At 37.8% G+C, this 72,089-nt stretch overlaps 2 protein-coding genes and 2 non-coding genes across 5 annotated transcripts; 3 read left to right on the top strand and 1 right to left on the bottom strand.

Moving 5' to 3' along the window:
* Positions 1 to 2,871: 2,871 nt before the first annotated feature.
* Trnar-ucg lies at positions 2,872 to 2,944 on the top strand. The gene has a single exon. It is a non-coding gene; the product is annotated as a tRNA-Arg (tRNA).
* Positions 2,945 to 6,703: 3,759 nt separating this feature from the next.
* Positions 6,704 to 6,776, top strand: Trnar-ucg. The gene has a single exon. It is a non-coding gene; the product is annotated as a tRNA-Arg (tRNA).
* A 15,704-nt stretch (positions 6,777 to 22,480) lies between these two features.
* LOC121371887 (zinc finger FYVE domain-containing protein 21-like) lies at positions 22,481 to 44,674 on the bottom strand. 2 transcript variants are annotated; one of them, XM_041498109.1, is made up of 8 exons: positions 44,444 to 44,674; positions 41,362 to 41,418; positions 40,488 to 40,656; positions 33,650 to 33,728; positions 31,933 to 32,027; positions 29,876 to 29,884; positions 23,520 to 23,650; positions 22,481 to 22,693 (listed from the first exon to the last, which is right to left on the bottom strand). In XM_041498109.1, exons 1-8 carry the CDS (start codon positions 44,567 to 44,569, stop codon positions 22,649 to 22,651), a joined length of 711 nt encoding a protein of 236 aa, XP_041354043.1. In that variant the 5' UTR covers positions 44,570 to 44,674; the 3' UTR covers positions 22,481 to 22,648. The 2 variants fall into 2 exon arrangements, with proteins under 2 accessions (XP_041354043.1, XP_041354044.1); XM_041498110.1 differs by lacking the exon at positions 29,876 to 29,884.
* Positions 44,675 to 64,158: 19,484 nt separating this feature from the next.
* On the top strand, positions 64,159 to 69,745 carry LOC121371886 (tip elongation aberrant protein 1-like). The gene is made up of 2 exons (XM_041498108.1): positions 64,159 to 64,290; positions 65,925 to 69,745. The coding sequence occupies exons 1-2, from the start codon at positions 64,227 to 64,229 to the stop codon at positions 67,343 to 67,345; spliced, it is 1,485 nt and encodes a 494-aa protein (XP_041354042.1). The 5' UTR covers positions 64,159 to 64,226; the 3' UTR covers positions 67,346 to 69,745.
* The last annotated feature ends 2,344 nt before the right edge of the window (positions 69,746 to 72,089 follow it).

The following is a 72,089-nucleotide window of genomic DNA, read 5'->3' as shown; positions in this document are numbered from 1 at the left end:
TCGATGGTTTGTCTATGGTCGCTCTGTCCCAAGTGGTTTCACGACCAACAAATTCCATCATACCGAGCATATCAATGCTGTCTCAGATCGCAGCCTGTTGTCATAGTTACTTTGGGAAAAAACTGCGCGCAAACAGAAAGACATCGAGATTTATCGCACTCGGCTTTCAGCTTTTATTTGTCAATAGTAATTGTCAATAGTAATTGCCGACAAAAACAAAAGAGTTTTGTGTATAATGTTCCATGACGTGTGGCTGGAATTCAAAAACAAAAGAGTTTTGTGTATAAAGTTCCATGACGTGTGGCTGGAATTCAAAAACAAAAGAGTTTTGTGTATAATGTTCCATGACATGTGGCTGGAATTCAAAACACTGAATGAGCTTATCAGATTATCACCAAGCGTAGATCACCGCCATGATGGATCAGAAAACGCAGGCGGGATATCATTATAACGACATGCGCATCGCATAGATGGCCTCAAACCACAATTAATTTCGCTATATGTTTCTATATAGCCTTAGTGGCTATAACATTTTAATTAATATCAGCAGGCCCGTGAAGTTTTGTATGTACCTTTGCCTGCATGGGTTACACATACCCTGAAAAGGACAACCCCTGTTGTCCAGCTCTTTCTCCCAGCATATTGGTTTAAACAGACACACCCTCTAAACCAGGCCGGAGTACACCCATTTTACACAAAAAGCACTACTTTTGCATGGACCGGAATTACCACAAACAAGTCTTCAATGTCAACAAGTTACACATGTTTACAAACTACATGCTATCCCCTGTCACTTCAGTCAAACAGTTGCCACTTCATAGCTGTCTGCCATGAAATAATCACAGTCAAACAGCAGACTACTTGCGCGGTCACATTTCCGGATTTTGGACAACCAAATGGGAAGATAACTGTAACCTGAGGCCAGATATATCGGGGATGATTGCCTTTTCTAGTGTACAATTAAACTTCTCGAAATGTCCACCATGCGATAATAGTACCCTTGTAAGAGTGTGTGAATTAGTATCCGTGAATATGTAATTAAAAAATAGTGCCAATACCATGTCAACGTCAATACACTGAAACTGTTCTGATATAATATGAAAAACAATAACAAACAAAAACAGACAAACAAAACAAAAACACAACCATCAGGCCAGGTGATGCATCTGTTTACACAACAAATCTACGTGCACGACATTGTTATAGGCAAAGTTTGGACCAATCGGTTATTGGCACACCTTCATGGCAGCACGCCGACTCTCATTAAATAATGGTACAAGCTACGCATGTAGTGGTTTTCAGACATGAATAACAAATAACACATACAGGTTGTCACGTGTGCACATTCCGTCTCCAACTGTCGTACTAAGAAGATTCACACCACAAGAACCAGGAGTCAACAAGGTATCACACCTCCATTGCCTACACGTTCGCTGCATTTCAAATAAAATACTGTCAGGACAGATTCTGTGAAGAACGTATATCAGTAGTGGAAAACATATGCAACTGCCATTTGTTTTTTCAAAAAAGTAGAATTACTTTGAAACTAGGTTAACAAGACATATTTCAAGATGCCCACTCTTAAGACAGACTCCGATCATAGTTCCAACTGAGAGTATAAACGATGCACACATTTTATTATTTAGTAATGAAAATAAAAATTAACTTAAAAAGACTCGATAATGTAGACGTACAAAGACCCACTTACTCCTAACCCGGACTGTACCGACTGTCAGACTGAAAAGCGGATTGGTAATAGAGGTCCATAGTCTCTACTGACACGAGTCACGTCTTTCTGGCGTTCCGTTATCTGGCCTCAGATTACAGTTATCTTCCCATTTGGTTGTCCAAAATCCGGAAGTTTGACCGCGCAAGTAGTCTGCTGTTTGACTGTGATTATTTCATGGCAGACAGCTATGAAGTGGCAACTATTTGACTGAAGTGACAGGGGATAGCATGTAGTTTGTAAACGTGTGTAACTTGTTGACATTGGAGACTTGTTTGTGGTAATTCCGGCCCATGCAAAAGTAGTACTTTTTGTGTAAAATGGGTGTACTCCGGCCTGGTTTAGAGGGTGTGTCTGTTTAAACCAATATGCTGGGAGAAAGAGCTGGACAACAGGGGTTGTCCTTTTCAGGGTATGTGTCCCCCATGCAGGCAAAGGTACATACAAAACTTCACGGGCCTGCTGATATTAATAAAAATGTTATAGCCACTAAGGCTATATAGAAACATATAGCGAAATTAATTGTGGTCTGAGGCCATCTATAGAATGCATGGCCGACTGACTTGGCATCACTCCGTGTTTACACTGGACATTGCTCGGTGATCGTACACGTAAACTATGGTTAATAACGACCTCAGCGTCACACACACAAACAAACAAACTAGAATACCACTGATCGAGAATCGTGCACAAATTAGTTTCTGGTTACAGAACCATAGAAAACAAAACGTTATATTACAGTGTTTGACGTACGATTCAAAGAACACGTACCATCACAATAAATAGATTAAATACGTTATTTTAGTGATAAGTGATATCATGAAATAGTCATGTTCCAATGATCGATTTTAATCAAAAATTGACAGTTTTGGCTCATATCTTTAAATACTCAATGAATGGCTGTAATGTACGATAATGAAATATAAATATATATATATATATATATATATATATATATATATATATATATATATATAATTTCATCTACTTTGAAGGCCAGGAATTGCCTGTTTCAGTGGTTATGGAAAGAATTCTTACAGAATGCAAACAATATTTGAGTGTATGTCTGTGAGTGGGTCTGGTGGTGTGGATCTTTATGTTTAAAATTACGTGATACAATGTCAACAATTCAAAGTAAAATTCATGGCCTCGTGGCCTAATGGATAAGGCGTCTGACTTCGAATCAGACGATTGCGAGTTCGAATCTTGTCGAGGTCGATTTTTAAAAACATTTTCTATATGCTACTTTATTATTTTTAAAATAAAGAATTGCTAATACAAAACTTTGTATAATATAGATATATAGATATATACATGTACATGCAGATACTCACGCGCACACAGACACAGATATATATAAAAAGAAACGCAAAAGGGTACAAATGGGTTATAACTCCGATTTTATGTTTCCTACCGGTTCATGCTTTGTGAATATAAGGTCATTGCATGTCCCAAACACATTCCCACGGTTACATTCGATAAAACGCAGCTACTGTACAATAAAGTTCCAAAATGTGAATATTCGCAAAAACGCAGCCACGTGCAAACCATGTCACCACTGCACGTGCGTTGTCTGCACGTGCAACATGAACACTGACAGTATAAAAGTGCAGGGTGTTCGCTTGCCTGGCCTCTGTATCTGGCCGACAGTTGACAATCCAGGACATGCCACGTCTCAGTGAACCGCAGAGAAACAATGCCATCGGCCGACTAGACGCAGGCGAATCCAGAACGGCCGTTGCCAGGGCATTCCATGTGTCCCCAAGCACCATCTCCAGACTGTGGGACCGTTACCAGCAACATGGATCAACACGTGACCTCCCTAGATCCGGTCGACCACGGGTCACTACCCCCGGGCAGGACCGCTACATCCGGGTACGCCACCTTCGGGAACGATTGACTACTGCCACCTCCACAGCCGCAGCAATACCAGGTTTGCGCAGGATATCCGACCAGACCGTACGGAACCGCCTACGTGAGGTAGGAATTCGTGCCAGACGTCCAGTTCGAGGTGTCATCTTAACACCACAACACCGTCGACTCCGACTGCAGTGGTGCCAGATTCATCGACAATGGCCTCAACTGCGATGGAGACAGGTGTGGTTCAGTGACGAGTCCCGATTTCTGCTCCGACGTCATGATGGAAGATGTCGCGTGTATAGGCGTCGTGGTGAACGTTATGCGGCAAACTGCGTGCAGGAAGTGGACAGATTCGGCGGGGGTAGTGTCATGGTGTGGGCAGCCATCTCACACACTGGCAGAACTGACCTGGTCCACGTGCAGGGCAACCTGAATGCACAGGGCTACATTGACCAGATCCTCCGGCCACACATCGTTCCAGTTATGGCCAACGCCAACGCAGTGTTCCAACATGACAACGCCAGACCTCACACAGCACGTCTCACAACGGCTTTCCTACAGAACAACAACATTAATGTCCTTCCTTGGCCATCGATATCACCTGATTTGAACCCAATTGAGCATCTATGGGACGAGTTGGACCGACGCCTCCGACAGCGACAACCACAGCCCCAGACCCTGCCCGAGCTGGCAGCAGCCTTGCAGGCCGAGTGGGCCACCATCCCCCGGGACGTCATCCGTACTCTGGTTGCTTCAATGGGCAGGCGGTGCCAGGCAGTTGTCAACACACGCGGAGGCCACACCCGGTATTGACTCCAGATGACCTTGACCTTGGTGGTGTGTCCTATCACTTACTCACAATGGACTAGAGTGAATTGTGAACAATCCTGCAACATGTGGTAATTATCGGACTCACCATTCAATAATTAAATCAATTCTCCAAATGTTACGACAATGTGGTTTTGCGTTTCTTCTTTTGAAGAGTATATATATATATATATATATATGTGTGAGCGTGTATCTGCATGTGCATGTATACTAGTATATATTATTATTATTTTATATATATGTGTGTGTGTGTGTGTGTGTATCTGCATGTACATGTATATATCTATATACTAGTATATATTATCATTATTTTATATATTAAATTGTTCAAGTTGCTGGTTTCCTATATTCCATAAATATGGTATTCTGAGCTGACCACATGTTATTTGGGGACTAGCAAATCGTCTCGTCCAGGGAGAATTATCACAGACGGGAAATCTACAACATCGTGTGAGCTGACCACATGTTATCTGGGGACTAGCAAATCGTCTCGTTGAGTGAGAATTATCACAGACGGGGAATCTACAACATCGTCTGAACTGACCACATGTTATCTGGGGACTAGCAAATCGTCTCGTCCAGGGAGAATTATCACAGACAGGGGGAATCTACAACATCGTGTGAGCTGACCACATGTTATTTGGGGACTAGCAAATCCGTCTCATCCAGGGAGTTATCACAGACAGGGGGAATCTACAACATCGTGTGAGCTGACCATCTCTGTGGAAATAGCGACGCTATCTGGAGAAAGATCTAAGACAGAGCAACCCATTCTGACCCTTGTCACAACTACAGTCTGCAGGGGAGGGGATTTTAGCTTTGGTTTTCACTAGTTTTTATTTATTTATTATTAGTTTTCATTTATTTATTATTAATGTGGGGGTGGGGGACATGTCACCCTGACTAAATCGGAAAGCTGCCACTCTTGTAGTATTGTAGTACGCGCACATATAAATGCGTGTAAATACGCGTATATATGTCAGGCCTATCTAACAGCACGTTCTACAAATGTAGGCCTATACCCACTAAAATTAATATTCATTAAACCGATTCCTAGATCACTGACAATCGACCCTCCATTCACTCAGAGTTTTTATGGGTCAATTTGTATATCTTTTTACTGAACGGACATGTCATGTATTCTGTTTATTTCGTTTCATTTGTCAATTTATATGCTTATAAAACAGCGCAATAAGGGCTTCACAGCTCTGTATATAGCATACATAGTTTGGCTCGAAAACGAAAACATCGTTGGAAGACAAATCAGGTTCATTAATTAAAGTCTGCGATAGCTTTCTACGTTTTTTATTTTTTGTTTGTTATACCAAACGGAAGACACAATGCCAAGTGTTAACCACACCAATAGGCTATGTTCCAGAATGAGGTATACACTTATAAAGTTCAGAGTGTCAGTTTATTGTGTATACTTATTGTCACAGTTAATTGCAATAATTACATCATTTAACGGAAATTACAGACTGCATGCTTTACAAAAATAATAATCGTAGCTTTATTATATATAATTTGCTCGTTTCTCTATTGAAGGAAATAAATAAATACAAATAAATAAATAAATAAATAAAGCAATTGAATATCTCACTATCGATAATTATTCATTGTTTTTAAAATCTGAAATGTGTCGATTTAATATTATTCAGGGCGACCAACTTATATATATATATATTTAAAGCAACTAAATCTTATTACATTTTACATTCTCGGTATTAACTAAACTAATGCTTATTACATTCTAAATTATCGGAATTAAAATCTCTCTCTCTCTCTCTCTCTGTTTGTCTGTCTCTCCCTACCTCTGTCCGTCTCTCTCTCCCTCCCTCTCTCTCTCTCTCAACCTGAACACTGTATTGTCTACAGTTTTGTGCCATTACCGAGGCGTGTAATTATTTATTACTGTACCTGGATCCAGATAATTATTGAATAATGAAATATTGGCCTCTCACTGTTGTTTTTCTTTTTCTCTCTCCACTCACACACCCATACCCACATCCCACCCACAAAGATTAAAGAACACACCTGCAGTTTGCTATGTTTATTATGAAACGTCAGTACAAAAACAAGTAAAAACAGATTTGTCTTGTAGGGTGCGTGCGTGTACGTGTATATGTTTGTTTGTGTGTGTGTGTGTGTGCGTGTGTGTGTAAATCTATATGTGTGTGTGCGTGTGTGTGTGTGCGTGTGTGTGTATTGGTAGATATTTTTAGAATTAAAATTACGTGATACAATGCGTGATACAATGTCGACAATATGAAATATGAAATATGTACTCGTGGCCCCGTGGCCCAATGGATAAGGCGTCCGACTTCGAATCAGAAGATTGCGAGTTCGAATCTCGTCGGAGTCGATATCTTTTTCTACTTTTCTTTAATTTATAATTTTGTAAATATTATTTTTATTATCAGTTATATAATTTACATTCATACATATTCTTGCTCCCAGCATAACTGTTTTATACATTTTATTTGTCAAGTATAACGTATGTGTATATAAATAGTTATTGTGAAAACGTGCGCATAGAATGAAAAACACTATTGTCTGTGATGGTGATGCAATCTTTAAAGTGAACAGGATGAGATACAATGCCAACGGTTTACCATTGTAATTTGGAGCATACAATACGCATACATTCTATTTGTGAATGCCAACATTTAAACTATAGTTCTATTTACATACATCAGACAGATGTGCAGATAAGGTGGACAGACGGACAGGCAGATAGAGATTGAGATATAGTGTTTACATTTGTGTGTGTGACAAAGAGAGAGAGAGAGAGAGAGAGAGAGAGAGAGAGAGAGAGAGAGAGAGAGAGAGAGAGAGAGAGAGAGAGAGAGAGAGAGGCAGAGACAGCCAGACTCAGACGTACACAATAAAACCCAGCAACAACGATGGAATAAAGATGAACAAACTGTTATTTAACTCACCTTGCTGGACTGACAGTGTTCCCGTAAAGAAAAGGGAGTTAAATGAACTACGTGATCACGCAAGCCAATCGCTGCTACTGTTATGTTTGTAGTCACAATTTCGAGGGAAATTGTATCCCGTTATGTATTTTTTCTCTTGATAATACTCACAATTCCAAAGGCTACGCAAACGCCAGACGAAATGCTAATGGTGCAGCAGAGTTATTAGTTGCCCAAAGGTAAATAAAAGAGAAGGAACGAGGTCGGAGATGTTATTCCATAAACAAGCTCCGACATCGAAATCCTCAGCGGTGCCATCCACTTTAGCAATAACGTTAAATAACGCGGGGACCTCTTGCAGCGAGTTTCGTTTTCTTTTAACGAGTTAAAATAATAAATCACACTTAACGTGTCTGAAGCACGTAGATCAATAAATCAGACCATATACTATTCAAAATAAGTTATACAAAACATTACACCCCCTCACGCCGCATTTATTTATTTATCTATTTATCATAGGCCTACTGTGGCGTTATTAACATTTACTAATTCATATTAAGCTTTGGTTCTTCAACATAGAGTAACAATGTATTCATTAGGGAACCGAAACGAAGAGAAATGTGCCCATTTTACAAACCAATCACTTCTTTTCGTAACCCCATAAATCACTCACTTCCTTTTACAGTGACTAGATAAACATATAGACGGACTATTCGTTTTCACCGGGAAGAGGGAGGGGGGGGGGGGGGGGGGGGGGGAGATATATAAACAAAATTCGAATTACGACACCTGCCTATGATCGAATAAATGGACAATTAAAGAAATAACTAAGTATTATGACACCCCAGCACGAACATAGTATACGTAAGCTATGTGCCCACACCAGTGGATCAGATGACCGTACTGCGTCAGTACTGGATGTGCTAGTACGCTTACTCCACTGCGGGACATATTATAAAGATGAAATTTAAAAACATCAACTCAAGCTAATTTGGAAAATACATCACAACATATAAGCAACTTACATCAAATTATGTCTTCGAACATAACAGCGGAGAAGAAAAAGAAGGGGGGGGGGGGGGGGAAAGCAGGAAAAGAAGTGTAAATGTCATCAAACGTGAACGTCACCAAAGTTGAATCAAAGTGAAGACTGTCATGAAGAATACGTCATTTGACTGACTCACATTATAGGTTACATTCCATAATAAAATAAACATAAACATTTAGTGTGCGGGCAATCGGACGAACTTCTGTTTACAAAGCGGTTGAAGCGTGATTTGAAACTGTTGGTCCTGTTGGATATGTGAACTCGACACCGCCATACTTTCTTTGTAATATGACCAGTAACCGGAGAGACATCCATGCTGTACTCGACGTAATAGCTGGCACATGTAAACAGGGCACGCCTGTAGTGCCCACCTTTCACCAATTGGCCCAGCAAGTCGACAGGTTTTGGCTCGTCATTAGATTATTTGCTTTTGGATATCATTATGATTTTGCAAAGAAAAAGATGTTTATTTAATGACACCCATGAACAATATTCATTTATACGTTCGGTTTTGGTTACAATTATCATTTAGGTCAGAAATTCTTTTTTAACAGTTTTGTGTACACGATGTTTTGAATGTATTGTGTGTATATGTATAGTAGAAACATTAACGTGCATGCTTCAAATGTGTAATACAGTAATAGTTCTAATCTTTAATATACTCTTCAAAAAAAGAAACGCAAAAGGGTACAAATGGGTTATAACTCCGATTTTATGTTTCCAGATTACCGTTCCTCATGCTTTGTGCAAAACAACTTGTCATCAAATTGGAGAATTACATTCAATATAAAGGTCATTGCATGTCCCGAACCACATTCCCACCACGGTTACATTCGATTAAAAACGCAGCTACTGTACAATAAAGTTCAATGGGTTAAAAAAATGTGAATATTCGCAAAAACGCAGCCACGTGCAAACCATGTCACCACTGCACGTGCGTTGTCTGCACGTGCAACATGAACACACGACAGTATAAAAGTGCAGGGTGTTCGCTTGCCTGGGCCTCTGATATCCGACCCAGACCGTACGGAACCGCCTACGTGAGGTAGGAATTTCGTGCCAGACGTCCAGTTCGAGGTGCATCTTTCGACTCCGACTGCAGTGGTTTTTTTGCGATGGAACTTTATTGTACAGTAGCTGCGTTTTATCGAAAACCGTGGGGAATGTGTTAAATGCAAATTTATTAACCGGTAGGAAACATAAAATCGGAGTTATAACCCATTTGTACCCTTTTTCGTTTCTTTTTTTGAAAAGTATATAAATAAATAAATAATTTTTAATGTAAAATTGAAGACTAATAACCCATCCCGTACGTATTGGTATTGGTATGGTTCGCTGTAATGCGGCCACTGAAATAGACTCACCTGATATTTTTAGAATTTGTATGCTCTCAAATAACGTTATAAAAGGCGAAGTGTGATTGTCCAATATTTAAATTATTATTTACAGACGAAATGTTACCTGGTCATTGGGGACTACGCAGTGTTGTTAGTTTTAAATCACTGGCAGGATTCTGCAAGTAAGGTTTTGATTGGTGGACATGAGCTCCAACTGGCTGCTGTTAGATCCACATGTAATAGTGGAGCTAATTTTAATTAGATTGTGTGGCTAGGATAGCATGTCTGAACCTTAATTGGATAGAACCACAAAGGTAAGTACAAATGAATGAAGAAAAGACGACGACTGTTGACTGGAGATAACCACCAGATGGCCAACATGGTCTGGTGAATGCATCTCCTGTATGGGAACCACATTCAACCATTTACATCATGTCCGACAAGTGGCCATGCAATTTGCCAAAATAAGTCTACCTGTTCTGTTGTATCCGTCTTATTTTTGGTTGGCAGTTGATGATCCATGAATGAAGAAAGGCCATTCCATTCTGACCTACAAAAATAGATCCTATTTTACTTGGCTGGTGGTCTAAATATTAAAAGGGTCCACAATGAATAGATTTTCGAAAGTCACAAAATTCATTGTAATACTAGTTATTTTCACGATTTATCTGAACCAAATGAAGGAAAAGTGTAATGATAATAAAAAGATAGGAGACTGGAGATGTGTACTCAATTCAGTAAGTGAGGGTGAAACATGCTGGACGATGATGTGAAGCATCCACTACCAGGACACCCACCTGCTATCCCCAGGATGTGAAGCGTCCACTACCAGGACACCCACCTGCTATCCCCAGGATGTGAAGCGTCCTCTACTAGGACACCCACCTGCTATCCCCAGGATGTGAAGCGTCCACTACTAGGACACCCACCTGCTATCCCCAGGATGAAAAGCGTCCACTACTAGGACACCCACCCACTACCTCCAGGATGTAAAGCGTCCACTACTAGGAGACCCACACGCTGTCCCCAGGATGTGAAGCGTCCACTACTATGACACCCACCCACTACCTCCAGGATGTGAAGCATCCACTACTAGGAAACCCACCTGCTATCCCCAGGATGTGAAGTGTCCACTACTAGGATACCCACCTGCTATCCCCAGGATGTGAAGTGTCCACTACTAGGAGACCCACATGCTGTCCCCAGGATGTGAAGCGTCCACTACTAGGAAACCCACTTGCTATCCCCAGGATGTGAAGCGTCCACTACTAGGACAACCACCTGTTTTAGCTAGAGTTAGACTCTGCTTCTTCCCTTACCCTTGTCAGTTCATCATGTGCCATTTGAAGTTTTTTTTATTCCAGTAAGGAGCATATACTTTCCTGACTCTTCTTGGGATATTTTCTTTGGCAGCTTTAATGATTTGGAGGTTGAATTCCTTCACTACAGTGTCTTATGTTCCTTCCCTGCACTTCAATTTCTTTGGTCAACTCATTCGTGCGAAGCTTGAAAAGTTCCCATTTGGCTTTCTTGTAGTTCCACCTTGGGGGCTGTGAAGCTGTATGGATTTTGCTATCACTTAAGGTTAGGAGGACCGGTCGATGGTCACTTCCCCCTAGCTGTGGTCCTACTTCTCGACTAATGACTCTATGGACATCGTCAGTACAGAAGGCAAGGTCAGAGGAGGTTGTGGAATGCCAACGCTTGGAATAGAATGTTGGTTGATCAAGTGGGTCATTGATCAGATCAAGGTTCTTTTCATCCTGCCAGCTTTCTATCTCCTCTCCTCTCCTCTTTTGTCAATGTTGTTGTAACCCCAGCTCTGGGATTGGCTGTAGAAGTCTCCAACAAGTAGGAAGTTAATATCTGATGTCTGGATATCATCAAGGGAGAGTTCTTTGTCATTTGGGCAATAAACATTTACAATGTGAAGCTCAGACATTTTTGTTTTGATCTTGACCCCAATGAATTCAGTTTCCTCCATATATCTATTGGTTTCAACGGCACTGATGTTGTTTCTAACCAGAGTGACTACCCCACCCTTGGTTCTTCCACTGTGGTCACTTCTGAAAGTCTGGTAACCTCTGACCTTGAAACTCATTGATTCTTTCAGATGGGATTCTTGGATGCAACAGATGTTGATCTGGTTTTCATGCATAAATTGCTGAAGCTCTATGTTCTTGTTTGAAACTCCCTCAGCATTTCAGTGCATCATGTTGATAGGAGTGTTTTCTTTTGTTGCTTTTGTCTTGCCAGTAGCTTTACTTCCTCATCCCCTGACTCCGCGAGACGGTCGGGAAGGACTTCCAGTAGCTGAGGATGGGCCCCCTCGAGGTAAGGAGCCCAGCACTGCACCTGCCTGGTGAGTCATCATATAGCGAGCACCGATCACGTCATTATTGTCCAGAAATGTAGTCATAATAGCTGTTGATGCATGGTATTGAGTGCGCTGTGCGGCCCAATACCTCCGACTTCAGCACTCAAGGTTTCTGTTAGGGTTACCTCACCCATAGTCCATATCAGTCTAGCATCTACCCAATGACCAGTCCAGCTTGGGTGTCCCTAACAAAAGCCAAAGCTCCTGCTAGCATAGCTCTCTGGGTCACTGAGACATACAAGCCTCCTCACCATGTCATGAACCAAAAGACATACAAGTATTTACAAACTTTAAAATATCCATGTTTTCAGAAATAGCTTCTATCAATCTACAATAAATCTTTTGGAAAGCCTCAATAAAATCGGCAAGAGTTATGGCAAGCCAGGTATATGATAAATTGTTATATGCAAACACATAAAACCTGGTGCAGAAGGAATATTGCTAGATATAAAAGGAAATTGACTATTGCGAAGTTGAAGTCATCCCTTTTCAGGCCGGGGACCTGTGCTTCCTCTCTGACTCACTTCACGCATAAAATATTGACTTTGTTCTATATTATACAAACCAACATAATGTGCTTGTACCCTCCCTCAATCCCCACAAGGTATAAAACCGAACTAATACTTCAAATAAAGCAAAGGTGCCTTTTCAACTGTTCATATAACAATAGTGTTAAAAAGACGGCAATATTCTTAATAATACTTCTTATGTAAAGACATCTGTCCATATACATTGATAATCAAAGTACACAAGTTTCAGGCTTGGGGATAAAAAGAGTAAACTCAAATTATAATAGGTACATTGAAGTATAACTTTATGCATAAAAACTGTGCGCGCAACTGAATACATTGTATACACGTAGTTAAGCAAGGGTGAGTAATGTATCGTTGTTGTTAACAATGTGGTTCGGACATTTGCCGTTAAACATCGTCTTTCATTGACCATGTACACGTTGTTCTCTGTATGCCTCATGACGAGCTGTATATGTGCGTATCGCCAAACTATCTGTGTTGGAAGACTATCTTTTCAAGACACTCAACCTTGACAAGACAACACTGATCTGGGTATAATAGGTTTAATATATTTTTAAAAAACAAAAAAACAATAAGAAAATTTTAAAAATCAAGAATTCGCAAAATTAAATGTTTTACTACAAGTTATTTATTTCTGAGCAGATTGTTTTCTAAATTGCACTCAAAAATAGTAATAATCAAAAAAAAAATTACTTTTCTTCTTACGTCAAACCAAACGGAAATTATTTACCAAAAAAAAAAAAAAAAAAAAAATTGATGGTGTGTACCCTTTTTAGCCCACTAAAAAGTTGTAAGTGATCAAAAATACTCTTTTATTGCAGAACAGCCATTTGGCAAAAAATCGAAAACACAGCAACCAGGATCTGTATTGGTGAGTATTCACGTTACAAATGAAGACATAATACATATAATTCTGTATAGGGGAATGACCGAGTAACTCTCCATTCCTGAACAATATTGGAGACGAGGCCCACTAGGGCCGAGTTCAGTTATGTTTCAGCAATGGAGAGTTACGAGGATATTCCCCTACTTAAAATACACCAATAAAAAGTATGTATCAAATATGTAAGTATAGATTTTAACGTCAGTGGTTCTGGAGGGATAATAAACTAGTGGATTTTTTTTATTCATTACTTAAAGGCAATGGACACATTTTCAGTGGTTTAGCAGTGCAGGTGTATTTTAATCTATCTTGGAATCACTATTTTTAAAAGAAAGGAATCAGTACAAATCAATGTTAATGTATCTCAGCCGTCAGTAATGTAATGAAACTAAGTCGTTACCCGTGTATTAACTTCTCAGTCTTGTGTTAAACAAATAACATCAAACTGTCAATTTAGTTTGTTAAATCCAAATTCAGCTGCTCACAGTACACCTATATTAATAAATTATAATCATGAACATACCTGTGACCTCGTAAACATAAATTGCACCAGTAAACAAAACAGTTTATACAAGTACACCCATCAGATGACACGGTGACCAAACAAGGCAACAATGGTTAGTAATATTCACAATAAACACAAAAACATCAATAAAAATACGATGAAAAACATATCAACATAATTTAAAATGTAATATATTCCAACAATTTCAAAAACTGAATTTACTAGACGTGATTTTAAAACCCAAACCGAATAGATATCTGGGAACTCCATCAGCCACTCTATTAGTAAACTCTAGATTCAGCCTTTCATAAGGAAACCCAATAAAATATGCCAAATAACACACACATTAACCTGCAGCCTGCAAGCAATACAAGACTAGAATTTATTTACACTCGGGCTGTTGCACAATGGCATAGGAGGAATATATACATATACAATTTATAGCATTCACGTGACAAGATGGTTGCACCAACAGGTGACTGTAAAGAGGTTTGAATAACAGGAATAATCACTTAAGGAACGGTCCTGTTTGTGGCCACTACTACATACGACATACACACTTAGTTGCCATATAACCATAATTAAAATGTGTTGAGTGTGTTGCTAAATAATAATAATACTCGTTCAAACATTTACATTTACACCTCTGTTTTATTCCTATTTGCATTAAAATGTCATTTTAATACAATTCATGGCATTCTTTGGGGTTGTTTGAACAGAAAAATAGAACTTTAGTTTTAAAACAAATATCTGTGAACATGAATAAAATACTAAGTTGTAGCAGTACTCAAAACAATGTATAAAGTGGTTTACATCGTTACTATACATATACATGTATGAATGTCGAAAATTAATTGCTTTAGAGAAAAAAATAGCTGATGTAATAGAATAACAAACTCGGTACCAGTTATTATCAAATTTATGTCTCATAAAAAATGTTCATTTGTCACTTGCTAAAGCTTGTGACAAGTGAATACTACTTCATGTGGGACATAAATTTTATAATAACCGGTTAACTTGTTTATTATCCTATATCTATGTTATAATGGCAAAGTATTGAGGATAGTCTGTTTAAAATTAAGATTCATTATAATCACACTGGATTATTCCAGCTTATAGAGAAGTTTCAGTTTAACTTATTTGTGTGTGCTTATGTCCAATTAAGGTTCAAACACGCTGTCCTGGGCACACACCTCAGCTATCTGTGCTGTCTGTCCAGAACAGTGGGTTAGTTGTTGGTGAGAGAGAAGAGGTGTAGTGGTCTTACACCTACCCATTGAGTCATTAAAACTCGCTCTAGGTGGGAGCCGGTACCGGGCTGTCAATCCAGTGGGTTAGTAGTTAGTGAGAGAGAAGAGGGTGTAGTGGTCTTACATCTACCCATTGAGTCGTTAAAACTCACTCTAGGTGGGAGCCGGTACCGGGCTGTCAATCCAGTGGGTTAGTAGTTAGAGAGAGAGAAGAGGTGTAGTGGTCTTACATCTAACTCATTGAGTCGTTAAAACTCACTCTAGGTGGGAGCCGGTACCGGGCTGTCAATCCAGTGGGTTAGTAGTTAGTGAGAGAGAAGAGGGTGTAGTGGTCTTACATCTACCCACCGAGTTGTTAAAACTCACTCTAGGTGGGAGCCGGTACCGGGCTGTCAATCCAGTGGGTTAGTAGTTAGTGAGAGAGAAGAGGTGTAGTGGTCTTACATCTAACTCATTGAGTTGTTAAAACTCACTCTAGGTGGGAGCCGGTACCGGGCTGTCAATCCAGTGTGTTAGTAGTTAGAGAGAGAGAAGAGGGTGTAGTGGTCTTACATCTACCCACTGAGTTGTTAAAACTCACTCTAGGTGGGAGCCGGTACCGGGCTATCAATCCAGTGGGTTAGTAGTTAGAGAGAGAGAAGAGGGTGTAGTGGTCTTACACCTACCCACTGAGTCATTAAAACTCACTCTAGGTGGGAGCCGGTACCAGGCTGTCAATCCAGTGGGTTAGTAGTTAGTGAGAGAGAAGAGGTGTAGTGGTCTTACACCTACCCATTGAGTCATTAAAACTCACTCTAGGTGGGAGCCGGTACCGGGCTGTCAATCCAGTGGGTTAGTAGTTAGTGAGAGAAGAGGGTGTAGTGGTCTTACATCTAACTCATTGAGTTGTTAAAACTCACTCTAGGTGGGAGCCGGTACCGGGCTGTCAATCCAGTGGGTTAGTAGTTAGTGAGAGAGAAGAGGGTGTAGTGGTCTTACACCTAACTCATTGAGTCGTTCTAACTCATTGAGTCGTTAAAACTCACTCTAGGTGGGAGCTGGTACCGGGCTGTCAATCCAGTGGGTTAGTAGTTAGTGAGAGAGAAGAGGGTGTAGTGGTCTTACACCTACCCACTGAGTCATTAAAACTCACTCTAGGTGGGAGCCGGTACCGGGCTGTCAATCCAGTGGGTTAGTAGTTAGAGAGAGAGAAGAGGTGTAGCGGTCTTACATCTACCCACTGAGTTGTTAAAACTCACTCTAGGTGGGAGCCGGTACCAGGCTGTCAATCCAGTGGGTTAGTAGTTAGTGAGAGAGAAGAGGTGTAGCGGTCTTACATCTACCCACTGAGTTGTTAAAACTCACTCTAGGTGGGAGCCGGTACCAGGCTGTCAATCCAGTGTGTTAGTAGTTAGAGAGAGAAGAGGTGTAGTGGTCTTACATCTCACTCATTGAGTTGTTAAAACTCACTCTAGGTTGGAGCCGGTACCAGGCTGTCAATCCAGTGGGTTAGTAGTTAGTGAGAGAGAAGAGGGTGTAGTGGTCTTACATCCAACTCATTGAGTTGTTAAAACTCACTCTAGGTGGGAACCGGTACCGGGCTGTCAATCCAGTGGGTTAGTAGTTAGTGAGAGAGAAGAGGGTGTAGTGGTCTTACACCTACCCATTGAGTTGTTAAAACTCACTCTAGGTGGGAGCCGGTACCAGGCTGTCAATCCAGTGGGTTAGTAGTTATTGAGAGAGAAGAGGGTGTAGTGGTCTTACATCCAACTCATTGAGTCGTTAAAACTCGCTCTAGGTGGGAGCCGGTACCGGGCTGTCAATCCAGTGGGTTAGTAGTTAGTGAGAGAGAAGAGGGTGTAGTGGTCTTACACCTACCCATTGAGTCATTAAAACTCACTCTAGGTGGGAGCCGGTACCAGGCTGTCAATCCAGTGGGTTAGTAGTTTGTGAGAGAGTAGAGGGTGTAGTGGTCTTACATCCAACTCATTGAGTTGTTAAAACTCGCTCTAGGTGGGAGCCGGTACCGGGCTGTCAATCCAGTGGGTTAGTAGTTAGTGAGAGAGAAGAGGGTGTAGTGGTCTTACATCCAACTCATTGAGTTGTTAAAACTCGCTCTAGGTGGGAGCCGGTACCGGGCTGTCAATCCAGTGGGTTAGTAGTTAGTGAGAGAGAAGAGGGTGTAGTGGTCTTACATCCAACTCATTGAGTTGTTAAAACTCGCTCTAGGTGGGAGCCGGTACCGGGCTGTCAATCCAGTGGGTTAGTAGTTAGTGAGAGAGAAGAGGGTGTAGTGGTCTTACATCCAACTCATTGAGTTGTTAAAACTCGCTCTAGGTGGGAGCCGGTACCGGGCTGTCAATCCAGTGGGTTAGTAGTTAGTGAGAGAGAAGAGGGTGTAGTGGTCTTACATCCAACTCATTGAGTTGTTAAAACTCGCTCTAGGTGGGAGCCGGTACCGGGCTGTCAATCCAGTGGGTTAGTAGTTAGTGAGAGAGAAGAGGGTGTAGTGGTCTTACATCCAACTCATTGAGTTGTTAAAACTCGCTCTAGGTGGGAGCCGGTACCGGGCTGTCAATCCAGTGGGTTAGTAGTTAGTGAGAGAGAAGAGGGTGTAGTGGTCTTACATCCAACACATTGAGTTGTTAAAACTCGCTCTAGGTGGGAGCCGGTACCGGGCTGTCAATCCAGTGGGTTAGTAGTTAGTGAGAGAGAAGAGGGTGTAGTGGTCTTACATCCAACTCATTGAGTTGTTAAAACTCGCTCTAGGTGGGAGCCGGTACCGGACTGTCAATCCAGTGGGTTAGTAGTTAGTGAGACAGAAGAGGGTGTAGTGGTCTTACATCCAACTCATTGAGTTGTTAAAACTCGCTCTAGGTGGGAGCCGGTACCGGGCTGTCAATCCAGTGGGTTAGTAGTTAGTGAGAGAGAAGAGGGTGTAGTGGTCTTACATCCAACTCATTGAGTTGTTAAAACTCGCTCTAGGTGGGAGCCGGTACCGGGCTGTCAATCCAGTGGGTTAGTAGTTAGTGAGAGAGAAGAGGGTGTAGTGGTCTTACATCCAACTCATTGAGTTGTTAAAACTCGCTCTAGGTGGGAGCCGGTACCGGGCTGTCAATCCAGTGGGTTAGTAGTTAGTGAGAGAGAAGAGGGTGTAGTGGTCTTACATCCAACTCATTGAGTTGTTAAAACTCGCTCTAGGTGGGAGCCGGTACCGGGCTGTCAATCCAGTGGGTTAGTAGTTAGTGAGAGAGAAGAGGGTGTAGTGGTCTTACATCCAACTCATTGAGTTGTTAAAACTCGCTCTAGGTGGGAGCCGGTACCGGGCTGTCAATCCAGTGGGTTAGTAGTTAGTGAGAGAAGAGGTGTAGTGGTCTTACATCTAACTCATTGAGTTGTTAAAACTCGCTCTAGGTGGGAGCCGGTACCGGGCTGCGAACTCTGTACCTACCAGCTGTATGTCCGATGGCTTAACTACACCACCACCAAAGCCGGTACAGACAAGTAATACACTGTGTATAGGCTAACTGCAAATGGGACATAACTCTGCTATACAAAGATGAAGCATGAATCAAAACTCGACTGGCCTTGGCGTCGTGCTTAAGCCATCAGATATACGGCTGGTAGGTACAGGGTTCGCAGCCCAGTACCGGCTCCCACACAGAGCGAGTTTTAACAACCCAGTGAGTAGGTGTAAGACTACAAAACCCCCTTCTCTCTCACTAACAACTAACCCTCTGTCCTGGACAGACAGCCCAGATAGCTGAAGTGTGTGCCCAGGACAGCGTGCTTGAACCTTAATTGGATATGAGCATGAAAATAAGTTGAAATTAAATTAATTAATCAGAACCAATTTAGGATACGTCTTTTAAAAAGAGTTAGTTTAACTACAGACTGAATACCTCAATTATAGAAAAACAAAAGCTTAAACACAGAGTGAATATAAACAATAAATGAACGGAGATTAAACAGTTTTACACATAGATTAAACAGTTTTACACATAGATTAAACAGTTTTACACATAGATTAAATAGTTTAAGTAAAATGGAACACTTTAACCATAAAGTAAAAAGATTTTACACAAAGACAAATTGTCACAAAATATGTTTTACTTTTATTCCATAACCTACAACATAGCACTATTTACAGCTTTTGTACAGTGTACTGCCAATTTGTTGACAGCTCCTCCCCCACACACGCCTAGGTTTACCAGAGGTAATTATTGCATAATGTAATATAAAGATATACATAAAATATTGACATCCAAATAATCATTGAATAATCAAATATCTATTAAGTAATAAAACCATATAAAAATATGTATACAATACGAATATGTACAATATCAAGTTATGTTACTCAAACTGATGTTAGATACCACCTCGCAATCATTCCCTTGTCAAACAATCAGTGAACATGATTCATGAACACCTGTTGAAAAGTGCACTAGTAATATTCAGTTAAGTACTAGCAGTACAAATTAACCTGTATGTTGGGGCTACCTGACTTAAGATGTGATACATGTAGTAAGATAAGGCCAAATACTTCAATATACTAATACATGTAGTACAAATTAACCTGGATTTGGCAGCCACCTGACTTACGAGATTATACATGTATTAACATTGAGCCAAAGATTTCAATATACTCGTAGTACACACTAACCTGAATTAACATTGATTGAAAAGGTAAGTGAGCAGTCTGAGATGTGAATCAGTGTAATTGTTTGTGTTTCACAAAGATATGACAACTTGAGTACGACTCGTCTGTTAAACTATTCAACTGACAGTGAGTACAACTCGTCCATCAAACTCATCAACTGAAGGTGAGTGCGCCTCGTCTGTCAAACTTGTCAACTGAAGATGAGTGTGACTCATCTGTCAAACTCGTCAACTGAAGGTGAGTGCAACTCATCTGTCAAACTCGTCAACTGAAGGTGAGTGTGACTTGTCTGTCAAACTTGTCAACTGAAGGTGAGTGCGACTCGTCTGTCAAACTCATCAACCGAAGGCGAGTACGACTCGTCTGTTAAACTCGTCAACTCTGTAAAAGACAGAGTCCAGAAGATGTTCTGATACAGCCATGTTTGATCCCATGAATCCCCTAGCTTTGCATTAATGGAGTAACACCTCACAAGTAACATACATGAGCTATAACCATTATAATGAACAAAAACATCTGAACATTATTCAACAGGACTCTTTGACTCGGTAGCTCCTAAGTCAACAAGAAATAATATCCGACATTTCCACATTAAAACTAATCAGGCTAATGACAATGTCTTGTTTTGCATTTATCGGCTCATTTAGTAAGATATAGGAAACCTCATGCAATATAATGTAGTTATTACCAGTAATTATGGGCACGATAACAATCTTTCTGAACACTGTATCTGTAGGAAATGATAGCTGTTTGTTCTGAAGACTAACTGAACTCCACAGATACACACAATCAAATATTTTTATAAGAGAAGGGTCAGTTTTAACACGACCAAATTCTGTTACAATAGAAGGGTCAGTTTTAACACAACCAAATTCTGTTACAATAGAAGGGTTGGTTTTAACACGACCAAATTCTGTTACGATAGAAGAGTTGGTTTTAACACGACCAAATTCTGTTACAAGAGAAAGGTCAGTTTTAACACGACCAAATTCTGTTACAATAGAAGGGTTGGTTTTAACATGACCAAATTCTGATACAAGAGAAAGGTCGGTTTTAACATGACCAAATTCTATTGCAAGAGAAGGGTCAGTTTTAACACGACCAAATTCTGTTACAACAGAAGGGTCGGTTTTAACATGACCAAATTCTGTTACAAGAGAAAGGTCAGTCTTAACACGACCAAATTCTGTTACAATAGAAGGGTTGGCTTTAACAGGACCAAATTCTGATACAAGAGAAAGGTCGGTTTTAACATGACCAAATTCTGTTACAAGAGAAAGGTCGGTTTTAACACGACCAAATTCTGTTACAAGAGAAAGGTCAGTTTTAACATGACCAAATTCTGTTACAATAGAAGGGTCAGTTTTAACACAACCAAATTCTGTTACAATAGAAGGGTTGGTTTTAACATGACCAAATTCTGTTACAATAGAAGGGTTGGTTTTAACACCACCAAATTCTGTTACAATAGAAGGGTTGGTTTTAACACCACCAAATTCTGTTACAAGAGAAAGGTCAGTTTTAACACGACCAAATTATGTTACAATAGAAGGGTTGGTTTTAACACGACCAAATTCTGTTACAAGAGAAAGGTCGGGTTTAACACGACCAAATTCTGTTACAAGAGAAGGGTCAGTTTTAATGATCTTTATCTGGTTCGATACTGTGTAATAATATGCAAGGAGCATAGCATATTATTAAAAACTCCTCTACTTCCAGATATACATAAAGAGCATCTCCAGTTTTCAAAATGAAATAAAAAGTAAAATCTTGAACACATTTCTGAGAAATTATTTCATATACAAAACTAATTTTTTTCATGTTTAAGTCAATTTGTAATCTTTGTAATTTTTAGCAGCCATATAGTGTAAAATGAGTACAGCGAAATGACTTTTTATGTAATACAAGTTAAACTTTATGTTATTTCAAATATTAAAAAAAACACATTAAAAAACCCAAAAACATGCAAGAAATGTCCAACAACAAAATTCCATTCCAAATGCATGGGAAGTAACATACCACTGCAGTAAGTTAGCCATATGGCACGTCAGACAATTTGATATTTCTTTGAGGCTGCTTCATTGGCTTACAGTATTGTTAATTGTTTTAATGTCACCGAGTTGCATAAGTCATCTTCATTTTGCAGTCTATCACTGAATAACGTCCCGATATTGGTCAAAACAATAGACACAGACAGACAGACAGACAGACAGTCACTTACACACACACACAGACAGACAAACAGTCACTTACACACAAAGACAGACAAAAAGTCACTTACACACACAGACATACAGACACACAGTCACTTACACACACACAGACAGACACACAGTCACTCACACACAGACAGACAGACACACAGTCACTTACACACACACAGACAAACAGTCATTTAAACACACACAGACAGACAAACAGTCACTTACACACACACAGACAGACAGTCACTTACACACACACAGACAGACAGTCACTTACACACACACACACACACACACACACAGACAGACAAACAGTCACTTACACACACACAGACAGACAAACAGTCACTTACACACACACACACAGACAGACAAACAGTCACTTACACACACACACAGACAGACAAACAGTCACAAACAGTCATTTAAACACACACACAGACAGACAAAGTCACTTACACACACAAACACACACACACACACACACTGTCACTGGTCTGAACTGGCTATAGCACCAACAATGACAATCTCCGACATCTATGTTGAAAACACAGAGCGTGTCTCACACACCATCTTGAAAGCCTGAAAAAATAAACAACAATTATTTTGAAATAATTGACAGGTTTTATATTACCTATGTGACAACAGCTCAAATAAGTACAAACAAGAGATCAGGAAAGACAACTTAAAGATACACAAACCACAGACACCTAACAGATAATAGTATTACCCATACAGTTAAAATGGTTTGGTTTATATCAGTGTTACATTCCACTAGAAGTGCTATGTCCCACTCACCTTTTCTTCATTTCCCATAAAAATCAACTAAACATTTTGGTGAATGATGGCAGAGTGTATAGTAGTAACATGATCAATAAAAGCCTTGTAACAAATAGAGGACAAAACACTTCCATTTCCTATCATGTTCATGCCCTGCATGAAACAGCCCTCTACGTTAACTTTTCCCTTTATACTACTTGTATTTTTATATAGATAGTATGAAATGTTTTAGTCGCCAAATGAAAGAAATGGTCACATATTTGACCAAATCAGTGGCAATGTAGAGGGCTGCCTGTGAAAAATGAAAATGATCACCAATTTTGTAATAAGTGAAAGCTTGTATATTATCCCCTAAACACACAAATAGCAAAGAGTACAGGAACACCTGTCCTGGAGAGTCCATCCAGTCTTTTGGATCGTTTCCAGGACATCCCAATAATTACAGACTTACCTTCTGTATGGCTGCCACCCACAGCATGCCTTGTAAAATCACCTCCCTTACCTCACCCTAGAAACCCAGGGCAGTAATTACAGACCTACTTTCTGTATGGCTGCCACCCATAGCATGCCTTGTAAAATCACCCCCTTACCGCACCCTAGAAACCCAGGGCAGTAATTACAGACCTACCTTCTGCATGGCTGCCACCCACAGCATGCCTTGTTTGCGGTTTGCTCCACCTGTGACAGTCATCTTGATTATCTGTTTGTCATCAGATCTATCTCTGTATCTCATGGCAACTCCAGTCCCAATCTTATTGCCTGTGTAACAAAATGGCTAAAGTGTTACTAAAAATACAAACATGCCTACAAAAATGCTACTTTAATGTAGCCTCCATCAAAATCAAGGGGCAGGTAGCATCAACTAAAGTATGGTCTTAGTCATAAGTTAGAATCAGTTATAGTCTTGTCTGTTGTCTTAATTTAGCATCAACTGAAGTGCGGTCTTAGTCATAAGTTAGAATCAATTATAGTCTTGTCTATGGTCTTAATTTAGCATCAACTGAAGTGCAGTCTTAGTCATAAGTTAGAATCAATTATAGTCTTGTCTATGGTCTTAATTTAGCATCAACTGAAGTGCGGTCTTAGTCATAAGTTAGAATCAATTATAGTCTTGTCTATGGTCTTAATCTAGCATCAACTGAAGTGCGGTCTTAGTCATAAGTTAGAATCAGTTATAGTCTTGTCTATGGTCTTAATCTAGCATCAACTGAAGTGCGGTCTTAGTCATAAGTTAGAATCAGTTATAGTCTTGTCTATGGTCTTAATCTAGCATCAACTGAAGTGCGGTCTTAGTCATAAGTTAGAATCAGTTATAGTCTTGTCTATGGTCTTAATCTAGCATCAACTGAAGTGCGGTCTTAGTCATAAGTTAGAATCAGTTATAGTCTTGTCTATGGTCTTAATCTAGCATCAACTGAAGTGCGGTCTTAGTCATAAGTTAGAATCAGTTATAGTCTTGTCTATGGTCTTAATCTAGCATCAACTGAAGTGCGGTCTTAGTCATAAATTAGAATCAGTTATAGTCTTGTCTATGGTCTTAATCTAGCATCAACTGAAGTGCGGTCTTAGTCATAAATTAGAATCAGTTATAGTCTATGGTCTTAATGTAGCATCAACTAAAGTCTGGTTTATGGTCTAAGTTTGCATCAACTTAAGCAGTATAAAATAACAAATACATCTGCTAGATTTTACTTATAGCAGTGAAAAAACAATGTCTAATCGACTGAATGATGACTTCCTACAGCAATCATTAAATATGTCCACATATACAATTACAAACCACAATACTAGTATGACAACAAACATGCCACAATTTAATAAGACAGAAACCTCAATGGTACTGTTTGTTTGAACATGCTACATCATGCATAGAACCAACCAATCAAGAACAAATATATTATAGTCAACTGTTTTGCTGGGCCAGAAACTATATTATAAAACTTAGTCAAAAATTATAACAAAATGGGAAAAGCTTATGAAATTGTTAAAAACAGCTATGCAAAAACTATTTGGAATAGTTTTAGCTTCAAAACAATGTAAATGAGAGAAAATTGTACTCTGTTGTCACTGTAATGCCAAGATACAATATGGTTTCCTGTCAACTTGCTTTTTTCTGCTATATATATCTGATACAGGAATAGACGGGAGTGGTAGGTTACACCCTGTAGTGTGCACACACATACCCTTGAAGGCAGTTTGATGGTTTGTTCAACGTGACAGAACCCAGAGCCATATGCTATCTGGCACTAACACCTGATTATTCTTCCAGTCTAGACTGGCTTTGCAGTGACTGTGTTCAGATCCAAAGCTCCAATAAATCTTCCATTAACTGATAATATTCACTTTTTAAAACAGTTTGATAAAAAAATATATTGGACTAAAATAAGGTGTTTGTTGTTATGAAATGGGACCTCCAGTAGTGAAATGAAATAAATTTTACTTATTTAATTCAGTAATTTGGCCCATGTAGCAAAATATTACCAACATTATAGACGCCATTGTTCTAATTTCAAATCTGTCATTTACTGACAAAATGCAAAGCACTAAACCAGTTTAAAAATCCATTCATAAACTACAAACCTTCATGTAAACTGAAACCAGTTTGTATTCAACAAATTGGCCCCAAGTTACACTGTAATACAAGTTTTATTAAATCTTGTATGGACAATAAAGGCAAATTATTGCATACAAACTCATTTTGGTTTCAGTTTGCAGTTAGTAAATGGATTTTAAAACTGGTGTAATGGTTTGCATTTATCAATAAATAATAGGTTTAAAATTAGAACAATGACATTTTAGGTTTATAATATTTCTTGGTATCAGTCATATTTTGCCATGGGTAAAACTAGTTAAAATAAACAAAAATAAGTCAGATTTATTTCAGTACTCTAAGGAAGGTTCTTTTTTTAAAAACAAAGGCCAAAAAAAGCACACCATATTGTAGTTTGATTTTCCCTCAAACGTTTTGTTTGAGTGGAAGATTTATCGGACTACCCTCCCATTGGGAATTTGGATCTTTGATCACAATGGTTGCAGAGCTAGTCTGGAATGGAAGAATCATCTGATGTTGAAACCAGCAGGGCAACCAACTTTCCGGAATTTTCCGAAAAATCCTGAATTTTTAACCCATATCCGAAATTCCGGAATTAATGCCAAAAACCTGGAATGTTTTCCAAATTCGCTATCATTATTTTTTTTTGGAAGCAACTATTTCTGAATATATTTTTAATTTTCTAAATTTTTAAATCCCGAGTTTATTAAACAGAGTTTATCATTCTGCATTCTCCATTGCAACCTGAACTTGGTATTATCGACTGTTTCATGCTAGTTAGGCCATCGGTCTACAGGCTGGTAGGTACTGGGTTCGGATCCCAGTCGAGGCATGGGATTTTTAATCCAGATACCGACTCCAAACCCTGAGTGAGTACTCCGCAAGGCTCAGTGGGTAGGTGTAAACCACTTGCACTGACCAGTGATCCATAACTGGTTCAACAAAGGCCATGGTTTGTGCTATCCTGCCTGTGGGAAGCACAAATAAAAGATCCCTTGCTGCTAATCGGAAAGAGTAGCTCATGAAGTGACGACAGCAGGTTTCCTCTCAAAATCTGTGTGGTCCTTAACCATATGTCTGACGCCATATAACTGTAAATAAAATGTGTTGAGTGCGTCATTAAATAAAACATTTCTTTCTTTCTTTTGTTTTGTGCTATTACTAAGACATTTGTTTATTGGCTGTATTTGTTAACAGCCGACCAATGAAAATGTTTTTGACAATCGAATAAACTGAAGCCATGTATGAAATTTGTCTTACTTGTTATGTAGTTTATGTATTTATTTTAAAGATATTTCAAATATCATATAGTAATTACTACGGGACAGACATCTGTTCTATGGCGATGCATGCAACTTCGCCACGGTGTGTAAAAACCTAAACATAAAACAGAACACTTGTGATCATACAAAAACAAAAGAAACGATTCCACAATTCTCTTCTTAAGTTCTTTTCCGAGTTTTCATATGCTTTCACGTGCAACATTTCACTAAATACTATTTGGCTACCAGTAATCTGTGACACATTCATGACATTAATATTAATTAATTAATATACCTACTGATCTTGTTTTATTCAAGTAAGTTAAACTATAAGAAATGTAAATTTTTACAAACCATTGTTCGATTTTGCCGTGAAAAGTGCTACTCTAATAGTAATATAAGTGTAATGCAGAACGATAGCCAGTCAATGTGAGTACCAGACGTTTCGTCTCCGATTCAGTTAACCACAAATTAGTTCGACCCCACTAATGAAATAGCGTAAATGTGGCAATGTACCTACATGAAAATAGCATTGGTCCCAAGTTTGTCACTTTATTATTAATCTGTAGGTGGAAGTGAAACTGTACTACACTATTTGCTAACAAAGTAGGGTTTTTTTTGGTGATGATTTTTGATGTTTGGTCTGTGTAAGTGTGCGCACACGTGTGTGTGTGTGTGATAATGCTATTAATTGCTGTACTAGGTATAGTAACTTTATTTACACTGATGAATATTTTCAGCATGTTTTACTAGACAAGCCATAAAGTAGACATGTGCCTAAAAAGGAAGTAGAAAAATTATGCCACTTATGTGGATTGATTTATACTTTTATTATTGAATACATAACATTCCAATAAATAATTTAATTTTTTTTTATTGTTATGTATCTATTTGGTTGTTGTTATTTTTTAAATATGTCAAATATGGTGCTGTTATTTATTATTTTTTTATATATTTTATATTTTTGAAAATGGCATTTTTGTGTGCTTTAAACTATTGTTTTGAAAGGGGCGTTCGCGCGCTTAAAAATGAATATACCAAAAAATTCCGGAAAAATATTTCTATTAAGTTGGCCACCCTGAACCAGCGAGTGTCTGTCACTGTACACTGCCATCTTGAACTGGAAAGTGCAGACCATCAAAGTGACCTGAGGTGGTTTCATCAGTTTCCAACACTCATATGACAAATGAAAACTTTAACCAAAAAAAGCACATTAAAATACCAACCAGGCCTTTCCCCAGGAATATTTTTAAGGCACTTACATATTTAGCATCAGTATAACACAAATCAAGCCAAAATTAGTGGGGTAGTGGGTTGAAAACAGTTAAGTGTTTGCCTTCAATCCAGCTAATCATGTTTATTTGTTGTTGTTTTTTTTTTACTTTTTTAAAGTAACCCATCAATTCCCCCACCCCCCAACAATTTCATAATTTGCACCATGTTGTTGCTGTTGATTTCAGCGTCGTGCTAAATGCTTGTTGTGATTTCTGCTTGTAAAATACCTAGGCTAAGAATGCTGACTGCACAGTATATTCCATTTATAAAAAAAAAAACCCCCAAAAACCCCGTTAATAAAATTAAAATTTATGATCTTTTTGAAATCCATCCATTCAGTGTATTTGTAATTTGTATAAATACTGCATGTTCGTTTCCCACGATCGCGATCTGCATGCATGCTCTGTTTTTCTACAAATTTACATCAAGATTTACTTGTGTATAATCGTATTGTTTAATGTCCGCAATGATGTCTCTTGACATGTGGGTGTCAGCTGACTCTGAAGCGTGACGTATATTCGCGCCGAGAGCTCTCCTCACTTCAGCCAACGAACGTTTTTCCTAATGTTTGCGAACCATTTGATTGGTGTCCGTCGTGTTCATTTGGTTTAATCTGTACCGAACATTTTGTTTTCGCTCGGTCTGGCTGAACCCAGGCCTTGGGATAGCCTACATGCCTTTCGGCCCTGAACTGGCATGTGTATTCGAATTGACATGCACTGTCGGTTTGTTTTTATTACTTTGGTTCACAGACTTTACAAAGTTAAAATAACAAGTTACAGATCTTCTAGACATTGAATCACCGTCACATTGCTGTCATACATGTCGAATGCATGCCGTTAAAATTAATAACCTTGATTACTAAAATAAGCAAAGATCATAAGGCCTACGCCGTATTCTGGATAACACCGTTTCTCGTTACCAGTCGCTAGATCGCTATTACGCTAATTGAATATTTGGTACTATTATTATGTTAGGTGTCGAATAGATTATGTAACCGTTTGTTCACATCAGAAGATAGAAAATGATGTAGCCAAAACTTTAGCCACTTGCAAATTTTATTAGCCATTTTTTGTAAAAATTATTTTTAATTAGCCAATGGCTAATTTGGCTACAGACAGCGCGAGCCCTGGATGTTTTCAGAGTGTTTTGGGAAGGGGGTGTTAGGATAGAAATGACTGATTACCAACTTAACTGTACTTTTAAAAAAATGCTTCACCTATCATTTATTCAGTTAAATAGAACAGCTGATTCTGTCAATGGGCATCTTCTTTGATTGGCCTTGAAGCTTGCAATTGATTGCTCGGCACAGGAATCCCGTTACGCGTAAGCGCCTTCCTGGCGGATTAGTGGTCCCAGTAGATGTGGTAAAATGACCAAACACCAATTGTGAGCAGACGACTGGTCCACTGTAAGGTATTTAGGAAGTGTTTTACCTGCCATAGGCCGGCTCTTGTGCCCACGACAGGCATGCGCTACAACAGCTTGTTCTGAATGTGCACGTAAAACCCTATAACATGACATGCCATAGTGATTAGGTGTGCTTGATATATTGGTACACAAGTTGTTTGCAAGAGGTAGTCGACTGCCACGCTCGTACTTGTGATAATTGTTTTTCTAAAGCACTTCAAATCAAGGCGTAGCGGCAGTTGATTTAAGGCGCTTCCACCCCATCAAAGCGCTTACTTTACGGACCAAGGCGTGTCGGGCTGCTACGCCTAATGGCCCTGGGGAAACCCCTGCCAACTAGTTGGTATTTAATGAATTCACCCTAAATGTTTATACATGGCAATAGCAATGTTTATCTTCAATATAGTTATTCAAACAATGCATGAAAGAATTAAAAAAAAACCCTAAATGTTTAACAATAAATACTTAATAATTTAATGTACAAACCTTCATCGTCTGAATGCAAGAATTTAAAACATAATATTATTGGTTAAAGCTGGTGTTAAAGTAATACTACAATTGACAACATTTTAGAATAGATGACAAATATGTATTTACCCAACAAATCCATCCCCAAGCTTTAAACTGTTGTTCACCAAATCGCCGAATGCAAATTTAAGATAAATTTGGAGAATATACTGACGATCAAAAGAAAGTATGCCAATTATTTTTTCAAAGTATTAAAAACAACACAAAACACAAGTTGATGCAAATGTTATATTTTGCAAGTGTAATAATTTGGCGATAAATAAACATGAGTATACTCAATGAAACCCATAAAATGATAATATCACAGTGCACAACAGCACTAGGGGTGAAATGTGCGATTTCATAAAGGACCACTCATAACGAAGGTGAATAAATTTGACCACAAAGAACATGTTTCAATAGTGTGTATGTCCACCATGTGCAAGTATGCAAGCATGGACTCGACGTCGGACAGAGTTTGTTAAGCGCCTAATGACGACATCAGGTATTGCCTTCCACTCCTGCCTCAGTGCCTGTACCAACTGATCCCTGTTCATTGGAGGGTTAGGACGACGTCGAATTCGCTGGCCAAGATGATCCCACAAATGTTCTATTGGTGACAGGTCAGGTGAACGGGCTGGCCATGGCAAAACATTGACGTTGTTTGCGGCGAAGAACTGTTGCACCAAACGAGCTATGTGAGATCTGGCATTGTCCTGTTGAAACAAGTCTAGGATGGTGTTGCAAGAACGGTAACAGGATGGGACGTAAAATCTGGTTGATATAACGGTGTTCATTAAGATTTCCGTCAATAACAATAAGGTCTGTCCGCTGTTGGCCACAGATACCGCCCCAAACCATCACAGATCCACCACCAAACCTGAACACAGCACAGAGCTGTTCTCTCTCCTGCACGTCGGTATATCCGAATCCTGCCATCAGCTCTGAATAACTGGAACCTGCTCTCCGATGTTGCCAACGTTGAAACAGATGTGCCCAACGTAAACGTCGAAGTTGCCTCGTCAATGTCATCCCTCTGAATGGTCGATAGGCCCTGATACCATGCTGTCGTAGTCGACGATGTACAGTGTGACTACTGATGACATGTCCAAGGCCAGTTGCTGCAGATGACGTCACAGTGAGGAATCTGTTACATAAGTGTAAGATGGCGGTCCTCGTTGACTGTTGTGATGCGGGGTCTTCCACTTCGTGGTCTGTCTGCAGTCCTGCCAGTCACCCTGTAATGCTGTATTAACCTGGTGATCGTCAATTTTGTGCAATTCAGAATTCTTGCCACATGGGCATAACTCGCACCCACCTGCACCATACCAATAGCTCTCTCTTTTTCTTCAGCAGTTAGCCTTACCATGTTCTCTGGTGTTTTACTGTTGACTGAGGCATGTTCTAAGTAATGGCACCCTTTTTCACACCCTTATGTGCACGAGTATCATGTTTCTCGTGCAGTATAAATTTGATGAATAAACTCATTTTGCACGTGCGGCATCGCCCAAATGCTGCAATGTCCGACTATTCGTTATTGATTGCATTATAACGAACAATACTGGAACCTATCTAACCTTCCATGAACTTGTATTGTGTTTATTTATAATAAAAATAATTGGTATACTTTCTTTTGATCGTCAGTTTAGTTCATTACTAATTTGCCAAACCCCAATTAAAAAATCATCTGTCTGTTGATGTACCGCCATTTTTAGCTTTTTGGCTAAATGAAACCTGAATTTGGCAACTGATTTTCTTACAAATTGCCCAAATTACCATTTTATGGGTTAAGCCTGCATGCCATGTTACCATACTTTACTACTAGAACACCACACCACAATTCCATTACTTTAACAGAAAAAAAAGCATTAAAATATTTAAATTTGATGATTATATATGACTTCTCCATTTACGAACTACATAACTTAAGTCAAACACACAAATCTGTTGCCATGACAATAATAATCAACATGAAATATAAACCATTTGTTATATCACAATGTAGGATGTTACACAAAGATCTAATCGAGACATACCTTGAGAATCTGTTTCCGTGCTGAGCACCTGAATCGACTCGATCCGGTCCAACATGATGCTGTCCTGGGAACCCTGGCCGTCAAACAGCAGCATTCTGTAACATGTAAACACTAGATATCATATCACTCTAACAGCATTCTGTAACATGTAAACACTAGATATATCAATCTAACAGCATTCTGTAATATGTAAACACTAGATATCATATCACTCTAACAGCATTCTGTAACATGTAAACACTAGATATCATATCACTCTAACAGCATTCTGTAACATGTAAACACTAGATATATCAATCTAACAGCATTCTGTAACATGTAAACACTAGATATATCAATCTAACAGCATTCTGTAACATGTAAACACTAGATATATCAATCTAACAGCATTCTGTAACATGTAAACACTAGATATCATATCACTCTAACAGCATTCTGTAACGTAAACACTAGATATATCAATCTAACAGCATTCTGTAACATGTAAACACTAGATATATCAATCTAACAGCATTCTGTAATATGTAAACACTAGATATCATATCACTCTAACAGCATTCTGTAACATGTAAACACTAGACACCATATCACTCTAACAGCATTCTGTAACATGTAAACACTAGACACCATATCACTCTAACAGAATTCTGTAACACGTAAACACTAGACACCATATCACTCTAACAGCATTCCGTAATATGTAAACACCAGATATCATATCAGTCTAACAGCATTCTGTATTTTGTAAACACTAGATATCATATCACTCTAACAGCATTCTGTATTTTGTAAACACCAGATATCATATCACTCTAACAGCATTCTGTATTTTGTAAACACTAGATATCATATCACTCTAACAGCATTCTGTATTTTGTAAACACTAGATATATCAATCTAACAGCATTCTGTAATATGTAAACACCAGATATCATATCAGTCTAACAACATTCTGTATTTTGTAAACACTAGATATCATATCACTCTAACAGCATTCTGTATTTTGTAAACACCAGATATCATATCACTCTAACAGCATTCTGTATTTTGTAAACACCAGATATCATATCACTCTAACAGCATTCTGTATTTTGTAAACACCAGATATCATATCACTCTAACAGCATTCTGTATTTTGTAAACACCAGATATCATATCAGTCTAACAGCATTCCGTAATATGTAAACACCAGATATCATATCACTCTAACAGCATTCTGTATTTTGTAAACACTAGATATCATATCACTCTAACAGCATTCTGTATTTTGTAAACACTAGATATATCTCTAACAGCATTCTATAATATATAAACACTATATATAATATCACTGTAACAACTTTCTGTAATATGTAACATGTAAACACTAGATATCATATCACTCAAACAACTTTCTGTAAAGTGTAAACATGTAAACACAAGATATCATATCAATGTAACAACTTTTTGTAATATGTAAACACAAAATATATCAAATTTTCACATCACCAATTTATGTTAACAGAAGGTGTTCAATGTTAAATGTCCTTTCAGCTTAAAAAATAATAAAACCAAAAATGCCAGATATCTAGAGCGTAGGGCAAATAATAATGCCATATTTTGTAACGATGATATAACGAGACACTGGTGTTCGGTTTCCATGTAACCCCCAGCCAACATGAACAATCATTTGCCTCATATCCATAGCCAGAAATGATATAAAACTAAAAACACTCACCGGTGGTCCACTGAAAGTTTACACAGGAAGTTGTGACTCTCTTCATTATTTTCTGAGTCTAGTACAGTGAACTCGCCACCTAAAACAATGACAGTCATTTATTAAATTAGAGAACCTTCCACTATTACTATACATATACAACTAGATACATACAGTATATATAATATATACATATACAACTAGATACATACAGTATCTATAATATATACATATACAACTAGATACATACAGTATCTATAATATATACATATACAACTAGATACATACAGTATCTATAATATACTGATGTCCAAAATAAACTTCACAAGGCTTGAAATTGTATTACAGAAAACCAACAAATGGTCTGGTGAGATATGAAAGTATCATGAAGTTCAACATTTAAACGTCACAATGCACTTCGTGATACATGCATAGTGTTTGTAAGGTGGTTTCTAAATGGGTTCTTTGTGATTAGCAACAATATTTATCAAATTATTTAAATTTTATTTATGTTAAGCTTCTTTTGGACATATCTACCTGGAAAGCTGGTATGTCAAAGCTGCAAAATTAGTCCTTGGATTTTGGATGGTTATGAATTCATGGACAGGCTGTAGTAACCTCAATATATGTATTGATAAGCATTGGTAATAGAACATCAATTTAATTGTCTTCCTGCTAATTGCTCTCTCCTATCTCTAGGTTATGTGAATAATAACAATGCTCAAAAGACGAGAAGTTTCTAAGTGTTCAGTGATACTGTGTATTAAAACTGGTGATATATCCACTGATAACACACACACAGATTCAGTTAAAACAATAGTTGTTTTGTGGGGTAGTTTTCTTCTCTTTTTTTTGGCATTAGTAAAGAAAGCTACAGGATTAGGAATAGACTGTCGCTTTTATAATAAAATAAAATATTTTTTTGCTTATAACTTTTAAAATATTTATGATTTACAACATAATAAACTGTATTACATGCATTAACTAGCAGACTAAATACACATGGAACAGTGTTCGAGATTAACAGTATCCCAATATCCCAGGGATACCACAATTTAATTTTGGATACCAGACTTCAAGAACCCAGTATCCCACCAGGATACAATATAATGTTGTTGGTTTTTTTAATCCTGCGTTTTTATTTTTTGTTGAAACAATGAAAGTTGTCATTTACTGGAGAAATTAAGTAACAGTATTTTCGAGCTCGTACCCAGTCTAATGCTACACTGAAGCAATAGCGGCATAGCAATGGACTGAGAACTGCTAAGTTGCTATTGTTTTTGTTGGATGTTTTCTCCCTTGAATTTTATTTTTTGGATATTGATTCCACATCTGCACACAATTGATACAGGTAGGTTTATCATTAATAATGTCAGAAACACTTATAGATCACTGCTAAATATTAATTTATGTCAGTATTACGCAAAAATAGATGCAGCAAATCTTTTTGCCAATTCCGTTTGATTGCGAATTTCACAAATTCCACGATTTCGATTGCGGCATAGCAATATAGACTGGGAACTAGAACAGTGTCATCCAAGTTTGTTATGATGTTATTTATGAATTTCATTTAAGTGGAATACTAAATTCTCAGGTGGGATACCATATTTTCAAATGTTAGTATCCAACTGGGATACTGCCCAAAATTTTTAATCTCGAACACTGTGGATTATTAACACACACACATAGACAGTGGACAAAGTGACGGGAGGCATTTACCTGGGATAACTGACAAACATGGAATCATTAACACACAAACATAAACAGTGGACAAAGTGACGGGAGGGATTTACCTGGGGTAACTGACACACATGGAATCATTAACACACAGACATAAACAGAGGACAAAGTGACGGGATGGATTTACCTGGGGTAACTGACACACATGTAATCATTAACACACAAACATAAACAGTGGACAAAGCGACGGGAGGGATTTACCTGGGGTAACTGACACACATGGAATCATTAACACACAGACATAAACAGTGGACAAAGTGACGGGAGGGATTTACCTGAGGTAACTGACAAACATGGAATCATTAACACACAGACATAAACAGAGGACAAAGTGATGGGATGGATTTACCTGAGGTAACTGACACACATGGAATCATTAAAGGTAGGGTCAACTCAAACAAGAGCCTTATGTGTTGAAAAAATGCATACCCGGACCACTAACACATACTGACACTTTAGCAAATGAAAAACGTGTAATTTTAGAGTTAATAAAAAACCATGATTATTCCTGCTAACTGGGGGCAGCCATTTTGTTTAGTTTTTGTGACATCCGGTAGGATAGCTTGGGGCGAAGTAACGTCAGCTCCTGACCATCTCCTGTATGTACAGTGTAAACAAAAGCAGTAATTTTCGACAAGGCACTTCTCTTTGATCAACCTGACTTGTAAAACAGCATAAATGACGTAATAATATAATAAACTATTTAACTAAATATATTTCAAGTTGCATTAATGGAACAAAATGGGTTTATAGTATTTTTCTCTGTTTAATAATCCAAAGGAAAAATGTACACTATTACGCCTATTGATATGCTACGTTGGAGCAAAAACGACAACCCACGATACCCAAGTGATAATTTTCTTTTCTTTGGGACTACGTAATTGGTCAGTTCTGTGGTTTTAGATGGAAAAGTCTACTTAATCAATAGTTTTACAGAACTATTTACAGTAATAAACCATGTCCATTACAATTTTAGGGGCGACAGGTAATATTCCACAATACCGGTATGTATTTTTGTGTCTAGACAGCATCAATTAATTGGCTCGTCTGGTTACCAATCAAATACACACCTGCCAATCAGGAATCACAGGTAGAAGCAACTAACAGCATAGACCAATTAACTAAGAAAACACTCTGTGTATCATTTCAGTACGTAGGTTAATGCATGGGCAAAACATTGTTAATTGTTTCGACTTGTTGTGTAGCCACTTTGTCAATGGTATTTTATTTTGTATTGAAAAATAATATATATAGTGCTGGATGTACTTATTGCTGGCTTACTGGGATGTGTATTATTACAGAACATTGCAATGTATGACTATTTATCATCCCACAAAAACCAGGTAGATTGTGTTTCTCTAGTTCTAAGGCTCATTCCTGACATGACGCGTTAAGTATTACGTAAACACCAGCTCGCCAGAGGGCGTACTCACTGAGATGGTACAAAATGGCTGCGCCCGTTATATATAATAGCTGTCACATTTAACCGTTTTATTAATTAACTATACGATTATACGTGTTGATATTAAGCAATAATGTGCATTATATATCGTTGAATATGCATACCAGGCCAAATGCCTTAACTGTCCTCTCCTTAACACACAGACATAAACAGTGGACAAAGTGACTGAGAGATTTACCTGGGATAACTGACACACATGGAATCATTAACACACAGACATAAACAGTGGACAAAGTGACGGGAGGGATTTACCTGGGGTAACTGACACACATGGAATCATTAACACACAGACATAAACAGTGGACAAAGTGACTGAGAGATTTACCTGGGGTAACTGACACACATGGAATCATTAACACAAGGACATAAACAGTGGACAAAGCGACGGGAGGGATTTACCTGGGGGTAACTGACACACATGGAATCATTAACACACAGACATAAACAGTGGACAAAGTGACGGGAGGGATTTACCTGGGGTAACTGAAACACATGGAATCATTAAGACACAGACATAAACAGTGGACAAAGTGACGGGAGGGATTTACCTGGGGTAACTGACACACATGGAATCATTAACACACAGACATAAACAGTGGACAAAGTGACCGAGAGATTTACCTGGGATAACTGACACACATGGAATCATTAACACACAGACATAAACACTCACTTTCACGCGGAAGTCGTCTCCCCTGACTAAACCCACTTTGTATCTTAATAATGAGGAAATTATAGAAGTCAATTTTCATAAACATTTGGGACTGGTTTTCCAACAGTCTGGTGAATGTGACTTCACGTGCAAACTGTTATTGATAAAACATCTAAAATGACCAGTTGCCTTCGGTCGCTTAAATATAGGTCATCTAGGAAATCGTTGGACAAAATACACAACACATTTATCCTTCCTCTTTTTGGCTATGCTGATGTAATTTGGGACAACTGTACATTGCAGTTAGCTCAGCAGCTTGAAAATATTCAATTAGATGCCCTACGCACCATTTGTGGTGCTGTTCGTGGAACATCTCATCAGTCATTACACAAGGAAACTGGTTTTGTGCCTTTATCAGAGAGAAGAAAATGCCACAAATTATGTATGATGTATCGACTTTGTAAAGGTATGACTCCAGCTTACCTATCCCAAAAATTGCCCAAAACAGTATCAGAACATTCTCGCTACCCGTTGCGTGATGCTGATCACTTGCAGGGATTTAGAAGCCGAACAAAACTATTTTCTGATTCGTTCTTCCCTTCAGGAGTTAAATTATGGAACAAACTACCAATTAATACTAGAAATTCTTTATCCATAAGTTGCTTTAAAAAACACTTATATGCAAACAAAACTAAAACTCCATTTTATTTTTACACGTGTGAGAGAAGACCAGAGATATTACACTGTCGTCTTCGTCTAAATATTAGCGACCTAAATGGACACAAATTTACACGTTTTATATTGGATACTCCAATCTGTGCCTGTGGCCATCCTATTGAGAATTCTGAACATTTCTTACTCCATTGCCCAAACTATGACAGACAACGTGCTCAATTTCTATTTGCTTACTCAAATTTAAATTACAAAGTGCTTTTACTTGGAAAACCAAATTTTGATGACCAAGAAAACGTTGATATGTTTAAAACGGTTCAACAGTTTATTGTTGCAAGCAAACGCTTTGACATTATCTGACAATTCTCATTCATTCATTCTCTCTCTGTCACTCTCTCTCTCCTTCTCTCTCTCTCATTCTGTCTGTCTGTCCTGTTTCTGTTCATTTCTCGTGTTGTGTGTGATTGTTTTTCTAACAACTATTCTTTTGTCTGCTGTTTTGTAAAAATTGTATTTGTAAAATGTAGGGAGAGACCTTAATATAGGCATCGCCTGTTGGTCAATCCCAAACGTTAAAAGTTAATAAATATTGTTTAAAAAAACAACAAAAAACATAAACAGTGGACAAAGTGACTGAGAGATTTACCTGGGGTAACTGACACACATGGAATCATTAACACACAGACATAAACAGTGGACAAAGTGAAAGACGAGAGTTACCTGGGATAACTGACACACATGGAATCATTAACACACAGACATAAACAGTGGACAAAGTGACTGAGAGATTTACCTGGGATAACTGACACACATGGAATCATTAACACACAGACATAAACAGTGGACAAAGTGAAAGACGAGATTTACCTGGGGTAACTAACACACATGGAATCATTAACACAGACATAAACAGTGGACAAAGTGACTGAGAGATTTACCTGGGATAACTGACACACATGGAATCATTAACACACAGACATAAACAGTGGACAAAGTGAAAGACGAGATTTACCTGGGGTAACTAACACACATGGAATCATTAACACAGACATAAACAGTGGACAAAGTGACTGAGAGATTTACCTGGGGTAACTGACACACATGGAATCATTAACACACAGACATAAACAGTGGACAAAGTGAAAGACGAGATTTACCTGGGATAACTGACACACATGGAATCATTAACACACAGACATAAACAGTGGACAAAGTGACTGAGAGATTTACCTGGGATAACTGACACACATGGAATCATTAACACACAGACATAAACAGTGGACAAAGTGAAAGACGAGATTTACCTGGGATAACTGACACACATGGAATCATTAACACACAGACATAAACAGTGGACAAAGTGACTGAGAGATTTACCTGGGATAACTGACACACATGGAATCATTAACACACAGACATAAACAGTGGACAAAGTGAAAGACGAGATTTACCTGGGGTAACTAACACACATGGAATCATTAACACAGACATAAACAGTGGACAAAGTGACTGAGAGATTTACCTGGGGTAACTGACACACATGGAATCATTAACACACAGACATAAACAGTGGACAAAGTGAAAGACGAGATTTACCTGGGATAACTGACACACATGGAATCATTAACACACAGACATAAACAGTGGACAAAGTGAAAGACGAGATTTACCTGGGGTAACTGACACACATGGAATCATTAACACACAGACATAAACAGTGGACAAAGTGAAAGACGAGATTTACCTGGGGTAACTGACACACATGGAATCATTAACACACAGACATAAACAGTGGACAAAGTGAAAGACGAGATTTACCTGGGGTAACTGACACACATGGAATCATTAACACACAGACATAAACAGTGGACAAAGTGAAAGACGAGATTTACCTGGGGTAACTGACTGGGTTTTGGTGTAGACATGATCTCTAAACTGGAATGGTTATGTTACAGAGAACACCAACAAATCTTATTACAAAGTTTTGAGAGACTTGTCGTTGAAGTTGCTCTGACTATGTGTGTGTGTGTGTTGTGTGTTGTGTGTGTGTATGTGTCTGTGTTGTGTGTGTGTGTCTGTGTTGTGTGTGTATGTGTCTGTGTGCGTCTCTGTGTATGTCTGTGTGTGTGTGTTGTGTTTGTGTGTTGTGTGTGTGTCTGTGTGTTGTGTGGGTGTGGGTGTTTGTTGTATGTGTGTGTGTGTGTTGTATGTGTGTGTGTTGTGTGTATGTATGTATGTGTGGGTGTGTGTGTTTGTTGTATGTGTGTGTGTGTGTTGTGTGTGTGTGTGTTGTGTGTGTGTATGTGGACATGGTACAGAGAACACCAACAAACCTTGTAAGAGAGTTTTGAGAGACTTGTCGTAGAAGTCGTTCTCCTTCTTTGTGTGCCCGCTACATGTCTGACAGTGTCGGACGGGGTCAACGAAGCACATGCGTGGCAGAGGAAGCTTCGCCTCGCAGCACTTGTTACAGAACACCTTACCACATCGGCGGCAGTGGTGCTGATTAAAACACAAACAATCATAGTAGGTTATGTACATTCATTCACCAATCGCCCAGTGTTCACTTCAGCAGTTATAGTTATAAACAGCTCTACTAATACCTATGGATTAATCTACGAATGCTATATGATTTAAGTAGGACAAACAAATATTGGAGATTTTAAAATGAAGTGTAGCCAAATTAATTTTGTTATAGTTAAAAAAACCCACCCAAAAACCCCAACCCCACAAAGAATAAGAAAATAAAAGTACAACGTGCAATGTACTACGGCTAGCTGATTGTTAAGAACAGTGAATATTATTTAAACATGTTGGTAACTGAATATGGAAATGGTAAGCACCTCAAACAAAATGCTGGGTAAAGGCCTAGTACATTAACCCAGAGTAATTAAATACTACTACTGGATGACAGGACTTAAACATTAACCTACTGAAGCTATTACTTCATAACAGTACATAAATCCGGAGTAACTACCATAATGATTATAGTACTTACAGAATTTTACTAAACTTAACTGTTATATAATATATTCAAAACAAGGTCAACTACTATTTTAGTACTTATACTTCAACATTAGTCTACAATTAGACTTAACTCTTACAACATTATATACCAATACTTAATATTAGTTTTCTGTGTATATGCCAGTATCTAGCAAAGACGTATTGTGATTATAGCAATATAAAACAAGTGCCGTATCTTACTCTTCTGTTCATGAAGTGGAACTTCCCTTGACAGTCTGGATTCATGCAGTACTGGAACTGGAAAACAATTTGTGTTTAACATTGTCATTAAAATTAGTTTACATTGTGCATTAGGGTAAACTTATGAAGAAGAGAGACAGAGAGCTACCTAGAAAGTCAGCAATTTCAAATACAATGATACTGATTAAATGTAATTAGTATGTGGGATGTGCATGCATGCATGTTTATGCATATATGGATGTACATGCATTGTGTGTATACAAGTGTTTGTGCATATCATATATGGATGTGTATGCATGTATTTGTATTGCTATTACTCGGTGGCCATGTTGGAAAGACTGCTACAGTTAACAGTGATGATGGTATGGAGAATTGAGTAACAAGGTCAGGAACCAAACTGCACTATACTCTGGTGTGCTCCAATTTATTTTGACATTTAGTAAGTGTTCTAATTACTTGAAACACTTCAGAGAGCCGTACGCCCATTAGAACATGATATTAGAGCAACTTCACATTTAACATGCTTCATCGGAATAGTTCAATGAAAACAGCACTTGTGACAACTTACATAAAACTTTACATTTAAAATGCTAAGCAGCATCCTTCAATTGTATATCTTGGTAGACTAAAAGTGAGATTAAAATACACTCCATGCATGCATTAAATTAACTACATTGTAGTTCTGACAATACAGGGTTTCTGCCAGAGGATAAAATGGGTATGGCGCCATACCCAAAATTTATTTTTGTAAGTTAACTTTTGGACAAAATTAATTACTCTCATCATTACTGTATGATTTTCTTAACCCTAACCCTAAACTTAACCCATTTTCTCTCTTGGGGAGGTTCCCCATACCCACTGTTGACTGTGGTTGCATTCAGTTCCATAGTGCCATACCCAAACATTTCTTTCTGGCAGAAACACTGCAATAGTAATTTTAATATATTAAAATACAACAGATTCACAAGCTAAATATCGTATCGACTTTCTATTTCACCTTCTAGGTCGAACCAATTGACTACTTTCACTCCTATTTCAAGCCGTCAGGGTTTCTGCCAAAAGGTAAAATGGGTAAGGCGCCATACCCAAAACAATTTGCAGATTTTAATTATTATTTTTTTAAAGTTAACCTTTTTTTTTTTAAATCCCAGTGCCCCCTTTCCTTTCTCTCCTTTGCATTTCATCTCATTTCTTCCCAATCTGGCAACTCCTCCTATCTTTCAACTTCTTTCGCTGTCCACATCCACATCCCAGTCCTTGTCTCTCCAACCGTGACAAGTGCTTGTCTCTTGTGGCTATCTGTGCCACACACCTGTTCCCCATCAGCTTTTAGCTGTGGGCTTAGTCTGACCACTTCGGGGAGTGTTCAGTAGTTACTTCTGGCATTGTTAAGAGGCACTTGTAACCACCTACTATGCACCCCTACTACCGGCGGTCGTTAGTGCCGTGGGTCAGCACAGCTAAAGTTAACATTTTGTTAAAAGTTAACCTTTTAACAAAATTAATTACTCTTATCATTACTGTATGCTTTTCTTAATCCTAACCCTAAACGTAACCAATTTTCTTTTTGGGTGAGGCCCCCCATACCTATTGTTGACTGTGGTTGCAGTCAATTCCATAGCGCCATACACAAAAATTTCTTTCTGGCAGAAACACTGAGGGCCCTGTATCCCATCCAGTTTGCTAAAATTCAGAGCATTTGATCATTTTTCCAAAAGATATTTTAGGATTTAACTATTTAGTCTGATATTTCTACCATCGTTTTTAAGTACATGTAAAATTTGTCTCTACAAAACTTCTATTCTTTATAGTAATTACAATATAATTTTTTGTTACCTAAAGTTCAAACCAATTGTTAACAACTATGATAAATTACTGTCCTACCTTTAATTACTTGTAATTAGATTTTCTCCACTTTTTGTCCAAACTAAATAGTGAAAAACACATTACATTGACATGGATTCCACATATTAGACTGAAACCATACTTTGTTAACATCTCCAAGAACAAAACACATGCAATTTTTCACAATCTGCCATTTTACTTTTTTAAGAAATACTCTATAGTATAAACCTCTTAAGTATATGACATAATAAATTTGACATCATGATGAGTGCGTTATACAACAGTGCATGTCATGATGATGTTAGATTATGTTATATCAATCCACCCCTTTTAAAGAGTATTCCATAAACAAGCTAAATGGCAGACGGCAAAAAACTGCATGTATTTTGCCCTATAGATGTGATCTCAGTGTGGGCATAAGTACAGTAAATCCTGGTATTTTCCATCAGTAGAAAAGGATCTTTTATATGCATCATCCCATATCGCAGTGTAATTAATAGTTGTGCACATCAATAGTTGCACATGACACATTTTTTTCTAAAGCTCATGAGCAGTGACGTCACATTTATCAACAAATGATAAAACAACACTTCCTGGTCTGTTAACAAAATATGTCTAAAATGAAAAACGTTTTGGTAAGTAATTTACATCATTTGTTTTTTATCAATGAAAAGTCTTTTTTTTCTAAGGGTCCTGAGATGGAAACTGACAAACATGTAACACGAATGGAGTGTGCATTTATTTGTTACATTTTACGTAGTACGCCAAAAGTGGGTTCTATTTAAAAAATAGTTTTATTTTTGGGGGGTTACTCGTGTTTACCTTACTGTTTGTTCTTAGGTGCGTGACTATTGATTACTCAAGGACAGATATGATAGCACATACAGATACTACAGTCTTTGATATGCCAGTCGTGGGGTGCTGGCTGGAGTGAGAAACAGCCCAATGGGCCCATATAGATAAATCATCAAGATTAACCACGAATGCATGTGTGCTTGCACTTGCATTCGTGGTTAATCTTGATGAACGATGGGCCCACTGACGGGGATCGATCCCAGACCACTGGGCTACGTCCTAGTTCATAAAAATAAACTCGAATGTAAATGCACATTGCATTTACATTAAGAGTTTATTTTTATGAACTAGGCTACGTCCCACCCCTGGTTTAATCGTATGCACTATAACAGTATAACACAGTGTTGTTTAACTGGGCGTTTTACGACTCGTCTCAGATTACCTGATCATCAGGAACCCAGTCGGGTTCGCGGATTGAGAACGGACTGCCATCGACATCGTTACCAGATATCATACGCAGACCGCTGTGTGAGCGAACGAGCTTTTTACCATTTTCAGGGGCAGCCATGTTTATATACGATTCATGTCACTTCAACACATTAACTACAAATTAACAACTTGACCAACATATTTAATTTAAAACGGTATTGGATGGCGTTGAAAAAACCCAATGTAAAATAATCGACTGGTTAACTGATGTATTCTTCTAATTTACTATATTTTGCCGTAACATTATTAAAGCTATCAGTTCTAATGAGTCTATTCGATTCAGATGTCTGACATAATTCAGAATAAACTTTTGACAGCAAATTAGTTAATTTGTTTAACAAGACCACTAGAGCATATTGACTTATTAATCATCGGCTATTGGATGTTAAACACTTGGTAATTGTATATGCACCAGCACACAGACAGGATAGCACATAACAGCCACATGCCACGACCTTTGACATGTACCAGTCGAGAACGACGGCACACCAGGCAAGCGGCCCGATATTGTCATAAAAACCAGTGGCGGATCCAGAAAATCCATTGGTGGGCGGGGGGCGCAATGATATGTTGCCTTCGCGTTCTTAAAGGGATTTCTCGGATTCTCCAACGTAGATTAAAGAATGAATGAAATGAAAAATATTATAACTGTCGCAAAATTTAAGGGGTGGGTAGGTGGGGCCCCCTTAGATACACCAATGAAAACAGGTAACATATACGTACACGACGACTATGAATGTCATTAGCTCAGCTCATTTGCTTTCGCCAAACTCAAATTGCCTTTTTTTTATAATTTTTACAAAATCCTGAATCCGCTCCTGGCAGTGAAAGTATTTTGTCAGTCTGGTAAGTAATGCGACAATATGGCGCATTTTCTGAGCCTATATTTGGCGTCTGTTGCCAGACAGCGCCACCACAGTCGCGGCGTGTTTTATTTACGTTCGATCTTGTTCGACTGGTACCATATTCGCCAGACCAGGGTCCGTGCTTATAAAACTTTTAGAGTACATTCTCAATATCAAATGACGTCACACTCACAGGCATGTCAATTGTATGGCGTTGTTTTGTTTTGAGATATTTTATTGATCAAAAAAAGAATCAAAAGGATTGCACAACAGGCAGAGCCTATATAAGTGCTCTCCTAAACAAGATGGACATCAGACAATATTCATAATCATATATATCTAAAGCATAATTATAATAACAATGTCTAATGGTATGGCGTTGTCATGGCATTACTCTCAGACTACATTAAGAGTCTCGAGTCTAGACTAAACGTTTTATAAGCAACAGACCAGACCCAGCTCTGGTGTGTTTTGGGCCTTAGTGAATATTATGTTTAACCCAGAACATGAATCGAACGTAATAATAACCTCGATTATTATGGCTGGAATAAAAACATTTTGTACCGGAACTATAGGTTGGACTATACCAATTCAAATCCCATAGGCGACCATGTTAACGTTTGTGTTTAAAAACACTATATGCAATATATCAACCAAACTGTGACCCATAAATATCAGTACTACAACCCCTACCTCAAAGTATTAACTGCAGAAAATGGTACCTTTCATGGCTCATTTTCGGTATAACCAGATGTTTCTGCAACACCCCTAGTTTCGCAAAAAATTTAGTACTTTTTTTTACAGGTACCCCATACATGTTCCAAGCACAAGGCTACTTGACACGGTGGTACTACATCAAATAAAATTGCATACATTTTTAGCCCAGATGAAACTAATTGTTTTTACAACCAACACACTCACATTTATAACCAATCACAGGACTTGTGGTGTTAACTTCTCTATCAAAAGTCCGGTACACCTCGAACTTCGACCCAGCCGGAAATTAATTGGTATAGTGCAACCTGTAGTCATTCTTTATCCACCCCGGACATTTTCTTCCTAAAACATTTTGCAACCTTTTATGACTGGCTGGTTGCATCGCAAGCTATTAAACCCTCTTCCATTTTTTTTATTTGATTAAATCACCCCAGTGTTAATTGCATCTAGAACCGTGTTTTGAGATTATTTGATTTCCGTTCAGGGACTGCTGGGGTATCAGAAATATGCATTATAGTCTGCCCGAACAATATGTGTGAACTGTAGAAAAGCCGTGTGCAACAAACTGCAAAGTGAATGTTAGTAGCTAGAAATAGCATCAATAAACACAACCGCAGATTTGTAACAATGCAAAATTAAAAATATTTAATCTTACAACGTTTATACTGTTATTTCATTTATTATTATTTTAAAATACATGTATAAACAAATGAAACGCATACATGTATCGGCATTCAGACACTGTTCTGCAGTTAAAAGTAAGATAGACTGTCCACAAGACATTTGTAAAGTTTACCGTTGGATATAATCAAGAAATGGGGCGCTATCGGATAATCGGTTATACCGGTTATTAGAATACATTTGACACACCGGGGCTATGCAATTAAGCGGATTTGACTATTATAGTCCGTCCCATAGGGGTCTCCTTTTTTTCAATTTCATGCTACGGAATTCACTACAAGTTATTTATTGCTGAGCAGATTGTTTTCTCAATTGGACACAAAAATAGTTTTTTTTATGTGTGGGGCTTCTTTTTTTTTTTTTTCTTCTTTTTTTTTTTGTGTTTTCTTTTGTTATTTCCAAAACACTTTTACTTTTATTCTTACGTCAAACAAAACTGAAATTATTTACAAAAACATTTTTATAGAATGCTGGGACGGCCTAGGGCCTATATAGATTCATTCACAGACTGTCCCTCCCTATTACGAAATGATAGTAGCCAGTAACGTAGTAAGAGTGTTGACAGTAGGCAGCAAAATAAATACCCCAACGAAACATCCCTAAAAAACAAACAACAACAAACAACAACAAAAAACAACAACAAACAAACAAACAAACACAAAACGAAACAAAACGAACAAACAAACGGCTTAACGCGCACACAACTTGTCATAAACAACAACCTTATGGTATTTCACTACTTATTATTAAATACGAATAAATAAACTGATTGTAAATTAGCTTCCTTCCCAAGCGTAAAGACAATTAAACGTTAAATACAATTATTCTCCAGATAATAAAGTAAACAATGTAATAACAAAACGCTACATAAGTATTCTTCATTAAATGTGTCCAAACAAAAAGGTAAAGGAATAGCTCTGATAATTCCATAATTAATAGAAACATAAATTTCACATACAACAATGTTATCACTAATTGATATAGGGCTTAATCATAAATAAATAACAGTTAAACTTACACGACTCCTGAGTAAACATTTTGCTAAACGTGTTCAAGTACCCGTGCTGTAATGCATTTATTATATTGTCTTTTAAATGACGGTAGGATGCATTTTAAAAATATAATCTGGGATTGCATTCCATGTTTTAATACCGGAAGATCTGAAGGGACGTCTATATATATTTCAGTGTTAGGCCTTGGCAGTACAAGATTGCTAAATGTGTTGCTGATCTCAGGTTATATTTGTTTGAGCCTGATGATGGTATAAAATAATCACATATATTTGCATGTCAGGCTGTTGAACGCCTTATATGCTGATGTGCCTGTATGGTATGTACACCTATAATCTAAAGGCAATCATTGTAATTCTATACAGAGATGAAGAAAGGAAATCTTTTATTTAACGACGCATTTTATTTACGGTTATATGGCGTCGGACATATGGTTAAGGACCACACAGATATTGAGAGAGAAAACCCGCTGTCGCCACTTCATGGGCTACTCTTTTCGATTAGCAGCAAGGGATCTTTTATATGCATCATCCCACAGACAGGATAACACATACCACGGCATTTGATGCACTGGTTGGAGCGAGAAATAACCCAATGGGCCCACTGACGGGGATCGATCACAAACCGACCGCGCATCAAGCGAACGCTTTACCACCGGGATACGTCCCACCCCTATAAAGAGATCTGCTGAAGGAGTACATACGAAATAATTTATCAAGGATTAGCCTAGCCGCTCTTTTCTGTAGCTTTAATCTTTCAACATGAGTTTTATTACAGCGACTCCACGTTACTGACGCATAATCAAATATGGCAAGAATAGAATGAGGATTTTGATTGTGGGGTGAGAAATTTGCTAGAGCCAGTTTAGATTAGACTTGTGAACAAATGTGATCAACATGTCTGTTCCAGCTAAGATTTTGATCAACACATATTCCTAAATGTGGTCGGCCTTACCGATGGTCGGTCGCCTTTCTAACTCCTGGAGACAGATGTGAAAAAACCTCAAATATTTGGTGGTACCTGGCACCTGGAGGTATGAAAATGACATTGATTTTGGAGATAAAGCGGTAGAAATGTGTATATGTATGTTTCCAATGCGGATGTCTCCTCGAAGTTCTGATATAGGTGGATTTCTGTGTCATGTTTTTTAAAGTTACATTCTCTGGTTACCATATTATAACATCATGTACAAATGTGAAATACAAGCTCAAATGCACTTTTAAAAAAGTCGTGTGTGTTCGCTATGAACGGATATCGTCAAACGTATACGCTTGATTCGTCGCCTGTGCCGCCATAGCTCGGCAAAGCACAAACGACAGCCTGTTGTCAGTTTCAGTTAACACGTGCCTTTGCCGATTTCAAATTGTAGGGTTCGTCTCAAAAAATTAAAAGAGAAATCTTGCGCTGTACGAAGAACGTTCGGTTGAGGATACGGTACTAGAGTCTTTAGTTAAAACCGGTTTGATCTTGACAACGTATTATCGACAGTCGTACCTTCCTATTTCAGAATTGATATTTTATAAAGTGTTAGTAGAACTTTCAAAGTTTAGTTTGTATACTAGTAACACATTAATTATGTATAATTATATTTTAAAAATAAAATATACTAAAGTAGACAATGAACGTTTTCACTTCTTAATGTTACGTGTTAAAATCGACAAATTCGAATAAATATTATTTCGTTTGGAAAGGGTAAAGTTGGGGGGGGGGGGGGGGGGTTAACGACATCAAAGATAAAGCATATTGATTTAATAATTATCCGACCCCATACAACCGTAAATAAAATGTGTTAAGTGCGTCGTTAAATAAAACATATCCTATCCTTCCTTTCATCTGCTGTTGGATGTCCAACATTTGGTAATTTTGACATATAATCTTAGAGAGGAATGTGGAGGTCGAAACCCTTACTTGCCCAAGCTTAAAAAAAATTGAAATGTATTTTTGAGGGGAGCATGGCCCCATATAAACTTCGCTTAACACAGTCTATAACCCCAACCCCGATGAAATTCCTGCACACGCGCCTTGGAAACCCGCTACATTTTTTTAGCAAGGGATTGTTTATATGTACCATCCCACAGACAGGATATCACATACCATGGTCTTTTTGTATACCCGCCGATGGGGATCGATCCTAGACTGACCGCGCATTTTCAAAAAACACCTTTTTAGGTCTAAGTAATGAATAAAAATAACATATAGTCTTGAAAAATGTTATGTAAATCGAACACAGTACCCTCTTCCTCTACCCCTAGAGCGTTACGTAATTAGTAACACCCCCATACATGTAACGCGTATGCCAACAGCTGGCCACTGTCAAAATTTCAAGGCAAATCCCGCACTCACCGACCCCTGGAAAGGCGTTGTACCATACCTCTATAGATATAAATATGTTTTGGAGATATGAGACGACCCCTCAATCAAGACAGTTAAATTTGTTCAAAAATTGCGAAATCTCACGTGATCTCTTGTTGGGGAATTCTATACTTGTGATAAGTCAATGAAAACCGAGATCGGTAAGAGCCCGTCAAAAGTGTTCCAATTTCAAAATCAAAATCATGGCTTTGTTTTTGACCTGGATAAGCCAGCGTAGTGGAACCAATGCGGAGTACGGCGTCATATATGCATCAAACGTAATTGGATTTTCTGTCCTATATGCCTAAATAATAAAAATATTCCAGGGAATGTAGTTTTAAGGTAAAACTAAACAAGATGGCTGTCGTTAGATTTTGTAAACTTTCGTGTCCTGGTATAGAGTGACTGAGTTTTCTCAATGAACTTTCAGAACGGACTTTTAACAGAAGTGGTGTTAATAATATTACTCTGTTGTTCCTTTATTGTTCAAAATAACAAAATTCGGGGCCTACAGAATTATTGTCTTGTGTTGTCAATACTGCACGTGCGTTGCGTGAATGCTCCATGCCATCCCAAAAAGCTACACGGAAAGAGAAAAGGAAAAGAAATGAACTTGGACATAGTACAAAATTACCACAAGAGTCTGATAGATCCCCACAACAGTGTCAAAGCCTGAAGAAAGTATAGCATCAGGATCTCAGTGACAGCGAAAGTGACTTCTTTGAAGCAAATAGTGATACTTTAGATAAGTGATACTATAGATAGCGCGAATATGTCGAGTGCCGAAACGTCACCACAGCAACCGTCAGTGGATCTCGTTAGTGCTTTAATAAAAGCCATTCAAAACTCTAAACTTGTTGAAGCGCTTGCAGATGAAGTTGGTGAGGTGGTATGAAATAAATTTAAAAAAACTGTATCTGATCTTCAAAAAAAAAAAGCGAGGATCGACGAATTGGAGATGTATGGCAGACGAAATGCTATTCGGATATATGGGATAAAGGAAGAAAAAGGTGAAAACACGGATAAAATCGTCCTTGAAATGTCAAACAAGATAGGAGCAGATATTCCTCCTTTTGGGCTTGGGAGAAGTCACAGGGTAGGAAAACCAGTCGCTGGGAAAGAAAGGCCAATCATAGCGAAATTTATCTCACACAACTTAAAAGTAGAAATGCTGATGAAAAAGAAAAACCTGAACGATAGTGGATCACCCAGTATTTCCATCTAAAATTCGGGCCGAGTGGGCGAAACAGGCACGACAGATGAAAAATGACACCAAAATCAAGAACACATGGACACGGGACGGTGTGATATTCACAAAATTACACAATGACAATGTAACAAGAGTGACAAGCCAACAGGAGTTGATTAAAGTAGAGAACAGTTTTAGTATAAAAATAACTATTCCTAAAGTGGTCATATAAACTACGAGTAAACATACATGTGTTGTGACAGTATTTAAATATCCAAGTTCGAGAACACTTTCAAATATGACATTTACAAAGTAATAATATAACCGTTGTGAACAATGTGTGTTATTAATCTGGATATGTTCAAAATGCCATAGATGTCACCAATCCGAGAGTAATAGTGCACGTTATTATGTTTATGTTGTCAATCTATTCGTGGTGGCAAACGTTTGATAATGCGCATGCGCGTGGCTCCATACAAGTATGTCTGTTTACATCATTTTGCAAAACCTGTGGGACTGAATAACTAGTATTGGGTTTGATCGGACACACACACGATCTTTTGTAAATATTATATAGAGATCGTTTAGTGAATTCGAGGGACTAAGGAATATAAAATGTGAAGCCGTAGAATTTGACAATCTATGGATGAAGGAAAGGAAGTTAGAGCAGTATTTTGTGATATAAGTAAAGCATTTGATAGAGTTTGGCACAAGGGTTTAATTCACAAATTGAAAAATATTGGTATAAAAGGAAAATTATTAGCATGGTTTGAAAGTTATCTATTCCATCGGGAACAGCGTGTAGTATTGCATAACCAATTTTCTCATATCAAGACTGTCCCTGCAGGTGTCCCCCAAGGTTCCGTCCTCGGTCCTATTCTGTTTTTGATATATATAAATGATATTGTAAGTGATATTACCTCAAATATACGACTGTTTGCTGATGATATTTCGCTGTATATAACTGTTGAAAATCCTAATGCATATTGTAAAATTTTAAACACAGATTTAGAGTGTCTTAATAGATGGGCAAAAAAAATGGTTAGTAAAATTTAGTCATAATAAAACTGAAACAAGGTTATTCTTAGACAATGTTCAGATATCTGAGGTTGAGGTTCATAAACATTTGGGTTTAACGTTTCGAAAATCTGGAGAATGGGACTATCATATAAAAGATATTGTGGATAAGGCCAGTAAAATGATAAATTGTCTTCGTTCATTCAAATTTAGATTATCTAGAAAAGGCATTAGAACAAATATACATATCGTTTATTCTTCCCATATTTGACTATGCAGATATAATTTGGGACAACTGTACAATATATCAGGCAAACACCCTTGAAAATCTCCAATTAGATGCTCTTCGTACAATTTGTGGTGCTGTTAGAGGAACATCTCACCAATTATTATATAGAGAAACCGGTTTCATACCTTTACTAGAAAGGAGGAAGCGACACAAACTCTGTATGATGTATAAACTTTCAAATAACATTTTACCAACTTTTTTAACCTTACAACTACCTCGCTCTGCTGCAGAACGCAATGAATACCATATGCGTAATGCGGAGAACCTACAAACATATTTTTGTCAAACAAAATTGTTTTCCAACTCCTTCTTTCCTTCTGCAGTAAAATTATGGAACAATCTGTTGCCCGATATTAGAAATTCTTCTTCACTAAAATTGTTGAAAATACAAATGAACAAACATGACCCTGCTGTTCCATCCTATTTCTATGAAGGTGAAGGATGGCAACAGATTCTACATAGCCGACTCAGTTTGGGTACCAGTGATTTGAATGGTCACAAATTTGTACGACATGCGACAGATACCCCTTCTTGTATTTGTGGCCATCCAGTTGAAGATGCAGAATTTGTTTTATGCTTTTGCTCAATATATGCTGCAGCTCGCAATACCCATTTACTGAACTATTATAATTTCAAGTGTCATACTTTGCTATTTGGAGATTCAAATTGAAGTGTCCAAGATAATATCTCTATATTTAAATCTGTTAAGAATTTTCTTATTAATAGTAAGCGTTTTGAGATCAGTTAACCATTTAACCATTCTAATTGTTTGCTATTTATTCTTTGTTTCTTCTACACCTTCCTCTCTTCTATTCCCCCCAACTATCCATGCTATCTTTATTGTAATATTGTTCTAGCCATCTTGATGTATAACATGTATATTTGTTAAATGTATGGAGAGGCCTTAATATAGGCACTTGCCTGTTGGCCAATTCCAAATTTGATTTGCTAATAAATATTGTTTAAACCAAGCCGTAGAATTATAATTTCAAAATAAATTGTAAGTGATTTTAGTTATTATTCGGTGAATATGGGTCAGCTTGTACATGCCATGTGTTATACCACGTGTTGGGCTGGTAGTAGTATGAGGGCCTTCCTGAGGCCATGACCTACTTTCCGTGACCTTGACCTTGGTGTACTTGGCAGGTGTGAGTCATAGTGGTGTGGTCTACTAGGGTGAACGCTCGCCCGTGTCCCTGACCGACTTAGGATGGTACTGATGTCCTTGGACTGGCCCTGACCGACTTAGGTTGGTACTGATGTCCTTGGACTGGCCCTGACCGATTTGTTTAGCATTGATCGACTTAGAAGGCAGTGACTGGTATACCTGGGCAGGTGTGCGACCTTGGTGTAAGTCATAGCCTTGACGTACTTGGTGTGTGACTCATCGCCTAGCCTTGTCAGGGATGGTGTAAGATCATTAATTGCTACTAATGGGAAAGTGCAGCGGGTTTCCTCTCTAAAACTGTCAGAAGTATGTTTCACATCCAATAGCCGATGATTAATAAATCGAGATGCTCTAGTGGTGCCGTTAACCTACCACGTCTAAGGACTGCCCGACGCGAGGTAGTGTATTTAATTTTAGCGCGCTGAATGATGAATGGTTATCACTGTTTACATCCGGCAAGTGATGGTATCTTGTGTTGTCAGTCTCTAAATTAAATACTCTACGGAACTTCTAGAAGTTAAGTTCTCAAAGTCTGGCAGAAAGACGAAATGATTGAAATAGGTGAAAAAAGGAATTCTCGTTCTACACTATCTGATAGCGCATTCACAAGATTATTATGAACTGACCTATTTCGTCGCTTCATCCCGCGAGCACACACACACCCACACATATATATGGTTTAAATGACAGATTTTGCCAATGTCTCGGTAGCTCAGTCGTTAGCGTAGTCGACTTGAGCGTGAAAGGTACGTCGTTCGTATCTCATGTGGTAGAAGTTTTTTTTCTTCTATTATTATTTTTTAAATTAGTTTATTTATTTATTTATTTATTTATTTGTTTTTATTTTATTTATTTATTTATTTGTTTATTTATTTATTATGTTCAAGCAGAACCCAATACAAGCATCCTCTAATAACCCTGTGTGGACGGGACGTAGCTCAGTGTTCCCTTGATGTGCGGTAGGTCTGGGATCGATCCCCGTCGGTGGGCCCATTGGGCTATATCCAGCCAGTGCTCCACAACTGGACAACGACCGTGGTATGTGCTATCCTGCCTGTGGGAAGCGCAACTAAAAGATCCCTTTCTTCCCTTAACAAACATCCCTTTCTTCTCCTTAACAAATATTCCTTTCTTCTCCTTAACGCATATGCCTTTCTTCTTAACAAACATTCCTTTCTTCGAGACAAATATGTCTTTCTTTCCCTATGACTAAAACAAAATACTAAAAATAAATATTTGTATTCAATTAATCTTTATTTTACGAGGAAGGAAATGTTTTATTTACTCAACACATTTTATTTACGGTTATACGGACATATGGTTAAGGACCACACAGATATTGATTGAGGAAAGAAAGAAATGTTTTATTTAACGACGCACTCAACACATTTTATTTACGGTTATACGGACATATGGTTAAGGACCACACAGATTTTGAGAGAAAACCCGCTGTCGCCACTACATGGGCTACTCTTCCGATTAGCAGCAAGGGATCTTTTAGTTGCGCTTCCCACAGGCAGGATAGCACATACCACGGTCGTTGTCCAGTTGTGGAGCACTGGCTGGATATAGCCCAATGGGCCCACCGACGGGGATCGATCCCAGACCTACCGCACATCAAGGGAACACTGAGCTACGTCCCGTCCACACAGGGTTATTAGAGGATGCTTGTATTGGGTTCTGCTTGAACATAATAAATAAATAAACAAATAAATAAATAAATAAAATAAAAACAAATAAATAAATAAGTAAATAAACTAATTTAAAAAATAATAATAGAAGAAAAAAAACTTCTACCACATGAGATACGAACGACGTACCTTTCACGCTCAAGTCGACTACACTAACGACTGAGCTACCGAGACATTGGCAAAATCTGTCATTTAAACCATATATATGTGTGGGTGTGTGTGTGCTCGCGGGATGAAGCGACGAAATAGGTCAGTTCATAATAATCTTGTGAATGCGCTATCAGATAGTGTAGAACGAGAATTCCTTTTTTCACCTATTTCAATCATTTCGTCTTTCTGCCAGACTTTGAGAACTAACTTCTAGAAGTTCCGTAGAGTATTTTATTTAGAGACTGACAACACAAGATACCATCACTTGCCGGATGTAAACAGTGATAACCATTCATCATTCAGCGCGCTAAAATTAAATACACTACCTCGCGTCGGGCAGTCCTTAGACGTGGTAGGTTAACGGCACCACTAGAGCATCTCGATTTATTAATCATCGGCTATTGGATGTGAAACATACTTCTGACAGTTTTAGAGAGGAAACCCGCTGCACTTTCCCATTAGTAGCAATTAATGATCTTACACCATCCCTGACAAGGCTAGGCGATGAGTCACACACCAAGTACGTCAAGGCTATGACTTACACCAAGGTCGCACACCTGCCCAGGTATACCAGTCACTGCCTTCTAAGTCGATCAATGCTAAACAAATCGGTCAGGGCCAGTCCAAGGACATCAGTACCAACCTAAGTCGGTCAGGGCCAGTCCAAGGACATCAGTACCATCCTAAGTCGGTCAGGGACACGGGCGAGCGTTCACCCTAGTAGACCACACCACTATGACTCACACCTGCCAAGTACACCAAGGTCAAGGTCACGGAAAGTAGGTCATGGCCCCAGGAAGGCCCTCATACTACTGCTGGTGCGAGTACAGCGAGTGTTTATAAAAGTGAATTGTTACATGGCTAGCATGCACACGTGTTCTGCTGTGCTGGCCTGCCACTGGCAGTCGGTTCCATGTATAGTATGTGCATGCATTTAGTTGGGAGATGTGATAATTGAGTCATGTGCATACATGTATATAATATTTAATATTAATGCATGGGTTTCACGTGCAGTCACCATTGGCATGTTGTATTACCATTTTACCCTTGAAAACTACTGTCATTGACATACATTGCATCAGTAAAAGTGACAGTTGTCAATATTTTCCCCAGGCCACCCTAACCGATATAATTTCATTACCAACATTAATTCTCTTTGTATTTTATTATTTTGTTTATTTTTCTTTTGTTTTCGTTGTTGAACATTGGGAAAGACCAACAAATGAGAATGTACATTTCAGTAATGTCTTCAGAGAAGATATTTTAACAGTTTCATGTCAGTACTCATCTAAATTTACATGTGTAAATTGTAGGTATTTTTACCTGGTATCAATTGAGATTAGTCAAGTAGATATTTGGTTAGTGAGCTACTTATACATGCAGCAACCCTCTTCTCTGACTGTCCTACTGTTTTTATAAATTACTGTAGTAATGGGGATTGATATTATGTTATACAGACAGAGGATAGGGGTGTTTGCTTTAGCTTCACATGCAGGTGATAACTTAGAGATGATTATAAGTACCTATGTATTAATTTATTTGTTCCATTGTTTTTGGTTTAGTCGGAATTCGTATGACCTTAGTATTTCTACTATGTTGTGGTGATGTACATCCTAATCCAGGACCAGATGGTAATCATATATTCATTGTTCACTTGAATGTTTGTAGTTTAAGAGACAAACTTGATTTAATTAATGCCGAACTTAATAGTTGTGACATAATTTGTATTTCTGAATCATGGTTGAATCCAAATATTACAAATAATGAAATAGTTATTCCGGGATACCATGCTCCGTCCGTAAAGATCGGCTGACTAGAGGTGGTGGTGTGGCTATTTATGTCAAAGAAAATATTTATTTTAAGCATATTTGTTTTTGAGATATTTTATTGATAAAAAAAGAATCAAAAGGATTGCACAACGGGCAGAGCATATGCCAGACATAGAACGAGACGGCCTTGAAGCAGTGTGGATTACTATTTGCTTTAAGAATCAGAATGTACTTATTGGCTGTTTTTACCGATCTGATTATAGTAAAGCATACTGGGATTTAATCTCGGATTCATTACAACTGTTGTCGTGGGTGATTTTAATGAAGATTTGTTACGTCCATTCCATCCTCATATTGATCACTTTTGTCAGTTTTTTTGGAATGTATCAGATTATTACCGAGCCGACACGAATCACACCAACTTCTAGAACGCTTATCAATTTGATTTTTGTCTCGTTCCTTGAGTTGGTATTCGAAAAGGGTGTATTGCCTCCATTTTGTAGTGATCACTGTGCTACGTACGTTCTTCTCAATTTTAAAACTAAAAAAGCAAATTGTTATCAAAGAGTAATTTATGATTATAAAAATACCAATAACCAAGGTTTACAAAATAGTTTACACAATTATGGTTGGAAAAGTATATTTATTAGTAAAGATGTAAATATTATAGCAAACTTATTGATTGATACTATAACACATTTTTGTAATGAATTTATTCCACACAAACCTGTTACTATTAGGCGTAATGATGCTCCTTGGATGAGTGGAAATATTAGAAAATTAATGAGAAAACGAAATAAATTTCACAAGAAGGCTAAAGATAGAAATACACCGAAGGATTGGGAGTCCTTTAGGGAGGCGCGAAATAAAGTAATTGCAAATGTTCCTAAAGCTAAAGCTGATTATAATACAAAATTGGATAATGTTCTAAATAATGAACATGGAAGTAAAGTTTGGTGGCAGGTCCTTAAACAATATTTAAATAAAAAGGATAACTCCAAACATACGATCCCATCAATCGAATGTGGTGGAATTGTTTATAAAAAGGCGGAAGATATTGTTAATATATTGAATGATTATTTTATTACTCAAGCCAGAGTTGAAAATCCGGATAAAGATGTACCAGATTAACAAATTGGGTGATATTTCAATAAAAGAAGAAGAGTTAAACGATATATTGAAGTCATTAGATGTAAGAAAAGCTAACGGTCCAGATATGATTGGTAATAGAATTATTAAAATTTTCGGAAAACATTTAATAAAACAACTTACAAAATTGTTTAACATGTCTTTAATATATTCCATTTTTCCTGATATTTGGAAACAATCGTTTATAATTCCAATCCATACGAAAGGGAGCATTCACCTGTGTAATGATTACAGACCAGTGGCTCTCACCAGTTGTTTATAAAAAATATTCGAAACGTGTGTCTTAAAATATGTATCCAATTTCTTCTTGGAAAACAGTATAATATCTAATTTGCAATCTGCATTTAGGTCTGGTGATTGTACATTGTATCAACTGACCGATCTTTATAATTTTATTTTACAAACATGGATGAAGGCAAAGAAGTCAAAGCGGTATTCTGTGATATTAATAAGGCTTTCGATCGTGTGTGGTATAAAGGATTATTATATAAATTACAGACTAAGGGAATTAGTGAAAGACTTTTACTGTGGTTTGAAAGTTACTTAGAAAAACGAATGCAGAAGACTGTGATCAATGGGTTTAAATCTGATAATAAGCCTATTTTGGCAGGAGTGCCTCAGGGATCAGTGCTAGGGCCACTTTTATTTCTAGTTTATGTAAATGATATAGTGGAGAATATTGAGAGTAATATTAAATTATTTGCAGACGACACTTCCCTCTATGTAGTTTTAGATGATTATCAAGTGGGGTGTCGTACAATAAATTCGGATCTTAGTTTGTTATCAAGCTGGACAGAGAAAGATCCACAAGCAGATCCAACCAGATATATTCTTAGGAGATTCAAAAACAACTGATGTAAACAATCATAAACACCTTGGTCTTACATTCCAAATGGACGGTCAGTGGCATTGCCACATAAAACAGCCTGTTTAAATTGTCTCCGTAGTTTAAAGTATCGTCTAAAAAGGAAAACACTGGAAACATTATATAAATCTTTTATTTTGCCAGTATTTGACTATTGTGATTATATTTGGGATAATTGTACAGAAGCCCAAGCAAATATATTAAAAACACTTCAGTTGGACGCCCTTCGTACAGTGTGGTGCTCTTAGGGGAACAAGACATGAGAAAATTTATAGCGAAACTGGATTCAGTCCTTTAAAACAACGTCGTGTATTTCATAAAATATATACCTTTTATAAAATGGTTAAAGGCATAACTCCACAATATTTATCATCGCTGGTACCCCAAACAGTTTCTGGAAATCACTCACTCCGTAATGCTGACCAATTGCAATATATTCACGCTAGAACAGAATTATACAGAAAATCGTTTTTACCCTCAGCAGTTCGTGAGTGGAATAGTATTGATGAAAATATAAGACAAATAGAATCTTTTGGAAAATTAAAAAATTGTATATCCCCGCAGATAAATAAGATTTTTTTAGAATTCGGATCACGCTTAAATCAAATAATTCATTGTAGACTTCGTTTAGAATGCAATGACCTCAACGCTCATAGATATACAAGACATATTTATGATAATTCCATTTGTGGTTGTGGATACCCATATGAAGATACGTTACATTTCCTATTTGTCTGTCTTCTATATGATAACATTCGTACAACAATGTATTTTTATAATGGTGGTTTTGATCTCCATACAGTGCTATATGGTAATAATGATTACTCTCTGGACCTTAATTTACGTATGGCAGAATCTATTCATAACTTTTTCGAATTGTCAAAATGCTTCACGTTTTAATTTCTTAAAGCCATTTATCCTACATCACATTGTCACTTGCAAGTTTGGCTGCTGTACTGTGGGCGGTGGGCGAGAATCACTGATGTAAGTTAATCGGGTATAGTTATGTACGTGGGTAGGCCCTACGTGTACGCATGGACAAGTATATTAATTTAATGGTCATTTAGACTTATTTTTATGTTTGAGTGCAAATTATGTAATTGTTTCTAATTCTTTGAAGAACAAGAAATTCGGAAAGCATTATAGAAACTTTTTTAAAAAGGAGTTTTAGACTATTAACTACTCAGTTGCCCCCCCCCCCCCCCCCCCAAACAAAAAATCCTAGCTACGGCCCTGTAAATTGTATGTAACAAAGTATGTGTGGAGAGGCATTAATATAGGCCAATGGCCTGTTTGCCGATCCATTTCTTTTGTGAAATAAATATTGTTTAAACCAAATGTTTTTGCTAATGAGCAGGTGATATAGGAATCTGTATTACTGATACTTAGCTGCAACTATGGGTGAGACGTAACCCAGCTGTAAAGCGCTTGTCTGATTCGCGGTCAGTCTAGGATCGATCCCCGTCGGTCGGCCAATTGGGCTATAAATTCTCGTTCTAGTCAGTGGTATAACACAGGCCTGTTTGTGGGGTGCTACATAATATATTAATCCTTTGCTGCTAATCAGAAAAAGTAGCCCATAATTTCGTGGGGGCAGCGGGTTTTCCCTCTCATTATCTCTGGGGTCCATGTAATCGAAATTAAAATGTGCTACGGGCGTCGTTAAATTTATTTAAAAAAAGAAGAAAAAAAAGTAATAACAAAATCAAGAACCCCCCCCCCCCCCCAAAAAAAAAAAAAAAAAAAAAAGAAGTTAAAAAAACAAACAAAAAAGCACAAACCCCTGCCCATGGGGACTCTTTTGATTTAGGGGGGCTGGAGGGGTTGATTTGCCCGAAATTTTACCCAGATAAACACTGCCCGAAATTTTCCACTGTTTTGCCCGAATTTGGTCGTACGCCCATGCCCCTGCCCACAAAAACATAACAAAACAACAAAAGCAAGCAAAAAATAACAAAAAACCCAAACATGTTTGGTGTAGAAATGCATCAATTGCCGTAGTTAGATGGACAAACTTGTATTCAAATCAAGTGACCACCAAACGTCTCGTTTGTATGCTATAATAGTATTATTTTCAGAATTTTGCTCAGAGGTATGTGTTGTAATAAATCATATGCTGGTTCTTGTAAGAGACGTTGTCATTACAACATAATATACACGGTTTTTTGGCCTGTAAAATAGGCAGGTGGGCAAGAAACATGGGTACACGTGCAGACTAGTATAGGTTGCATAGTACCAAAGAAGAGAGTACCGTGTCAAAGTTCGACGTGCACCTCAAATATTTACGGAGTAAAAGCAGCTGTGGGTGTGATTGGTAGTAATATGTGACATTGATTATTTGTGCAAATACTATTATCCATTGACAATAAATAAATACACTTTTATTTGTTATACAGTTGTTATGCAGTATATACCAGAGGTTGAAACTAATGCGGGGTACCCCCAAAAATGGAACTGCAATTTTCAGCAAAAATGACGGTTGCTATTAAAAACATAAATTAAATCTCTTAAATGATACGTGACCCACCATTTTCTTGCAGCTAGATTAGATGCGAGGTGCCACACTTTCTATTGCTGTACTTCCTGGGTGTGTTGAAACGCTGCTTATATCAGTTTTATTAGTAAACGTTAACATTATCGGCAATAGGAATTGATTTGGTCTAATGGAACCTATAGCATATATTCACTATATTATCATTATTTTATATTGTGTGCCATTTACTGTTATTTGACAGTCATAATTGCTTAATTAGGTTACACTCAGGCAATGGAAGTTCATAATGTCCTTGATCTTGGCATTAATTTACTGTGCACTGCTGAGAATAGAGTTTGAAAAAAAGTCTGTGCTGACCAATTGGAGATTTTGGCCCATATTTTTTACTTAAAATATTTTAAAGCTTATTTATCCAAGGTGATGGACATGTCATATAACACTAATCTTATTTAGGATAATAAGTCTAGGCAAGATGAAATAAGCTATTAGTAATAATTTATTTTTAGTTAAAAAATAATGTTAGCTAATATTAGGTTAAGCTTTTAGATCTCCATTAACAATGTGTATTTGAATGCAATTGGCTCTGGAATGACTATATTTAAATAACCTGATTTCTGCTGTAATTTTAACATACTTTTTAGGTTGGTGAATTATGTTTTAGGCAAATATGGGAGTTTTTACAATTGTTTTTGTGAGTTTGGCAAAAACATTAAAATCTACAGAAGTGGGTTCTGTGTAGCCATTTTGCATTCTCTTCTTTATTTGTACACAAATATAAACTTGGTAATGATAGCTTTAGGTCAGTTCGTTAATATTGTCCATATATTCAGTGAGTTTTCTATAGTAAAGGGTATTTGAAGTATATACCAAGTACAAGAGCAATTTTGACACATTTGTTAATCTACCTAGGAGTGTGTTAGTATTATCTTCCACTATTACCACACTTGTAAAGCTATATTTTCCAATATTACTATGTAAATGATGTGTTACATTACAGATTGTAGTAATGCATACGATATAAATATTATATTCAGTTAAAACAGAAAATAATTAAAGAAAAAAGACTTTCGCACTCTTTTGATGGAATGAATGTGCTTTTTTTATGACTAATAAAAAATAAAGATGTAAAACCCTAATGATAACTCTAGATATGATACATGTCTGTAAGCACCAATCACTGGAGATTATTAATAAAATATCAACAGATATATTGGTAGCTGTCAGTGGATTTAATAATGCATATATAAAAACCAACTAGGCTGATGGGTTTGAAAATATTGCATTCAGTGACTTGACATCCAAGCATAGTCCATACCTTGGGTGTTTACCCCACCATGATGTGTACCACATTAATTTACTACTATTTGTGGATGCAGTGGTGTTCATTTCAGATACCACATGTGATATGCTTTTTTTCTAGTGAAGTTCTTATCATATGCCCATTAAAGTCTTTCAAAACACAGGGTCACTGCAATAAATGAGTTTTAAGGTAATTATTTATTGGAAATGAGAGACTCTGACTGTGCATGCACACACTACATATACAACTAAGCATACACAACCAACCCATAGTATGTATCTTCAAGAGTAGTATTTTTATTTATTATTTGTTTTAAATATGATACATTGCATTTGTATACAACTTTGCATAACACTGATGCTTCCTGAGGTGTACATTAAATCAGGTTGCACTGTAGGAATAACACTTTCAATTATGTTGTCACATCATATCAGAACACAGAAGATCCTGATAGTCATGAAAACACCCAATTGGACACTTTTTGAAAAATATATTTTTTTGATATAGGTTGCATAGTACCAAAGAAGAGAGTACCGTGTCAAAGTTCGACGTGCACCTCAAATATTTACGGAGTAAAAGCAGCTGTGGGTGTGATTGGTAGTAATATGTGACATTGATTATTTGTGCAAATACTATTATCCATTGACAATAAATAAATACACTTTTATTTGTTATACAGTTGTTATGCAGTATATACCAGAGGTTGAAACTAATGCGGGGTACCCCCAAAAATGGAACTGCAATTTTCAGCAAAAATGACGGTTGCTATTAAAAACATAAATTAAATCTCTTAAATGATACGTGACCCACCATTTTCTTGCAGCTAGATTAGATGCGAGGTGCCACACTTTCTATTGCTGTACTTCCTGGGTGTGTTGAAACGCTGCTTATATCAGTTTTATTAGTAAACGTTAACATTATCGGCAATAGGAATTGATTTGGTCTAATGGAACCTTAAACACACTACGTTTAACGAGACTAATAACAACAGGACAAGCTATGGTGTAAACAAAGATTGGGTCCACATCATTCAAACTAAAATTAGTTAAAATGACAAAAGTTCTGTGTTTTTTCTTTGTTTTGCTTATCGTTTTCACATGTACGACCAGTCAAGGTAAATGTTTCTGTATATTAGATCACACTCGGGGTCCCCCAGATTCTGATTTCGTACGTGTATTTCCGTACAAGTCCTACTCACAAACCACTTGCTCAATAGTTTGCTACACAAGGCTGTAAACAATAAATTGTTTTATTTCCATTTTGCGTTCAACGTACAATAGTGGTGCCTGGCAGTGGTGATGTTGGTAAACATTTATATAACATAATTATATACACATTTTATAAAACAACCTCCACGAAGGGGATTCCGAATTCGAACCAAAGACTCTCAGGCAGCACTGAAAAAACTGACGTATCACAAGGCTAGCTATTATTATAATTAGTAGTGTTTGAAGGATGTTATTGGGAGTGGGACAACCACACTGTCTATGAGTCGAGTTGTGGAGCGATAGCCAAATGTAAACAGGTCAGTAGGAACCGAGGACGAAAATGTTCGTTTTTTTTAATTTTTGGTCTTACTCTATGTAACTGCAGGTACAATTTGGCTTGTGCCCCCCCCCCCCCCCCCCCAACCCCTCGAGATTGTGCCCATCCAGTTCAGATATCACTAGGCCCAGTGAGTAGGGTAGTTTATTAATTAATACTTCAAATATAAAATCATGTTATGTAGCCCTATTACATCACAATAATTATATAATTGTTACCAACAAAATATGAAGCCTCCTTTGTTACACATCATTATTCATCGGGACTGACCTCAGTGGCGTCGTGGTTAAGCCATCATTCATACGGCTTGTAGGTACTGGGTTCGCAGCTCGGTACCGGCTCCCACCCATATAAAGTGTTTACTGAATCAACGGGTAGGTTTAAGACCACTACACCCTCTTCTTTCTCACTAACCACTAACCACTAACCACTAACCACTAACAACTAACCACTAACCACTAACAACTAACCACTAACAACTAACAACTAACCACTAACCACTAACAACTAACCACTAACAACTAACCACTAACCACTAACAACTAACAACTAACCACTAATAACTAATAACTAACAACTGTCATGGACAGAGCCCAGATAGCTGAGATGTGTGCCCAGGACAGTGTGCTTAAACCTTAATTTGATATAAGCACGGAAGTAAGTTGAAATGAATGAATTGAGCGGTGGCTTCATCACGAAATAGAAGTAGTTTTATTTGATTAAAGTCTTTCCATATCAGCTAACCTAGTAGCTCCCAAGTAACCCCTCAGGTTTCAAAATCTACATCTGGTGAACAGTTACAGTATGCAATTCTAAATACTTTTTGAGATATGGCATGTTTAAAATAGGGTGCACTTAGGAATAATTGTAGGTATTTTGGTCCATGTTTGGAACCGTATCAAGGCTTATGTCTTATCTGAGGTTTTTATATGAACAAAGATATCAAAAGTGATGAATTCGTGAATACAAAATGGGGATACGACACCCTATTTTCAGCAAGCCGTATCTAAATACATTTTCGGTTGAGGGCTGAAAGTTTACGTTCCGTAAGTTAACTCCATTCTACATTCAAAGATATTTTCAGGAATTTGTTCCCCGAAATTTGAGGGCGACACCTGAGCAGATTTCAGAAACTGGTTTTGTTTCAAACAGACCTGTGTTTGGATGATTGGTGATTTAAATGTTTTATCTTTGATTATTCAGAATGGTCATGGATTGAAGGAGAGCAATTCGCAGGTGTCCTCTCGCTCCCATCTTACCCTGGAGGTCGTAGTGGCAGCAGTATCTGGACAGACGTGAACAGCGACGTGTGGATGTTTGGAGGGCGAGGCGTCTCCATCACAGGAGGCGGACACTCGACGCTGCTCAATGAACTGTGGAAGTACAACATGGGACAAGGCAAGTGGACGCTAGTTCACCCTGGGACTATGTCCATGACATCATCGCAGGAAACACTGGTCTCTCCTGAACCGCGACAACTAGCGGCGGCGTGTGGAGTGACAAACTCGACATTTGTTGTGTTCGGAGGTCTCGGCACAGAAGACCGAGCGCTCGCAGATACCTGGGTGTACTATGTGCACAAAAAGCACTGGATTCGGCTATCTGAGACTACAATGGACCTCGATTTGGAGACCAATGACACAGTGCCTTCCCCATCTGGTCGTGGTGACATGGTCTCCTGGTGTCTACCTGACAAAATGTTAATCTTCAGTGGAGTGGACAGCAACAATAACATAAGCAGTGATCTTTGGAGATTTTCTCTCAAAGACATGATGTGGTCAGAGATAAGAAATTCGGAGAATGTTTCAGATAGACTCATCAATGGCAAAAGTAAACATTATCCTCGTGCCAGGAATGGCGCCACATCATGGGTTGTAAACAACAACACTGTTTATATGTTTGGCGGCAATGTTCTGAGCACCAACATCCTAAGTCGGCACTTAAACATCGGCTACACGTCCGATCTGTGGCGCTACAACCTAGGAAACAACACATGGAACTACATGTCAGGACACAGCAACTCGTGTTACCCGGGAGTCTATGGTAGGTTTCAGAGTAGAGATCCCACTACACTACCTGGATGTCGGCGGCGGGCGGCCTCGTGGGCAGACCATAATGGGAACCTGTGGATGTTCGGAGGTGATGGAACCGACACCGATTACCCCAGTGTTTTCCACACAGCTAAACTCCTTTCGGATGTGTGGCTTTACGAAGTTCACAGTGGGATATGGATGTGGTTTGGAGGACGGAACCAGGGCGAATCTAAGCCCGTCTACTTGAGGAAAGGTGAGGCAAGTTCTGCTGGCCTGCCCGGTGGCCGCTGTGACAGCATGGCGTGGGTGGGACCCGGCTACACGTTTTACTTATTTGGAGGAGTTGGTCACGATGGTAGAAACCTTGACGGGTATTTGAATGACCTGTGGGTGATGTACATGGAAGACGTGATTGGTCCGGAGAGAGGCGTGGCTGGGGGACTGCTTGTGTTCTTCATTCTGCTGGCTGTGACGTGTGTGCTCGCCATGTGTGTCATAGCCCTGTATGCCAGGGACAAGCACAATGGGATGACGCGACGCAGTCTGCGCTTCACCGCCAAGTACAGCAAACTGTCCGATACCGTGGAATGACTAGAGACTGTTTACTAGTTTAGTACCATTAAAATGTTTCCAGATACCTCAAATTAACAACAAGACCACCATATATCAAATTTAGGATATATATTGCCTACACAGTTGTGTTCAAACTTTAACAATCGATTTAAAGAGTCAAAGTAAAACTGAATGTAGTCTAGTCAATTTTACTCGTGTAGGCTATGCACCGTGCAATTCACGATGATTGAGAATGTTGATCATTTGATAACAGGAGTCATTTTATAAAGACGACCAACCTTTTTATACATGAGTATGAGTATGGACATTCATCTTAATGTTCTGGTGTAGTTCCTTTGGTAAAGAGTTCATGATTTGTTGCCACATTTAAAAAAAAGAGAAACAAACAAAATAACAATAGCACTGGCCTCCATACACCTGCCTGTGTATACATTTCACACCCCTATCAGTCAGTGTACCCGTTCCATACCCGATTCTTTATAAACGTTTACCATTTGCTCATGCCTTGACTTGCTTAGGAGAAAGCAGGTCGGAAGCTCCCAGTGACGTCATTCCATCCGCCTCTGTGATGGCTCTCCAGTTATAATACTGTTCCGTTGTATACGTCTTGCTATTGTATTTTGTTTTATTCACATAACAAGAATAACTATAGAGAACAAGATTTGCTAAAATCTAGGGTTAATTATAAAAAATATAAATGTACCAAAAACAAAATCATTCCTTAGGGTTAAATTGAGAGTGGTGTGACCTATGCCAAACAGGACATACATAGATTTAAATTTTAGCATCGCAAACATGTCTTCGAAAATGTGTGAGAGAGTGAGAGAGTGAGTGAGTGAGTGTGTGTGTGTGTGAGTGAGTGTTTTTTTGGGCATTCCTTTGCCTCCAAAAAAACCCCAATATATGTACACTAAAATGTACTAGTTCAACCAAATCCTGTGCAATTTATACAGTATCTGAAATAGGCCTGCATATTTATAGCTTTACCCTTAGTAACATTTTTACTATAGGCCTATATAGTCTGACCTTTAATGTTCTTTATAAATAACCCAGGCTATTGCAATTATGTTCATCTTGATGATTTGCACATGCACATACATACACACCTGAACTATTCTTTCATCATCAGTTGTGATATAATTTATGATGAGCTCTTGTGTTTGTGTGGTGGTTTTGTTAGGTTTCTTTGTTCTATTTGTATGTTGTTGTTTTCATGTACCTGCGCATATTGTAGGTGATAGTGTGTAAAAAGCTATATTTATTTACCTGTGATATAATGATGTGTTACCGTGCATTATTCGACAACATAGCATATCAGTTAGAAGGTTGCCTTAGTCAGATTTATTAGTGTTGTACAAATGACGATTGTTGGACATATATTTTCATTTGCATATTGAATTATAGATACATGTATATCAAATCAAATCAGTTTGTTCATAAATGCATAAACAGTATAAATGAGTTGTGCCATGTATACATGAACAAACTAAATAATATAACAATGATGGACATCGTAATTTGTTAAAAGACTACACCACAAACCCGCACACCCGAATCTGCCAATGTATATAATTGTTGAAAGTTAACTACTTGGTCACACAAATGCTTTATATCATATATACAATATACAACAATACTTTCACATGCTGGCATATGTATATGTGTTGCAAATGTTATTTTAGAAAACTATGATCCACCAAGATTGGTAAACAAGCATGGCATAGCGCATTGAATATTCATAATAAAATAATTGTACCCAACAGTCCCATAGCATAATACAATTAGGTGAACTAGTATGTCTATTACCACTGGCGTAACGCAATACATATATTTAAATATTTTGTATTTATGTTTGCTCAACTTTGGTGATGTGAACTTCTCACAACTGTCAACTCCGTGTAGCGTATTAATATAGAATACTGGAAATACCTTCTTTTTTACTGTGCTAGAAATACCTTCTTTTTTCATTATGCTAGAAATACCTTCTTTTTCACTATGCTAGAAATACCTTCTTTTTTACTGTGCTAGAAATACCTTCTTTTTTCACTGTGCTAGAAATACCTTCTTTTTTACTGTGGTGTATTTAGAATACTTATTCTGAATATACTGTGTAGTGTATATACCAATATAATTAAAATTAGCTCCACTATTACATGTGGATCTAACAGCAGCCCGTTGGAGCTCATGTCCAGTTGACCTTTCATTCGACCAATCAAAACCTTACTTACAAAATCATGCCAGTGATTTGAAAAATATTTGAAAATATTCGGGATTATACCGGAATGATTCGGGTGGATTACGAAATATGCCGGAAACTAATTGCAATATAAAATGTTATATAAAATTCATTTCAAGACGAAAAAACCAAAAAAAACCTGTGATGGTATAGCCATAAAATCTGTTTATACTAGTATACAATCCAGTTTATTACTGCACTTTTCCCCTTGTTTTTTCAATGTTGAAATAGACCAACAAGTTCGCCTATTGCATTAATAGTCTCGCCTGATATTTTTAGAATTTGCATGTTTCGGAATAACGCTATAAAAGGCGAAGTATAATTGGTCTATATTTAAATTGTTATTTCTAGATGAAATGTCACCTGGACATGGGAGTCCATGCAATGCTGTTAGATCTACTGGTATATACCAGTAGAGCTAATTTTAATCAGATTGTGTATATACAATACTAGAAATACGCATTCTGATGATATATAATGTACTTAGATAACTAGAAATACGTACTCTGATTATACAGTGTATTGAGAATACGTACTCTGATTATACAGTGTATTGAGAATACTTATTCTGATTATACAATGTATTGAGAATACTTATTCTGATTATACTGTGTTTTGTATTTACAATTTTGGGAATCCTTATTCTGAACAACATTTACTTGTTGGCTAATAACATATTCGTTAAATAAAAAAATAAAATATTTTTCAAGAAAATGTTCTACTTAATCTGAAAATTGGCTAAACGAAAATGTGTTCCAGCCCTGCTATACTGTTAGTATGTTTAGAATATTATGACTATTTATTCTGATACAGTAGCGTATTCAGAATATAAGGAATACGTATCCCCATTATACTGTGCAGTGTATTCAGAATACGTATCCCCATTATACTGTGCGGCGTATTCAGAATACGTATCCCCATTATACTGTGTGGTGTATTCAGAATACATATCCCCATTATACTGTGGTGTATTCAGAATACAAGGAATACGTATCCCCATTATACTGTGGTGTATTCAGAATACAAGGAATACGTATCCCCATTATACTGTGCGGTGTATTCAGAATACAAGGAATATGTATCCCCATTATACTGTGCGGTGTATTCAGAATACGTATCCCCATTATACTGTGGTGTATTCAGAATACGTATCCCCATTATACTGTGTGGTGTATTCAGAATACAAAGAATACGTATCCCATTATACTGTGCGGTGTATTCAGAATATGTATCCCCATTATACTGTGCGGTGTATTCAGAATACAAGGAATGCGTATCTCCATTATACTGTGCGGTGTATTCAGAATACGTATCCCCATTATACTGTGCGGTGTATTCAGAATACGTATCCCCATTATACTGTGTGGTGTATTCAGAATATGTATCCCCATTATACTGTGTGGTACATTCAGAATACAAGGAATACATATCCCCATTATACTGTGCGTTGTATTCAGAATACAAGGAATATGTATCCCCATTATACTGTGTGGTGTATTCATAATACATATCCACATTATACTGTGTGGTGTAGGGGTGTGACGAATACACATGGTGGCGAATACGATACATATCACGAATATGAGGTGACGAATACAAATATGTATTCACATCCATGAATACACATTACACAAGTACAAAGGCTTTGCTGAAAGGAAAAAAAAGTATTTACTTTGAAACATAAATTATACAGTAAACATTATATATAAGTATTCGTGTATTCGGTTCAGCTAGTGACGAATATGAATGCAACTACGATACAGATTGCTGTTCGGTGCACCGAATATTCGAGTATATCGTTACACCCCTAGTGTGGTGTATTCAGAATACGTATCCCCATTATACTGCGGTGTATTCAGAATACAAGGAATACGTATCCTTATTATACTGCGGTGTATTCAGAATACAAGGAATATGTATCCCCATTATACTGTGCGGTGTATTCAGAATACAATACGTATCCCCATTATACTGTGGTGTATTCAGAATATGTATCCCCATTATACTGTGCGGTGTATTCAGAATACGTATCCCCATTATACTGTGGTGTATTCAGAATACATATCCCCATTATACTGTGTGGTGTATTCAGAATACAAGGAATACGTATCCGCATTATACTGTGGTGTATTCAGAATACAAGGAATACGTATCCCCATTATACTGTGCGGTGTATTCAGAATACAAGGAATACGTATCCCCATTATACTGTGCAGTGTATTCAGAATACAAGGAATATGTATCCCCATTATATTGTGCTGTGTATTCAGAATATGTATCCCCATTATACTGTGCGGTGTATTCAGAATACAAGGAATATGTATCCCCATTATACTGTGTGGTGTATTCAGAATACAAGGAATACGTATCCCCATTATACTGTGTGGTGTATTCAGAATATGTATCCCCATTATACTGTGCGGTGTATTCAGAATACAAGGAATATGTATCCCCATTATACTGTGCGGTGTATTCAGAATACAAGGAATACATATCCCCATTATACTGTGCAGTGTATTCAGAATA

This window comes from Gigantopelta aegis, chromosome 4 (genome assembly GCF_016097555.1).
Source record: "Gigantopelta aegis isolate Gae_Host chromosome 4, Gae_host_genome, whole genome shotgun sequence".
Classification (NCBI taxonomy): Eukaryota; Metazoa; Mollusca; class Gastropoda; order Neomphalida; family Peltospiridae; genus Gigantopelta; species Gigantopelta aegis.
The sequence above is the reverse complement of the archived record's forward strand: the minus strand, read 5'-3'. Positions and strand labels throughout refer to the sequence as shown.

Bases quoted from the DNA above. Each gene is read 5' to 3' on its own strand.
- LOC121371887 (XM_041498109.1), bottom strand. From the start codon at position 44,569: ATGGCTGCCCCTGAAAATGGTAAAAAGCTCGTTCGCTCACACAGCGGT. The intron at 41,419-44,443 runs GTAATCTGAGAC...ATTGTTTTCCAG, and splicing joins ACTGGGTTCCTGATGATCAG to TTCCAGTACTGCATGAATCC. The intron at 22,694-23,519 runs GTAGGTCTGTAA...TTATTTTTTCAG, and splicing joins GGGTGGCAGCCATGCAGAAG to GCTTTCAAGATGGTGTGTGA.
- LOC121371886 (XM_041498108.1), top strand. From the start codon at position 64,227: ATGACAAAAGTTCTGTGTTTTTTCTTTGTTTTGCTTATCGTTTTCACA. The intron at 64,291-65,924 runs GTAAATGTTTCT...TTGATTATTCAG, and splicing joins CACATGTACGACCAGTCAAG to AATGGTCATGGATTGAAGGA.